At 39.9% G+C, this 72,089-nt stretch overlaps 1 protein-coding gene and 1 non-coding gene across 3 annotated transcripts; both read right to left on the bottom strand.

Annotated features, from left to right (window-relative positions):
• Window positions 1–1,818: 1,818 nt before the first annotated feature.
• LOC148663234 (guanylate-binding protein 5-like) lies at window positions 1,819–29,701 on the bottom strand. 2 transcript variants are annotated; one of them, XM_088631361.1, is made up of 8 exons: window positions 29,545–29,701; window positions 19,925–20,347; window positions 18,329–18,577; window positions 17,558–17,688; window positions 15,475–15,767; window positions 14,287–14,458; window positions 9,842–9,921; window positions 1,819–3,686 (listed from the first exon to the last, which is right to left on the bottom strand). In XM_088631361.1, exons 2-8 carry the CDS (start codon window positions 20,332–20,334, stop codon window positions 2,931–2,933), a joined length of 2,091 nt encoding a protein of 696 aa, XP_088487487.1. In that variant the 5' UTR covers window positions 20,335–20,347; window positions 29,545–29,701; the 3' UTR covers window positions 1,819–2,930. The 2 variants fall into 2 exon arrangements, with proteins under 2 accessions (XP_088487487.1, XP_088487486.1); XM_088631360.1 differs by lacking the exon at window positions 29,545–29,701 and adding an exon at window positions 27,135–27,214.
• A 9,820-nt stretch (window positions 29,702–39,521) lies between these two features.
• Window positions 39,522–39,634, bottom strand: trnal-caa (transfer RNA leucine (anticodon CAA)). The gene is made up of 2 exons: window positions 39,597–39,634; window positions 39,522–39,567 (listed from the first exon to the last, which is right to left on the bottom strand). It is a non-coding gene; the product is annotated as a tRNA-Leu (tRNA).
• Window positions 39,635–72,089: the final 32,455 nt, after the last annotated feature.

Consider the following 72,089-nt stretch of genomic DNA (forward strand, 5'->3'; position numbering starts at 1 on the left):
TCTTACACAAAGATTCTAATCTGATCACAAGGAAAATCACCCATTTTTGGATTAAGTGTTTTTAGCTATTTAGATTTTAAAATCATGCAGTGTCTGTTTTAGGCAGACACGTTTTTTCTTATTTTTGATTTTCTTTAAAATTAAAAGAATCAGTTGCCCATCATGCCACACGATATTATGTTACATTTTTATGTTTTTTAGAGACTTCAGAAGGCTTCAACTGATGCATAAAAAATATAGCATAATGCCTTCTCACGTTATGAAGTCACTTGCACCTGGGATCCGGTTTATTCAAACTAAGGTTTCTAAAAATGCAACCAGGTACCGCTTTGTTATTCTCGATTTTAATTACAATCTATATGATTTCGTGTTAAGACTTGAGGCGTCTGTTAAATTGCCCCACTGAATAAAATGTTTTGAATTAAACTGGTTGAACAGTTGACAGTATTCACGTTTCCTTATTCACATTTTTATTCCATTATTAATATAATTTAACATTGAATATGTTATAATAGTTCAGGTGGGTAGCTGCGTCAGCATGCGTAGGCTGCAAAGGAACAAGTAATAGGTTTATTCCATGCTGAAAAAAAGAAGAAAGAGAACACAACGTTTCGGCCGTGGAGCCTTCTTCAGGTGTGAGAGAGACAGGGCAGTAGGCAAAGGTAAAGTAGCGGGAGAACAAAGGTTGAGAGGGAGGAGGAGTGAGAGGCGGGAGCAGGGGACAGAAAGAGAGGCCAATCAAGAGGTGTGAAGTCAGAATGGGTGCAGAGAGGTGTGAAATGAAACTTCCAATGAATGGAGAAAATTTAAAAGAACAGTAATCTGTCGTTAAGGGAAGGGAGAATGTGTGATCCTAGCTGCAGAATAATTTTAGTTTCGGTGGTCTTTCTGATGTATGAGTTCGGAAAACCGTCTTTGAGAACACAGACGGAGAGATTAGAGTGGTCGTGGACATCAGAGGTGAAATGAGAAACAATGGGCTTGGAGAGATCTTTAATCTTCACAGCCCTGACGTGTTCTCTGAAGCGGTCTCCGAGTCTCCTTCCTGTTTCCCCAATATAGATGGCTGGGCATTTACTGCAAGAGATACAGTAAATAAGGTTGCTGGAGGTACAAGATGCTGTCTGAGTGATCCGGAATTGTCCTGAGGGGCCTTGAATGAGTGTGGTGGTGGCTGTGTACTTGCAGGTGATACAGCGAGCTCTGTTGCAAGGGAAAGTGCCTGGTGTGGATGGTTGCTGAGGGCGGTCAAGGGAGCTGTGAACAAGGAGGTTACGCAGATTAGGTGGTCGGCGATATGAGATGATAGGTCGATCAGAAAAGAGGGCCACAATGGAGGGATCATCCTGTAGGATGGAAAAGTTCTGGTTAATGGTCCTGGGGATAGGAAGTGTGTTAGGGTGGTAAGGAAGCACCAAAGGAATGCGGTTGTTATGGCGGGAGTTCCTGATCGGGTTGATGGTCCGGGGGGTGTTTTTGGCTCGGGCAAGGGCCCTGTCAATCACACTGCTGGGGTATCCTCTGTTGATGAAAAATGAGTACATTTCTATAAATCTATAAAAGGTGATTTGAAATACACTAGAATAAGATTGAGACAAAATGGAAGTTATTATATAGGAGAAAGTGTTTTTTTTTTACAAGAAGAGACAGTAAGAGAGGAAGATGCCTTTTTTAAAATATGTCTCAATGGCAAAATTATAATTAAAATAATAAACAAAACCCCATTCTAGTTGTATTTGATGAAATGTCAAAATCAGCTTGAGCACTGTATTTAATGTTGTACGAGTGAATTAACTATTCAGCAAAAAGCACATATACTTTTGTTATTAATTTCAAAGATAGTTCTTTATTTAACAACATCAAACAATAATCAAAAACAGATAATCTGAGGATTCCATCCAGCTGTTTCCTGAAAATAGCCAATGAATCCACTTTAACAACATGGCTGGGTATCTTGGTTTACATTCCCACCTCCCACATTTATATCTTATTAAAAAACACATTAAACACGTTACAGAGGAAAACAGTATACATTCAGTCACAGCGATCTGTCTAAGCTACAAAATAAAGCATGTTCTATTCACAGACATCTGAATTAGGTTAAACAGAAATGGAACAATATTCAATACACAATTTTAAACTTGTGTTCAGGTAGTATGTATCCAAAATACATGACTGAAGTATTTCTGAATGTCATTACAGAGGAGAATATTAAATATTAATTTCAATTTGTATTAAGATTTTATCAGACTTAAATGACTTCAATTTTTTGTGTAATAGCAAGTCCTCTTTCAGATGTGTAGGCAGCCTTCTGACTACAGTGCAGTGTTGTTTAAAGGTTCAGTGCATGGTGTCATCATGATTCACAATAGATTATCCATTCACACAGTTTCCAGAGTCTCATTTCTTTCTTTTGTAGCATTTGTATCGTACACCGTGTCTCTTCTTTTGATGTCTTCGCTTGTCTGATTATCACTTTTGAAATTTCTGGAAATGCTGTAGTATTAATTTGAATGATTTGCATTTATTTTACAGTCATTGAATTGAATGCATTGTGTTGTTTTCCAATTTAGTAGCATTTGATACATTCAATGCAATAACTAACTCATTTATTTACAGTATTCATAAAGGTTCAGTGAATAGAACATGATGAGTGCTGTGCATCGATTAACGTATTTGCATTGGTGGATATTGACATCTTTCATGACAAAGTGTCTTTTAGAAACTGAATCTTACTGTGAACCAAATATGCTTTAAGATTGTTTTACTTCTACATGGAATTTGGGTGGACGAATGCTGTGGATACTACAGTATTTTGAAGTTCTACTGCATTATTTCCTGTACTTTTCGATTTGTGTTTTTTTTTCTTAATTTGTGCGGTTGATCTCTTACTCCTTTTGTAATTTCTTTTAATCATTGTTTTTGATAGGTCAAGCAAGATCTTCAAAATTATCACAGCAAATTGTACTAGTTAGTTTTTGAAACTTTTGTATGTGCTCATCAATTCGATTGAGATCCTTTTCAACATCTGTTATCAAATGATTTATTTGTTTAGCAATTTCAGAACCATCTTTGAATTCCTTTGCTTTATTTTTAATGATTATTATATCAAAAATCATGGTGGCTGCGGCAAGAATTCCACCAGCCACTCTGACAACGCGGCCTGCAACGCTGGCCCCCGCAGCTATAATGTCATCTAAAGGCCCAAGTAAGTTCACAGCCTGGAAGCACTGGCACAGCATATTATTTGCCATATTTTCAATGTAAGAAGCATGATCTTCTCTAAATACTTTCATCATTTGGCCAACATATTCAATTATGTTTTGGAGCTCCCTCATGTGTTTCTGTATTTCTTCCTGAATTTTTTTAGCATCATCTGTCTTGTTCTTAGTAACAAAGTACTTAGTGATATCTGAGGTTAGGACAGTGGCACCACCGCTTACTCCTGCAACAACCCCTCCAACTGTAAGTGCTAAAGAGGCACCAGCAGTAAAAGGAGCAAGTAGTATCCCACCAATAGTAGCAGCTGATCCTGCAATTCCAACACCAGCTCCCACAATGCTGCCTACTGCAGTGCCCTTGTGGGTTTTTTCAATGCCCTCTGCCAGGGTTTTCATAGATCCCACAAAGTTGTCAATTTCTATCTTCTTTTTGTGGTACAGAAGGACTGTGTAATATGTGAATTTCTGTTGAAAGACACAGAAATTAGAAAAAAAAACAATGCATTGTACTAAACATAAAGGAACACAGTTGTATACAACCTCTAGAAGAATCAGAATTATTTTAGATATTATATATTATACAATTAGTATACATTTACAGAATATTACTACATAATAAAACATTGTATCTTATTCGTACCATTTTGATATCTCATGTACTTCGACACACAAAACAGGACCCTGAAAATGGTCCTGTGATCAATGGTTCTTGATCAGACTATATTTAGGTTTCTCATTGCGTTATTTACCCACATCCAGAACATATCTACCAGATTTCATGTGCCTTCAGGTTTAATTTTTTTTTCCAATTTGTGATTAAAAAGGTAAATGCAGTTTATTTAGTTTTTTGATAGCGTACCAACTGCTATCATAATAAAAAAATAAAATATTTATACTGATTTAGTTTTATGTGTTTTCAAATGTTTTACGTTAAGATGCAATTACCAGATCTGTTGTGTTCATTTAAAACATCATAAATTACAGTTTTGGAAAAAATGACAAAGAACCTAAAGTATTATTCAGTGAATCCGTGATGATGGTAAGATAGTGATAGTAGATCCATTCAGCTGATTTCTCCTTAGTGTAACAGTTTATGTCTGTTAATTCATCCTCAGAAAAGTATTGACATTCTTCCACAGATTAATTAATGTGAAATTCAGATATTTGTTTTACTTTGTGAGTTAAATGTTTAAAATCATGACCTATTATATCTATTATGACTAAACCATATTATACAAAAGCATATACATTTTTTTATTACACTAATATATAAATATGGTGTGCTGTGGCCTCTAAAATATTTAGCTTTTTTCCAAAAAAGTTGGAGAGTAAATTAGGTTCAACCCTGAAAAACTGTAAACTCTAGCTCATGTAAATTCCAATTTCAAAACAATTTCTCCCACAGACTGCAAGATAATTAAAAGCAAAATCTGTGGTCTACTTAATAAGTGACAGTGACAAAACACTGCACTGCAAAATTAGGAGATCATTCAAGTCATGAGACTGTTTCTTAATGTGTTCTTGCATTTCTCCAATGCTTTATGTTGTGCATCTTATTTTCCGAAGCAATTTTTGCACATAAGTTTGTACTAGTGAAAGACGTTGTGATTTATATACAGATGCAGCCATTTAAAATGCGCGGGCAATACCGCATTATTTTGTGGTGCGCTTTACGCAGTTTACCGCGAGTTACCGTAAATTCTCCTATAATACCGCAAGCAAAATAATAGTATCCGGAATTTCCTGAGCTAATAAAGCTCAACCTCTCATGTTTGAGTTGTCGCCATCAAAGTCTTTAACGAAGATATCACTAATAGTATTAATAATGAATGACCTTGGACAAGCTGTAAGTGTAAATTCAAAGTATTGTAAAAGTAACACCACAGCATTTCGCAATCACGCATTTGTTTCCAATCATGCAAAGTACAGTAATTTTTGAGAATCGATTCACCATGCCTTTCACATGCTCATAAAAGAGATTGATTTAGGAACATAAACATATTACCATATGCAAACTGTACTGTATATAGTATGTATATGTATATTTAATGTCTTTACTGTGCCCGTTTAAGTATTGAATATTTATATGGAATTTTACCATTGAAGGGAAATCTTAGTGCCTGAGCATAAAAAGAATAGGAGCATACTGTAATGCGTGTGAAGGCCATAAATGATATTAATTTTGGAACTTAAACATACAGTATATGGCTGGTCTCGGTACTTTAAAGAAAACATACAGATGCAGCCATTCAAAGTGCGCGGTACAGACACGTACCAGAGGTAATTGGCTACGGCGTCGCGCATTGTGACGCACGATGACGCGCGGTACCACGGTACGTGATTGGTTGACCAACAGGGACACTCGTGGTCCGTTGGTCTGTCGTAGAAAGATTTACAGTAAACGTCTTTATGGTGTCCGTTTTAGTATTTAATATTTATATGGAATTTTACCACTGAAGGGAAATCTTAGTAGCTGAGCATAAAAAGAAAAGGAGCATACTGCAACGCGTGTGAAGGCCATAAACGATATTAATTTTGGAACATAAACATACAGTATATGGCTGGTCTTGGTACTTTAAAGAAAAAATACAAACCAATATTCCATTTCTCCCTAAACATTTTAAGCATCGAAGTCTTTAACTAACGTGATACCGGAGTCAACAAGCATACTTTTAGAATTTGATTAAAAGGGAATATTATATGGAATTGCGTATCTAAAGAAATTAATAACGATATAATTATATTCATGTACCGCAACACAAGAATAATGCACGCTGTATATTGTCTGTTGATAATGTTTCTGTAGTGCTTTTTCAGCACTCTGCATGTGACCTTGCTGGTGGTGCAGTGGATTAGGTTCCTGACTCCCATGTCACACAGTCTGTGATTGAATCCCATGGGAGCCATGAATTTCCTTTAACAAACATTTCTTTGAAAAAATGAAACGTTTCCCTGCGTCAGAGATTAAATAAAACCTCACTCGCACCAAACAAATGTATATTTCTAAATATCACAACATGATCGAATTTAAGTCATTTTAATAACAATGAATAGTCACCTAGGCATTACAATATAAACATTTATATTGATTTAAATCGCGTTTTGATTTAAATCGCAAACGCGGGTTTAAATATATGTGTTTTTTGATTCACAATCAGACAAATGCAACATAAATTGATATCTTTGTCTTCTAAGTATCTTAATAAACTTTCAGCATAGCTTTCTCCCCGTTTAGATTTATTTTTCTTGGGATCTTGGGATCAAACGTGGAAAGATTAGATTGTAATCGTTTTTATTTTTTAAATACATTTTAGAAAAGTGTAATCTATACTAAAAAGCTGTACACCACCTGCTATAAAGATACATATTGTAATACTTTCAAGTTCGGATAGGACAGACACGAGAACTCAGACTTGCGGAGTTAAAGCAAATTAAAGCCTTGATTTTATTTATCACCTTTAAAAGTGGCATCTCAAAGCAAAGTAAATACCCAACACTGATTGTATCCATCTGTCATGCTAATAAAGCACCTTGAATTGAATTGAATTGAGGGAGAGAGGGAGGAGGGCGAGCGAGAGAGCCAGGACAGACAGGCAAATAAGATACACTCCACAGACATTCACAACAGTGACATATCATAAAACGTTTGCACATATAGTTAAGGTATTACTTGGTTTTCAAAGTGCAATGAAATACAATATTGTTGTTGTTGCTGTTATTGCTGTTTTTATCCTGTAAGGCGTTTTGAGAAGCCACCTTTAAAGGCGATATATAAAAGCGCTGATTCTTATGGCATGTGTTCTGCCGGGGATTAAAAAATGTTTTTTTTTAATCGCGTATCTAAGGAAATAGCAGTATAACCTTGTTCATGCACAAACAGTGGCATGTTACATTATTAATTTGGGTGTCTCCTCTTGCCAGAAAGCTCTAAATTGCATTTTGAGTGCGTTTTTTGGCTTTTTTAAAATTGCAACCCATAAATAAAGCTGATACTGTTTAGACTTTAAATTATTTAAACTGTATTACAGCAGCACAATGGACAATGCAACGTAAATTGCAAAAATGCACTTGGAATCTGTCCAAGCCCTACTTTGTCAGGCATTTTCTTTTACTGCAACGGACATAAAAACTTCCTTGCTTTTAACAGAGCGTTTCATAATTTCTAACTACGAAAATTATTTAAACTGCGACACTTATCATTCAACCAGAGCTCGAAATATCACAAGGATCCCCAAGAGCACAGCAAAGACTGTATTAAAAGTATACTAGTGACAAACTAGTATACTTTAGATCTTTTTTTCTGAACCGGGGAAAATCTGATCATGTTTCTCTATAACAATAATAAAAAACATTATTTTACATATCACCTTTATGTGATATCACCTTAAGGACAGCACATACAAGGGTTAATTGCACAATGGACCGCGCAAAGAAATTTAATATAGTCTTCTTTAGGTGTGAGGGCAGGAGTGGATCGCAGAAGGCATAATCAGCAAATTAGGAAAACAAAGAACAGGACAGGTGAGACGTTTATCCAGAGAGCAAGTGATCAGAAATAGGAACAGCTGTTACGCCCAGGTTTTACGCTCTCTCTGCTGAATGAATAAAATAATTTTATTAAAAACGCGTTTGCGTTTGTCTGGGTATTTACTCTGTAATCTGTGGTTTACATCTACTGTATTGCTTTGAGATGCCACTTTTAAAGATGATATGTAAAATAAAGTTTTTTATTGTTATAGAGAAACATGATCAGATTTTCCCTGGTTCAGAAAAAAGCCGATTAAAATCTGTAATCTTTCCACTTGTATGTCATCGGAAAATACAAGAAGTTTCTGCTTTGTGTAAGGATGGTATCAACAAGTAATCTAAGTGGTGAGAAAGCTGTGCTCCTCAAAGCGCTTTACAGGATAAAAACAGTAACAACAATAGTGTTAGGCTGGGCAAACGATTTTTTTATAGAAATACAAAATGAGATATAATGATGTGTTCCGGCTAAGACATTAACGAGTACAACCCCTCTCTCTGCGGGAGGGCTGGCTGTGACGAATTAAACCGGTTTCACAGGTATTTTCAAAGTAGAAGGGGGCGAGATTTCTAGCGAAAGACACCTCCCCCTCCAAAACCAAGGAAGTACAGTACTTACTAGTTAAGAAAGCTAGGCTTCTCAATGAAATCGCTTTAACATGCTAATGCGTTGGTGTAACAGTCCGGGCGTGGCAAGCTTTTAATGTCAACTCGACTCGATTGGAAGACAATGAACATATTCTAGCCCTAAATGAATTAATAGCAAACATGGTTTACATAAAAGACATTTTTCCAAGAAAGTTTATAATAATACGATCTATAGTTGAAATCTGAGCCTAAATAAAAAGAAAAAGCATTTTCAGAGAGCAAGTACGCTGTGTTTATGTAGAAAAAGTGATTAGGTTTATAAGCAATGTAATTACTTATTCGTTTAAAATGCTATATAAAATAAAGTTTATTATTAATTTGCTGGACAGAGTGGTGAACATTATGGATAAGACAAAGATAACGATCCTGATCAGTTTAGAAATCTGTGTACGCTGTAAGGTTTTTACTTCTTAAACTTTTAAAATACACGTTTCGAATAGAAAGAAATCATCTTCCTGGTACAGTATGTATAGCAAACCAGCACGTCTTTTTTCTCCAATCAGAGGGGTTAGACGCTCGGTTAAAAGCAAAGGAGATTGTCTGTTATAGTGGACATAAAAACAAGAGTTCGCTGGCATTATATCCTAGAAGACACAGACCGGCACCAGACCGGGAGAATGCCCGCAGTATAAAAGAAAATGCCTGATGAACTAGGGATTGGACAGTTTACAAGTGCTTGTACAATCGATGGAAATGTTCAAATAAATGTGCAAAAGAAATAAACAAAATAATCATTTATTTTTTTATCATATTGGCTAGCTAATGTCCTCTCTTTGCTAGTTAGTGGCTGTGTTTCTGCGTTGGGTAGCAACGGGTGACTGTTCTCAGGCGGAAGATGTAAACAGCTTAATTTTCGTGTTAAATAATTTTTTAAGATTAAAATTCATCCTATACAGCAATCACATATTTGGGTACCGTTTCATAAAACTTTCATGCTTAAAATGTTTAGGGAGAAATGGAAGACTGGTGTGTATTTTTTCTTTAAACTACCAAGACCAGCCATACACAGTACAGTTTACGTACATACAGTAATGTTTATGTTCCTAAATTAATATTTAATTTAGATTAAACCTTTAGACCTTCAGATGCGTTATGCTCCTCTTCTTTTTATGCTCAGCTAATTTGAAATTTCCCTTTAGTGGTAAAATTACATATAAATATTCAAAACTAAGCGGATTAAAATGTGCACAGTAAAGACATTAAATGAAATAAATCTTTTCACTACCAACCAATGCACCACGAGTGCCCCTGTCGGTCATTTTGGCCAGCCAATCACTTACCGCGGTGCCCTGCGGTGGCTTGTGGGTAGATTACCATACCGCGGGTTTGTACCGCGCATTTTGAATGGCTGCATCTGTATCAATAGTACCACTATTCTGTAACAGGTCTTTCAGTAAACCGGTGGACCAAACAATTCAATAAGAAGTTTTTAATTTAATGACAATTACCTTCAAGGAGTCTTTAAGCAAAGGGTCCAGGTGAAGGGTGCCAAGTTCAGAAAACACAGTCTTGCTTATATCATCAGACCCTAAATGAAAACATTTTAAGTGCTTTACTCCAACAGCATAAAGCACGTTAAAAAAAAAACTTAGCCTGTGAATATCAATGTTTAAAGATGTACACAATCTTTAGAAAATGTGTCTTTATAAACACATGTGTAGTTCTCAAGTGAATGACTGATACCTTTTATGTTCATTAAGTTCAGTGAGAATTTCAGAAATTTTAAATTATTTTTGTTTTGGAATCTTAATGCATGACAACCCCTGTAATACAGTACAAGCACCAGTAAAATATAGCAAAACTTTGTATTCATTAATCACAGTGTTTTGTCGATTCAATATACAACAGGACAGGATTATTAAAAAAATGAAAGGTTAGTTCAAATGAAAATAATGATTGTATAATTTTAGGACAGCACTAAAAGTCAAACAAATCGGATACATCTCATACAGTTTTGGATCTTGGATAGAAAGAACATCTTTGCATGTACAACAGGAAAGACTAAGCTGTCAGAAGTGAAATCTCTTTGTATTCTGTGAGTCCTAGAACCTAAATAAATTGCTATTATCTCACACCAGAAAGGTGAGATTGTTGAGTTCACATTCATGACATTCATATCACATGAACTGATAAAGGTAATTCTCTAGAACAGGTAAACCATAGCACAGTGTTGAAGGTATTAGTGCTTAATGTGTAAGCCTTTTGAACTGCTTTTCAATTGGCTTGAAGGAAGGCTTGCTTAAAACATTAGACTGTGTCTGGGATCTACTTCCATCGGATTTCAGCTCTGCCATCAGTAGGAAAGAAAAACTGTAAACTAACAACTAAATATTTGAACAATTTTTTTTTTGGTAACCAGACTGAGATTCTGTGTCCCCTTCTCCACAAGATATACTGAGTTAAGGAAACTCAAGACCTGAAGAAGGCTCCACGGCCGAAACGTTGTGTTCTCTTTCTTCTTTTTTTCAGCATGGAATAAACCTATTATTTGTTCCTTTGCAGCCTATGCATGCTGACGCAGCTACCCACCTGTTTTTAATACATCTACTTAAGAAAGTTAGGTGTTAGCATAAACTATTAGTAATCAATAATATTAAATTTAGCACTGTAATAAATTGTTGCACTTTTCTCCACATCTTGTAATACCATATTTTTATTGTTCAAATGTACATTAAATCTTTCTATCATAAAATAAGTTAAATACAAAATTAAAGAAAAAATAGGGTAAATATAATTCAAAATATTTTGCTAAAAATGTTAACTGTTTATAAAAATAAAATGTATTAACTAAGGAATAGGATGGCACAGTTGTTAGTGTGCTTTTTGTATGTTTTTTTATAAATACATAAATACAACAGTAGTACCAGATGTCTCAGTGGCTCTCAAAATTAAATTATGCATGCAAACCTGTGAATTAGAAAGATAACTAAGATATCCATCCATTTTTAACGGTGGTGAAGTGGTTAGCATTGCTACCTTGCAGCACTGGGGCTGTAATGTAGGGCACTCTGAACGAGTTAAACTTTGATGCAGGAAAAATGTATTTCTATACATTCTATATAAATGTAAGCTATACTGATTCTCCCCAATGTAGTGCAGTTAAAAAAATATCTCTGATGCAGTTCCTAAATTAATATAGTTTATGACCATCACACGCTTTATGCTTCTCTTCTTTTTATGCTCAGCTACTAAAATTTCCCTTTAGTTTCCCTACCGGCCATGTAGTACACAGCATTGTGGGATAATCGTTTATTTTAAAGGGAACATAGAGAAACTAGGAACTAGAGAAATCAAGAAAGGCTTTTTTCAATACAATTAATAGATGCACATCCTGTTCACTAGGTTATTTAACTCCACACTTAGCAATCTCCAATATGTTCAGAATTTGATAGCCAGAATCCTGTATTACTTTGAGATGCCAGTTGTAAAGGTGTTATATAAAATAAAGTAATATATTTACAGTAATTTAAAGTATATATTTAAAGTAATAACTTAACAATATATGTAAATGTTTTATGATATGTCTTTGTTGTAAATGTCTGTAATACAGATGCAGCCATTCAAAAGTTTTTTTTATACATAGCATTCAGAAATACAATCGAAATTAGTTTTGTGGTGTATGCGTAGATGAAACTTTTCTAAAATGTATAACAAAATTAAAGACGATTAAAATCTGTAATCTGTAATCTTTCCACATGTAATGTCATTAGAAAGTACAATAAGTTCCTGCTTTGTCTAACGATGGCATCAAAAAAGAAACCTGTGCTTGATGATAATAAAGGGACTTAGAAGTCAAAGAAAATTATTGACGTTGTTTAATTTTAAACACTAAGTTATGAATGCAATTGGTGCTTCACAGCCATTGTGCATTATTGAGCTCTGCGCTTTCTCCTTTCCAATGCTACCTCTCCCTCTGACACAGTGCAGTGGGCAGCACACTGTTTTCAGAGCCTCTGATACGGGAAAAAAAACCTGCTGATCTGTTCTACATACCAGGAAGATAACAGAATATTATTTTTTTTAATCGAAATGTGTGTTGTGTTTATGAAATTCGTGTATTTTAAACGTTTAATTAAGTAGTAAAAACCTTACAGCATAAAAAGAGATTCTAAGCTGATCATGAGGAAGAAAAATCACCCATTTTTTAAAAGTGGTTAATAACTATCGAAACCTGTTTTTTAAGCTTTTAAAGTCGTGCAATGTCTAAGTAGGAACACAACATTATATCTTGTTTTTGATTTATTTTTTAAGAATTAAAATAATCATTTGACCAGCCTAATTTTAAAGACCTCTTTTTGTGAAACTTTTCACAGCCTGTACAAAAAACTATATACACAATACTGCTGACAGCAGGAAAATTCCTATTCTTTACTCAGCAGCTTATTAAAAACAGCCCCCATGGTGTTCAAACCGATTTTCTTTACACAGAAGACTGACACAGCTTCGCACTGTGAACCTGTTTTACTAAGAAAACATGTGTCCGTGTGGGAAGGTGGAGTGTCTTTTGCTGGAAGACTCATCCTATCCTACTTTGAAAAAAACAGTGAAACCGGTTTAATTCGGCACAGCCAGCACTCCTGCAGAGAGAGATGTAAACCGCGCAGCGCCAGGCGAATGCACAACGTTAATGTAGGGCTTTCGGGCTCATGTGGATTTACGCCCTACAACCTGTGGTACCACTGTGTACATACGGTACGAACATGTGATATTTAGCAATATAAAAAATGTCAATATACTGTAGTGTCCATAATATTTGCTATTTTAGTTTTTCAAAGAAATGTTTATTTGTTAAAAGAAAACTCACAGAGATTGCTGGATTGAAACATCCAACCTCATGCTTACACATCAGTCACTGGCCGCTGTCATGCCGCCAAGGCAAATCATAAGACATGCACTGAAACAGCAATACACATATCAATATAGAATTATAGCTATACCGTTATTAATTTATTTAGATACACAAATCCATTTTATATTCCCTATTTATCCAATTCTAAAAGTATGCTTTTGTTTATCCGATAACGAGCGTATTAGCAAAGGTTAAAAATATCAATTTTTCACGAAGTATATAAATGTACAGTAATATGGTCAGAAGGAGCAAGTAAAAACATTTCAAAATAACCACATGTACTGTAAGACTTTGATGCTTAAAATGTTTAGGGAGAAATGGAATACTGGTGTGTATTTTTTCTTTAAAATACCAAGACCAGCCATATACAGTACAGTTTACATACAGTAATATGTTTATGTTCCTAAATTAATATCGTTTATGACCTTCAGATGCGTTATGTTCCTCTTCTTTTTATGCTCAGCTACTAAAATTTCCCTTTAGTGGTAAAATTCCATATAAATATTCAATACTAAGCAGATTAAAATGTGCACAGTAAACAGATTAAATGATTAAATCTTTTCACTACTGACCAATGCACCACGAGTGCCCCTGTCGGTATTTTTGGACAGCCAATCACGTACCGTGGCATATGCCGAGGTGGCTTGTGGTTAGTTGCGTGCTGTACGGGTTTGTACTGTGAACCTTGAATGGCTGCTTCTGTATATACTGTATACTGTATCATATAAATATACCACGATCCTTGAGCAGAGAATTAAATTTCTGCTGCGCTTGTGGAAGACACAAGACAACTTAAAGTCAATTGCTGGTCCGCAGTCATACCAAGCAACAGTTTAAAGGTACAGCCTTGTGGAAACAAGTTTAAACACTGAGTTTAAACACTCAAGTGCACAAAGCACGTCAGGCCAAAAACTAAGAGCACCATGGGAGCTCATTCTTTGTGTACTGAAATGTTCTTAAAAAAACAGACGTAAACTGTAACAATTGATAAAACAACTTTAAAAGTATTGTTTTCAATTAAATTGAGCCGACAATTTAACTTACTGTGAAACCTGAAGTATTCTTCTCTGATCTTCTTTATGCTCTTCATTGTTTCATTAAATATTTCTTTGTCTTTGTGATTCTGAAGACCTCTAGTGTATTTATCCTTTAGATTCGTAAATCTTTTCATGCAATTCTTTTTACAAAGTTCATTCAGCCATTGGTCTTTCAGTTTCTAAGTGGAATGGTAAAATTTGATGGAAATTCATGTTTTAATAAGCAAAGAAAAGGGAATATAAACAATAATTACAGGTTTCCTAAAGTGCTTTTCCTAAAGTTTCAATTAACAATATGTTTGCTGCTTCAATGAAGATATACACTTTGTTCTTTCCTTTTTCTGCACTAGACCATATCTACTAAGGCATACAAAACCATAATGTCACTTTTCCCTTTATTTTATTATCAAACTTGTGCATCTATGTATTCTTTTTCTGTTAATGATAAATCAATTTGAAAAACTTTTGCGAAATGTGATACAACACACAGCATGGCATGATGAAAATTAATTTAGGAGGCGAATGTTACTTGGGAAATATTAGTGAATGTGTTGCAATGCATTGCTGTTCCTTAATGTGACACAGTTGATTTTAACCTAATTCTCTATTACATCACTTCCTAAAGATCAGTAAATACGTCTGTGGTTGTCTGGTTTTTTTTTCCTGGACTACTGATGGCATGAATGAGTCTTGCTGTTAACCAGGCAATTTGTTTTACTCAAGCAGGGCAAACCTTCACCATTCTTGCATCAAAAAAACCCATGTATTTTGGCTTTTTATACAGATTTCTAAGGAACTCGTTAACATCGGTCATCTGTGCTTTGAGCTCAGTATTTTGCTATCCCAAAGAACATATAACACACCTATCTGCTGACTAATTAATATTCATGTATGCAATGAAGTAGCTATTAATGTAAAACCTAGACACTTATACTTTCATTGCTCTTCAATAAACAGTGTAATTATTTTCACTAGATTAAAAAATTATTTAGGAAGATGGGAGATATTCAGGTTTTCAGAAAATATTAGCATTTCAGCCTTATTGATATTTATATGTAGCAATTGTGTATGCTTTTTATAAACAAAGTAAACAAGTTAGAACTATTTAACAATGAAATCAAGTACAGTATTCATTCTCTACTGATATTTTAATTTAGTATTTAGTATTTAATGACAAACTATTTTTTAGATTTACCTGTAACTCCTTCTTCTTTAATTCCTTTTGATTCGTGCCGCTGGTATATTCCAGTTTTTTCATGAACTCCTCAATTACTTTGTCACATTTTTCATTGTAGTCTTTGCACAGTGCATCTTCATTGTGTGGAAGGTGAACTTCCATCTCTGTTACAATATTTTCCATGTTATCTTTTGCTAATAGAAATGTTTTGTTTATCCAGGCCTCATTCATTTCCAGAGCAGCTACTGTCAGACAGACATTGTCTTGTTTGTTCAGCATGTCGATGTAGGAGCGAGCCAGCTCCACAAAGGCTTCACAGAGGGGAAAAGAGTAATGTCAGGTGGTGATATGTTGAGATTAAGCAAATGAGAACAAACAAAATGTGTATATTTATACTGAAAAACCATAAAAATACAACCAGTAATTACTGGAACTGACAGCACCTGTAATGCTTTTAATGCCTCAAACACTTAATAAAATAATGAAAAGTTCTTTGTAATATTTCCTGGATTTTAAAAATATTTAATAATATTACAGGGCAGTAAACATTAATATTTATCATGCTTTGTGTGAGATCCATATTTGCACTTTGAGGCATTAAGAGACACATCTGATTGACATTCCCAGACATAAAGTTGGGGCAACATGTCAAAGGAAATTAAAGACCAAGGGGCTGAGTTTCCTTTCTTCACTGAATGAGTCCAATACTGGAGAACCTTTGTGTCCTCCAGGTGCTGCTGTCAGTGGCCACATGGACTTTTTTGATATTACAGAAGCATTTCTTTCTCTCTGGGAAATCTTCTTCCACCTGGTGAAGGGGGTGAGATTACATTTTGACTTCTTCCCAGAAGATTGCTTATATCTCATTTCTTATATTCTCAGCAGTAAAATAAGTGCTGAGACGAGTTTTTACATTTGGTTAACTGATTTTTCAGAAATTAATAAAATTAGTTTTTAATGTAGTTTACATTAAAAACAAAGATGGATTTTCCCTCAGCTGCTCTAATTTGTGAGCATTCCTGAAGTAATTTCCTTAATTAAAAAATACACATTCTTTCATTAACACACTTTTCATATTATTACTATCAATATACAGTAATGAAACACATTAGTATTGCAACAATTGCAGTGATAACATTCAGAATTATTTGAAACATTAATGATGTAAAAATTCATTGGTTGTCCCTGTTTAAAAAAAACACATTCTGCATGAAAATGTAACAAAGCAAATATGTATTTTCAGGAAAAATATCACATCTTTCACCAGAAACTGAGGAATAAAAATGAAACTGCAATTAGAAATCTGCAATGTAATTATTCGTTCTTTGAATTCTGATGAGGACTGCATTTTAAATTCTAGTTTCTTCAAAGTATTATAAGAAGAAGAATCATACATACAATCACAAAACATTATTGCTACAAAATGTGACAATTTTCCTTACTATTATTTATTTAATGTATACCAGCACTGACATCAGTTTATATCAGTGTATATACTGTAAACGTAAACGTTTTCTCCTCCTTGCTCATGAATTCATTCCTCCCCCTGTCTCCACCTCTGCACCAGCCCCTCAGCCACTCTTCTCTGAACTGGGCTTACAGTTTCCTCACCCTATAGCCTGGGAACATGGGTTCAGCCAAGTCTCTCTATGCATTGACATCTTAGTTTACTCATTTAATGATCACTCTTGAATACACTATATACTTCTGGGGAACCAAAACCATGTGTTTTATTTTATTACCTCCCAGTATAAAATAGGTTAATTTGTCCCATAAATATGCTAAAACAAAGGATGAAAATGGAGACATTTTCAATGTGCCAATGTAACAGACCCCTCCCTCCACCCCAACATCCTTTGCAGCAGGTTCCTCTGGCTCATCCTTCAGTAAGGAGGCAACACTAATCTCCGACCAGCACTGTCAGTTCCTCAGCCAGGTGTACTGTCCAAAGTGTAAAGCCAAAGTGCTAAAAAAAGTGCTTTTTTACGTCAGCTCATTCCATTTTTAGAATTTGAACAAGAAAATCAAGAGATGTAATTGACAACAGTCGCATAACTGAATATCCACTGTCATTTAACAGAGCTGCTTGTGAAGGCTTTACCTCCTGGTGTGCAGATGAGACTTTTCACTGCCTTGGGAGCAGACTGTTTATCACGAACAGTGGTCACAAAGGTGTTGAGTGATGTTAGAAAGTCATGGTCTAAATCTTCATCTTTCATTTCCGGGAGTTTTCTGAAGAAGAATCAAGTACATATGTTAAAAACACTTAAGTAAGCATGCTCTTATTACCAAACTTACATATAATAAAGAAATGTAAATAGAAATTATAGTTTACTTAAATTTATAAATTATAGTTTACTACTTAAAATGTGGATCCATCAGGTAAGATAGAATAGGATTTTAGGAACAGTAGAATGTTATAATTATTATAATAATTAGAGTGATAATTAATATCATATTATGATGTCAGGCAAATCAAAATAATAGGGGTACAGGGGTAAGACTAAGTGACAGAAAACAAAACTGTTTAGCAGAGGTGAAAAGCAAATAAGGAAGAAAAGATGATCTATGAATAGATTGTGTCTCACTTGTTTTTTCCTCACCAAAACAAATCCTAATACATTAGCAAGGATGTGAGGGGACAACAAAAACAGAAGGTTTGAGTTTGAGAGGAAATTACAGACAGAAGTAAGCAGAGTCTGTTGAGTACAGATGATATTTGACCCTTCCTTTCAAATACTGTACACACACTGGAAAGGAGAAATTATATAAAGCACAGCAAACTTTCAAAAACAAGAACAAAATGTTTAAGTATTTGGCAATTCCTGAATAGTTTATTATATTATTATATATAAATAAAAAGTATACTTACTTGAGCGCTTTCCCAAGAGCTGGTTGTGGCAGAATATGAATTTCTGTTTTGTCAAAGACTTCCTTATATTTTGTCTTTGTTTCTTTATCCAAGGCATTCAGAAACTTGTCCTTAAACTTATCATGATCAAATTCTTCAAACTGGAAATCTCTTATCAGTATATAGAACAAGTTCGGAAGGTAATCTTTAAGTGACTTATTTTTCTCCTCACTGACGAGAGACATCTGATGTACAACTTGTAAGAGGCAGCTGTACTGGGTTTCAGGAAAAAAAAAATCTATGACGTCACATTGATAATGGCCTTTAATTAAAAAATAGAGTTTAACATTGCTGATATTTTTAAATCACTGAACAGTCCTTCGGATGAGACGTAAAACCGAGGTCCTGACTCTCTGTGGTCATTAAAAATCCCAGGGCGTTTCTCAAAAAGAGTAGGGGTGTAACCCCGGTGTCCTGGCCAAATTTCTCCATTGGCCTTTACCAATCATGACCTCCTAATAATCCCCATCTATGAACTGGCTACATTACTCTGCTCTCCTCCCCACTGATAGCTGATGTGTGGTGAGCGGTCTGGCGCACTATGGCTGCCGTCGCATCATCCAGGTGGATGCTCCACATTGGTGGTGGTGGAGGGGAGTCCCCATTACCTGTAAAGCGCTTTGAGTGGAGTGTCCAGAAAAGCGCTATATAAGTGTAAGCAATTATTATTATTATTTGAAAAATTCTTAACACTGCATCACTTACAATAAGCACTTGTCCATTTCAGAGTCCCAGGAGAGATGGATCCTACCCAGGAATCAATGTGCAAAAGGCAGGATACACCCTGGACAGGACATCAATCCATCACAGGGCATACACTCACACCAGGGCCAACTCTACCAAACCACTTGGTTAAGCACCTGGAGGAAACCCATGCAAAGAGTATGCAGAGAGCACCCCAGGAATTACACCAAGGGCCCCAGTGCTGCAAGGCTGCAATGATAATCACAGTGCCAATGCACCACCTGGTTTAAACATGGATAATAATATTTTCTTATTTATAATCTCTTTGTTAGTCAGAAACAATAATTTTGATATTTGTTTTAAATTCCAATATAAGTCTTCATTGTCCTTTTTTTCCTGTAATGTCCTGTTGAAATGCTCCAGAAATCTGATTTTGGCTTTTATTTTGGCTTTTATTGGACTTTTGCAGTTCTAGATAATTAGATTGTTTCAGTTTCAGTTTCATATGATTAGAATATGATTAGAAGCTGTCATAAGATTATAAAAAATATTTTACAGCAGACTTCATTAACACTCTGACTGCACATATGTACTTGTGGTTCAGTACTGAAAGGGGTGAAGTGAAGTGACCCAGCAATGATATTAACTAATTCTCCAATTAGACAACTCCACACAGCTGGTACAGTAACAGTACTGGGCATCATGGGTGACACAAATCAGCATAAACAAAGATCACCACAGCTCACCCCAGAATTCACTTTAAACTGAAAACTAAATCTGCTCATGAAATTGGAGGATTATGTAAAGCTCAAGATTTCTTTTTTAGTAATTTATATTGTTGTATAGTTTAAAATGTTTTCTTCCCAAGGATACAGAATTTCTTCAATAGCGCTTCTGTCGATACATCCTTTGATGTTGAAGATTATACTGCTGGACAGCAGTATTGTCAGTAAAAATATAGTCTTATCAGTTATGAGCCTATTTTCACAGTCATCCAATCCCTCAGTATCCAGAAGCAGGAGACAGGCATTTGTGTGGAAAGGGTGTGGTCTGGACCACATCCAAATGCCTTTGGTACATCCTTCCACTCCATGTCCAACTTTGAATCCTTGGTCTTCATTAAAGAACCGAGACAGCAGGTAAGACTTTCCAGTCCTGTGCTTACCCACAATGCCAATCACCTCTGCAACACCTGTCATTCCTGACAGAACTTCAGCTGCCCTCTCATTGAGTACAACTTTATCATTCTGGATCTCAATGAATATCTGTGGAGTTGCCATCATGCCTATTCTGCTCCTGGTAAAATAAGAGAAAACTAACTTAAGAATACATTAACTCATTTTTCACTATTTTATACTATGTGAATTTTGTAAAAATTCTATAGGTTCTGATTCTTATTAATTCATTCAGGATACCTGTGCCACAACAAATTGACTGTAAAAACATGTATACGTACTATAGCTGTCAACAGTTAATGTATATTGATTAGTTTTACACATTATCACAATTCCTTGAACCAGCAATACAAATTGATTCTGAAATTTGCATTATAAGTCAAAGTCATAACTTGGAAGTGATTATATAATGGAACAGTGTTATAAGTTGGTGACTAACTCCTGATTCAACAGCAGCTAGGCAACATTCATTATTTTGTGATCACAAATAACTTAAGGGAGTAGACAGAGGTCTGATTTATGCAAGATTATTTGAAACCATGAAGTCAGCTCTGACTGGATGGCATAAAAATGTGACCTGTGGGAAAACTGGTTTGCCTATGGTTATACTCGATTAGAGCAATACAAATATGAAAAATGCCATTTGGCTAATTTTCCCATTTGGTAGTTAGTTAATTGATCTGGGGACTCATTCAGCTGTTTCTTGAAAAATAAAGACAGGTGTCACATAGAAAACAAAATAAATTCACCTCCCGAATCACAACCCAAATCTCTAATCACCACCAGAGGGCCCCACACGAGAAAACCAATATCACTCTTCCCTAACAGCCAAGTGAATATCTCTCTAATCATCATCACCTTTAATTAGGAGCATTATATTAAAGGCTCAAGTGGCTACTCAAGCATTCATGCCAGGACCATGAGCCTTCAGCTCAGATAATCCTCTCTTCTCTACTTCAGAGAAATAAAATCCTTAACTGAGTTTTAACATTTGCCCTAAAAACCTTCCGAAAAGCTAAGTATGGACCGACTACAAGCTGACTTTCTACTTCTGTCTGGGATATTGAGCCTGAAACCGGTGAAAGGTGTCGCTAAAACCCACACAATGTCACACAGGCTGTTAAATTTAACCATATTACTGTCTAGCTTGTTCCACACTTTGCTAACAAGTCTGCATGCCTGCATCTCTGAATAATGGGGAATTTATTATTCTTTGAGTTTCTACAAAGGCTAGAAGGACTGTGAACCTCTCTCAAGGAGAGATAAGAATTGTACTGAAACAGACATAAAACCATTTAGCCAAGAACAAAACAGGGCTAGTGATTCTCAAGTCAAGAGAGGTGATTTCCCAACACCTGACACAAGGCCATAATTTAAGGGCCACTACTTAGTAAGAAATGCAAGAAGGACTTTTTTTAAGATTCATTTTAAAGGAACTGACCAAACATACCTTAAAATCATCCATAAATAGATATTTTATTTATCACATTTAAAAGAAACAGAACCAACTGCATTAAACTAAGAGAAACAATGGATATCTGAGCAAATGCCTGTAACTACTGTATCACTTGTATGGTCTTAAATTAAAGAGCAATTCATAATTAAACAGATGGAACAGTCGGAATCCTGGTTACAACAAGCATTACTGTAAGGATTTTTCAGATTTTTCTGATCCATCAACATCGATTGAGGGTCCAGGTTTGAGTCTAGTGAATACATGAGGATACAATCCTCTCCAATTGCTTGTAAAGCAAGTCAGAATTTTGACCTATTAAAATTGCATCCTTCATTCTGTATTGATAAAAGACTATATTAAGTACTGGATGTGTTGCCACATGTTTCATTCCCTTACGAAAACTTAAACCTAAATTATTAAATTAAAATACAATATAATTCATCATTATCATTTCAGAAATAAACAGGCTGTACTTGTTTGGTATCAAATGAATGGGCAAAGCATGAGTAGGTCAGAAATCTAATAATCTAATATTAACTTTGTAAATTTTACTCAGAAGAAGTTTTGAGTTTTCTCAATTATTGGATATTTTATCCTGTCTTTCCTGTTAGAAGCAATAAAAATTTCTGAAGGCAAGATATGCAAATCACAGGTTTGAACTGGCCAATCAGAACCCTGGAAGAAAAGACTCTGGTATGTCTTTGTCTGAGGCTAATCAATAGAGCAAGCCAAGAGCCACACTTTGGAAGTCTGGAAGTTTTAGAAGACCTTAGGTCCTACTAGTGGATGTCAAGTCTAAAGGAAGTCAGCAGACAAGGGAGAAGAAGTAACAAAGAGCTCAGCTAGACAAGAGGAGTAAAGTCTGATCCACTGCTCCACCCACTCCAGCCAGCAGCCCATCTACATGAGCTCCACAGCAACTCTGGATCAGCTTCTGAGCAGAGTCACAGCAGTCTTCTACTTAACAAATCCGCACCAGATGATGCCTACTTCCCCGCTATCCAAGACATAAGCAATACGGACGCAAAGCTTTTTTAGTTTGCACTGTTCCTTAATATATATATGTATTTATTAACTTTGTGTTTGGTTTATCTTGATAAAGACTTAATGTAACATGATGCCTTCTGCCTCAAATTAGAATTTGACTTTGTTAACACTACTCTATAACTTAGCAACTTGCACTTTTCAAATTCTCTATTTCCAACCATTTCCACTTTCCTTTCCAAAGGCCTTTGTTGTATTAATTGTATTTCTAATAAACTCATCTGTTTTAATAAACTGAAGGAATCTGGATTTGAATTCACACAGATCAACCTCACCTTTATCTTGAATTAGGAATATTCAGCACAGTGGTAATTATCACATTAAACTGGCTGTGTTTTCAGAGGATATGGTCATCTAAGGGTTGGTGTGGTGATAAACACCAGATCACAAGACCTGTTTTATCCTTCTATTGGTGTTTCAGTAACCTCGGACACATGGTTTTGGTCTTGTGCTGGAAAGTGCTTACAGCAGTGCCTAACCTTTAGTCACATGTGCTGTACATGATTTATTGAAGATTCAGGCAACCCTCCAAAACCATCTGATGCACAGCTTCCTGTTCTCAGCTTTACATATACTTCCATGTAGTCCTCACTTGTGTCTTCTAATTTGTATTTAATTGTGATGAATTTGTCAGTACCTTTGAGGATATTGAATACTTTATCAAATCCCCTTGATCTTCTCTGTTCGAGACATAAAGGCTTTGGTCCTTCAGTCTGTCAGTGTAGGACATTCTCCTGAGTCCCAAACTGTATCTGGTAGTTATCAGACCTAATTCTAACAGGAATATATATATATATTGTTGTTGTTGTTTTAGTGTGGTGACCAAAAGTGTACACAGTATACCAAATGAGGCCTTACTATTACTATATTATGTGATTTTAACCTTTTAGTACTCCTGTTTGTCATATGTCCAGAGGCCATTTCCAGATGGAATAATGTCCCCTGAAACATTCTGTATTAATTTTGTAAGTACAGACAGTTGAGGCCTGGTTGACAGCTTAAATTGAAACTAATATAACATTCCCTGATTTGCATTCTGCTCTAATAGATGTATAATCTAACATTTTGTTTTGCCTTTCTTTCTTAATGTTTTTATTATTTCCAGGAATTGTCTAGAAGATATGTGCTCATATTATCCAATGTGTATACATTGCGTGTTCATGACTCGCTTGTGAGCATGTTTCCACACCTGTCTTTTCCTGATAATAACAGCAGAGCTGACCCATGTAAAACTATCCTCACTGTGAGGAAAAGGACTGCTTACCTTCCTCTTCTCAAGAAAATATGTTACACAGGCTCCACTGTGACTCTGCCATGTAGGAATGTTAATTAATTTGGGTAGTGTGGTGTCATATGAACAGTGACTCACACACCTGGGAACTGACAGGCAGCTGTAGCACCAGACAGTTGCACAGAGAAATTCAATATAAAAATTGCACTCTCCATTCAACAAGATATATTAACATGTCCAACAACTGCATAGCTGCTTGTTTTAATTTTCATAGTAAGGGACACACTGTCACAACTACAGGAAGGGCTCTGTTTCAGTCTCACTACATTTGTTTCCACTGTGCATTTAAAACAGCCTTAAACTTTGAATAATACAATTTTATCTGTCAACATTGTAGTATGTACTGCATATTTCCAAACTTCAGTATCTCAGATTTACTGGTTTAACCGTAATTAACAATAAAACAGGATGTTTATCTACTTACATGGGATCTCACTTGTTTAATGTTTTGATAATTTAATATCCTTATTTTTAACTTAATCTCAGCAAAATGTGTTTCCAGTGCTTTGGGTTTTACAAAAGAAACACAAATCTGGAAATAATTTCTCCTGGTGGCATAACTCAAGGGACCAATTGTATCGACCCCAAAGCAGCGAACCAACTGGAGTTCAGCCTGTGCAAAACTAGTGAGCAAACTTAAGATCAAATGCAATGAACATGGCTGAAATTTGTCCACAGCTCCATTCTGAACCTGTCCTGAATTACAATGAACCCAAAGTAACAACTGCTGCCCTCTAGATATTATTGTAGTAGTAGATTAATTTAAACCACCTCTTCACAGGTTTTAAGCAACTCAGTAGCGGACTAAGCACGGGATCCCATTAGAACTTTCCTGAACATAGTGGAAATGATACCTTCACTAAATGATGAACTTAGCATCTTTAGCTTGACATTTATTGTAAAATTTACCTACAATACTTGAGGGGCTTTCCAGACACAACAATTATTTATCAATACAAGTATTTATTAATAAAAGTGTAATCTGTTAATAATGAAGTTTAATATCTATCTTTATCAGTAGCTGTACTACAGATAATGCATGTTTAACCTAACACTAACCCTTTTGTATGTGATAGTTAATTTTTCAGATAACCAGGGGAGGGAAGAGAACTGAAATCAAGGAAATACAAATTGAAATGGAGTGTAATTCTTACATGTGTTCTGTTACATCTGGGAGTTAATTGAATAGATTTGTTGTATTTTTCTTTGGGATTTGACTCTTCACTTGTGTTTCTCAGGGAAAGCAGGGATATTGGGGATGCAAAGAATAAGTTGTACTGTATAGGCAAAGGTATGGGTAAGTTAAAGAAAAAAAAAACATATTATTAAAAGTGATAATCTAAGACAATTCTTTGGAACAGTGTCCTTTCTCATATCTGTGGCTGTGGTCCAACAATAATGGTGTTGAAATGTGCGGAAAGATTTGGAGACGAACAGGAGGCCCATCCAGTCGGTAACAAGGTTGAGCAAGACCGCACATGCCGCAGTGACGGTGCTGTTAATGGAATAGTACACAGACCACATGAAAGGCAAGGAAAAGGTGGTTTTAAAATTTCAAGATCAGAGGAACAGCAATTAACTGAAAAGATCTGTTACAGAGCTCTAAGTTTTCCTTTTTAGAGCTGTAAATGTAACTTGTTTTTGTAGATCAAATCCACATATTGATGTTAATTCTATTTAAAAAATAAAATGACTAACGCTGTTGGACATTACATGATGCTTTGTGTAACATTTGTTTTCACTCAGCTGTAAGGAAAATGCACTACGCGCCTTTATTTTAATTAAAAACTCTTAATGTAGATGAGTTGTACAACAAACATTACAACAAATGCAGCCCCTGAAGTTGCATAACACTTACGTTAAAATTATTGCAGACACAAAAGTAGCTTATGCCTATTATAACACCGAAATAGCAATGTGTTTGCTTTATTTGTCTGAAGGATCTCTGTATGAATCAGTATAATTTATCAATGGAAATAAAAACTGCTATAATACATGTTCAAGCTTAACACGCACCTGCTATTATCGTTTGTTCGTTTGTGATTAAATGCAATTGAGTATCTCATAAGCAGTTACCTTCTCTGGTTTATTTCAATATAAATGCCGTTCTTAAATTCAAATTAACATTAAATTGCCAAGAACATTCAGTTATATATTAACACAAGACAGATAAATGAATAATTATGGCTGACATATTAACGCACTGAACAGACTAATTGAAAAGCTCTGATTCAGAGCACCGGCAGTTCTTGCTAATTTGAACAACAACGATGCTGAACCCTCAGCACCGTACTAAACACAAGTTCATTTGGTCCCCAGCTTTTTTTGGTCCCCAGCAGTTTTCGTTGCATCTGAACTCAGAGCTGGAGATGATCTCCTGATAGTACCGCATTAAGTACTCCGGAGCTTAAGCAGAGCGTGCTAAATCTGAAAGTTCGTTGAAATTGAATGATCTTGACACAGTGGCCTGTCTTGTAATCATGAGCCGAAAAGGTCGAAAGACACATCCTCACAATAAACACCTTTGCATTTCTAGGCACTTGTGCCATCGTTACTAATCTATTCTATCTGCGCTTCCAAACTATTCAATGTTGAGATTTTGACAGCTACATTTATGTATATGAAATACTATGAAGGCAAACATAGGATTACTGGGACTATTAGAAGCAGAACTAGAAGAAAGCAAAAACATTATAGGAGTCCCATTTACTAAGGTGTATTTGCCTAGATTTTAGTTCACTTCACTCCATAGAATATTAATCTACGTCACAGTATGTCCCCCAGAAATCTATCACAAATGATCAAAATGATGACACTTGCTTCAAGACTGGAATACAATTTCAGTTTTATATTTCAATACAGTATATTAACAGTCACTAATGTTTAAATTAAGTTCATATTAACGATATTATTTCAGTAATGCGTTTCTCCGTCATTCAGAACTTTCCCTTGCGATCTGCTTAGCACTGTACTAACTTGGTTAGTGTAGTAACCTCTAGACGGCAGCAGCTGTTTGTGTTTGTTGCAACAGAGGATATATTTTAGTGCAGAGATAGCGACTAATTTCAGCTGCCAAGTCCTCTGCAATTGGTATTAGGAGTGATTTCCTTCGCTTACCTTTGTGCTGGAATCGGTCAGTACGATTCAATTTCTGTGCGGTTCCCCTCTGGTCCTGACCACAGCTCAGTTATACAACGATGATCTGGTGTGCACAATAAATCAGCTATATTATATGTTGCTTTTAACCACAAAAAAATGCATTTGTGTTAGTCAGTTAGGTTAAATATTTTTATATCTGTAGCTTCTCCGATAAGAGGAGAAATCAGAAATGATAAAATGTCTAATTTAAAGCAAACAGATACCCATTTCTCTAACGTAAATGTGGGAGGAGACACTTCTATGGATTTTGTATTGTTTCAAAGTATTTGAAAATGAAATTAGAACATTTCTTGAATCTGTTTAACTGGAAAAAAAGATTGACTGGAAAAAAAGATTTTCAGTCCTAATCAGATTTTAATTTCCTCGAGGGCCACATTTTCTTCGGAAGAAAGGCCAGATGGCCAGACACAGGGAGGGTAGGTATTTTATGATGGAGGAATACGTAATAAACAACACAATTTACACTTATAATAAATTAAATGAAACCCCTTATATTGTAATATTCAAATGAACAAATAAAACTAGAAGAAATATTCACATACATGTGTGCAAATTTAATGCGATATTTGGAATTGCTTCAGTGACAGAATGTCTGTTTCATCTTTGTAAATGTTTGTTCACACAAAATGTGGAGGCAGAAGACAGAAAACTTTAGAAAAGTTGCTCGTGGAATGTTCTTAAAACACCTTTCAGGCAGTGATTTATGTTTAACAAATCATTTTCCTTAAACAGATCCCTATACAAGTCATTCGCAGCAAAGTCAATTACTTCGAGTGGCAATTCAGGCTGAAGATCTTCAACTTCACTTGCAAAAGGGTTCTTGAACAATCTTATGTTCTGTGAGATACTGTTAAAATCTTGAAAACGGTCCTGAAATTTCTGCTTCAAATGTGAAATCACATTTAAAGTGAACGGGATCGGAAAAGGTTCGGCACATTCATTTCTGTACTTTTCACAAGTTGCGAACTGAACAAAATTGTTTGCTGCCACTTGTTTGTCCAAAAAGAATTATTGTCTGAAGAATTTTTGTCTGAAGGATTTTACGAGTGAAAACAAATCTGAAATTATAAAATTTGAAACAAATCTGAAATTATAGAATAGGTCGTGTCCTTTGAGTCATGAAAATATCGAATTCTGTGCGTAATTCACTAAATCTCTAGCACTTGGGTTTGCTGATCCAGCGAACCCCTCAGTGGTACGGAACGTCCGGATATTCACTTTCGATTTCAGATAGGAAGTTTTTAAACTGACGATGATTAAGGGAGGACTATCGTATAAAATTCACTGTCACTATCCATTACTTCAGATAATTGTAATTTTTTATCGCACAAAGCCTGCTGATGAAAGATGATGAATACAGTGCAAAATAATCGTTTTTTCCCGGGTCTTCTGTGCGACGAGCAGTTGTATTAGATGACAGGTATATTTGTTCGAGCAAAGCAACTTTTTCTTTGTATATGCTGCCCATCAGTAAATGGTTTCCCTGCCTTAGCTATGACGTGCTATTTTGAAACTCGCCCTTACAATGGATTCTGATTATTGTGATCGCTTTTTTAAATATTTCACGCTGATAAATTAAGTTTTTCTTCAGTGCTTCTACTTTATCTGAAATCATTTTGCCAATCACATCTGAGTATTTCTGTGCTTCGTATCGTAATGCCTTCGGATATTATACTCCTTGAGAACAGCGACGGTTTCTCTGCGTATTAAGCACAACGCTTTATATTGCTTTCAATCACGAAATAGTTTTCTCATTAAAAATACGGCACTCTTCGTCAACGTTTCTCCACTTAGCTGACATTTCGATGTAAAAAAACAATGCAAGAAAACTCAAGCACAACAAACGTGAACCTGAGGTAAAGGTTATTTAATTTAACACTTGCGCGTAAGCATGTAGTGGTGACGCTTTCCTCTGTTCTCGGGCCGGATAAAGATACCGTAGGTTGGAGACACTTGGGTTAATCCGTTCGATCGCTGCATATTGTTAAATGCGGTGAACTCAGCGTTCTGTATAATGCGAGTCTGTTTAAAACCGTTCCTACAGCTGTATCTGAACAGGAGGAAGCGACAGTTACAAGCTGTACAGCTCTATCCTGTCCGGCGCCCTTTATCCTGGAGTTTTCGATAGTTACGTTTAAATCTCCTGTCAGTAACAAAAAAAGCCTAGACTCCAAACTAATCTCATTTCTTGTACTTGAAACAGGTCCAGAGTGGGGGCTCTCTCTGTTAGTTTCAAAACTATTATTAGTTCAGACTAATTTAAAGCAGAAATCTAACATGCCAGCAATCTGCGCCACACGATACCTCCTTGTCCGAAGGCTGTGCTGAGTTTGAGATTGTGACTGATCGAAACAAATGATCATCTCACCTGTATCCTCCGGTCCTCCTCTGTGGTGCGAATCGGTAAGGTGGTGAAGGGGATTACCGCGCTGGAGTTTTATAAACACACATTTCCTTTCACTTTCGAGTTTTATCATGACTAGAACAGGGAGTAAGTAACTATCCTTCCTTTCACTTTCAACTTTTCATACTGATAAACTATTCGCGGAAATCCCAAAGAAAGAAAACTTCCTATAGAGACTACTACATTTTTCTAATATAAAACTTTGAAATATAAGCACTAAACAGTTAATCAGAACAGGTTTTAGACTACTTTGTATGTTAATTGAATTGTTTCCATAAAACACCTGCAATTGAGACAACTCACATAATCTGGTTATATTAAAGGGTCTGAGGTGCAGCTCATAAACCTGTCTAAATATTGTTGGATTGGGATTGATGGGTTAAACTAGTGTAGCGCCCTTGCCCAGTGATGAGGAGGAAGTTTGGAGATACTGTGGAAATGTCTATAGAGATAGGCCCCGTAGAAATGTGCAGTACACAAAATATGTCAGTTTACTTTGACTTTATCCTGTCCATACAGACAAGATTATCTTATTCTCAGAAACCAACCACACAGTGCTCTATAACCACCAATGAGGGCAATGTCTGACTGCTCTATACAGGGAAAGGTGTGTCTCAAATCTTTATCTGTACCTGGAGACATACTGTATCACCAACAGCCAGTCTCGTCTCTTCTGTTACCTCTAGCATACCTCCTGTCTGACATGATGTAATTTTTTTAACCCTGTGTAGCGTACATTTCTTTACACAGAAAAATACTTAAATTACAATTGCAATCAGCTAACTCCCGTCAGAGTCCTGACTCCTATGTAACAAACAGTTCTTTCCGGACCCTATGCGGACGACACAGTCCGACGGAGTGGGGAAACACTAGGGAAACATCATGCAGAAATACGGGGCTGAAGACAAGGGGGCGTATCCAAGGTGCGCTGGTGCACGGGGGAGGTGTGGCCGAGGCGAACAATCCCAAAGAGTAATCCTTAGAGTATCCAAAACACACGAGAAAGTCCAAAACCAGGAGATCCATCAAAACACGAAGTTAAAACCACGAAGGCCGGGTCGGAACCGGCGGACAGGGAACAGGAACTGTGTTGGAATGTGAGGTGGAATGATGAGTCCTCCGGGGCCGTGGCATAACAGTATGGAGTTTTCTTTCAGCAAGTGAGTCTCCTATTCCTGTGAATTGTGTAGGTCCACATATTAATGCCTGCAGGTTTTCAGTGTGACTGGATTGTTCAGGTGGGTGTTGGTGCTGTAGTGAGTCTCACCTGAGAACCGCTCTGACTCATCTGTAATGGAAAGGAGACTCTGGGGTCTCAGGTGCTGGGTAAGCTAAGCTATCTGAGCTGAGACCTGGGCCGTTAGAAATAACGGACAGACAGGATAAAGTGAAAGTTTAAGCTGTCCTGGACTGCTAATTAAAATAGTTAACACCTCAGTACTACTGTAATAATTTCAGAGGTGAAGCTCAGCCTTATTGTCATGGTCACTGCTAACTGAAGTGATAAAAACCCACTACGGAGGAATAGTTAGTGCTGTTATCTCAGCTGTAGAATCTGGATGCTGTGGTCAGTCTAATGGCCAGGGATGGTGTTCGTACAGATCCCTGTATAGAATAGACTGTACATTTTACTGTAGTACTGTAATATTGAATGTAGTAAACTGTCATATAAGTCCACCCAGTGGTGTGGAAACTTACCTGCTTTTTAAACCAGCTTCAGAAACTATGATGCTGAAGTTTTTTTAAATGGCGATAGATACAGGCCCTGTAGTAATATACAGTATTTCAATAACAGCTGTTTACTTTGGCCTTATCCAGTCAACCAGTGGGGTGTTAACCTGGCCATATAGACAAGATTATCTCATTCCCAGAAACTGACCATGCAGTGTTCTGTAAATACCAGTGAGGACAGAGCCTGACTGCTCAGTACCGGGAATGGCGTGTCTCAAGTCTTTATCTATAGCTGGAGACATACTATATCAACAACATGACATGATGCAGTTGTTTTAACCCAGTGCAGCATACTGCCCTACACACAGAAAAATTAAAAATAGAAACAGCTCAGTCCCATCAGAGCCCTGACTCCCAAAAGTCCCTTAACACACCGTTCACAGCAGCACTCAGGGAGGATACTAGCTGAGACAAAACAGTCTGTTTCTCTGAATGGAAAAGGCCCTGCAAAATATTTCACAGTGCTAAACCACTGCTAGATCAAGGTCTAAGGACAGTCTGACACTCCTCACCCCGAGCTACACTTTAATAATGTTCCTGTTGCTTGTGCGAACTAGAATTCCTTTCCTCAACTGTTACAGGCAAAATCAAGAACATCTCTGAGGCCATGATGGTCAAAACCATCCTAATCATTAACTGAACCCAGTAAATATTTTATCAAGAGCCACTAAGAGGACAAAGTCCTGCCCTTCAGATCACCAGGAAGAGAAGGAGAGAGAGAGATTGCTACACATACAGATGCAGCCATTCAAAATGCGAGGGCGATACCGCATTATTTTCCGGTGCGCTGTATGCAGTCTACCGCGAGTTACCGGTAAATACCCCTAGTTACCGTAAATTCTCCTATAATACGGCAAGCAAAATAATAGTATCCGGAATTTCCGCAAGGTGGAGCTAATAAAGCTCAACCTCTCGTGTTTGAGCTGTCGCCATCAAAGTCTTTAACGAAGATATTACTAATAGTATTAATAATGAATGACCTTGGACAAGCTGTAAGTGTAAACTCAAAAGTATTGCCCTGGTCCACATTCATTTTTTCATTGACCGTCTTTGTAAAAGTAACACCACAGCATTTCGCAATCACGCATTTGTTTCCAATCATGCAAAGTACAGTAATTTATGAGAATCGATTCACCATGCCTTTCACATGCTCATAAAAGAGATTGATTTAGGAGCATAAACATATCACCGTATGCAAACTGTACTGTATACAGTATGTATATGTATATTTAATGTCTTAACTGTGCCCGTTTAAGTATTGAATATTTATATGGAATTTTACCACTGAAGGGAAATCTTAGTGCCTGAGCATAAAAAGAATAGGAGCATACTGCAAAGCGTGTGAAGGCCATAAACGATATTCATTTTGGAACTTAAACATACAGTATATGGCTGGTCTCGGTACTTTAAAGAAAACATACACACCAGTATTCCATTTCTCCCTAAACATTTTAAGCATCGAAGTCTTTAACTAACGTGATACCGGAGTCAACAAGCATACTTTTAGAATTTAATTAAAAGGGAATATAATATGGAATCGCGTATCTAAAGAAATTAATAACGATATGATTATAGTCGTGTACTGCGACAGGGCTGCGTAGGGCTGTTTCGCCTCTCTCTTCATGTGAATTCCCTTGTAGCCCACTGGTCTACGTGCTCGATTACCAACTCACGGGCTGTGTGTTCAAATCCAGCTGGTGCTGGACTTTTCTTTTAACAAACATTTCTTCGAAAAAATAGAATAGCAATATTATGGACAATCAATTGACTTTTATATTTCAAAATATCACAACATGATCGATTCCAAGTCATTTTTGATAATGATGAATAGTCACCTTCTTCCCTTCTGATAACGGTCCCTGCTTCTGCTTCCTGCTTCTATTGTGTGTGTGTGTGTAATAGAGTAAATTTTTATAGAGAAATGGAGGCTGGACAGTATGCGTTACAATATAAACATTTATATTGATTTAAATCGTGTTTTGATATAAATCGCAAACTCATTTTTTATTATGTGTTTTTTTAATCATAATCAGACTAATGCAACATAAATTGATACAGTATTTTTGTCTTCTAAGTATCTTAATAAACTTTCAGCATAGCTTTCTACCCGTTTAGATTTATTTTTCTTGGGATTTTGGGATCAAACGTGGAAGGATTAGATTGTAATCGTTTTTATTTTTCAAATACGTTTTAGAAAAGTGTAATCTATACCTGCCCAGACTGTACGCCTTCCTTAACCCCGCCCTGACCACTTTCACTCCTGTCCTGCTCTTCCCCACGCACCCCAGCCGGGCTCTTCGGCCTCTGCCCGGGACGAATGTATATTTTGATCTTTACACCCGGCGTGGCACCGAGGGAGCGTCTGCATTTATAACTTAGTTTTTAAAATTAGTCAAGCAATATGAAGCATCTCCTTTAACTTTTAAGTCCCTTAAATACATTGAGCACAGCTTTCTCACCACTTAAGATTACTTTTTGATACCATCCTTACACAAAGCAGAAACTTTCCGATGACATACAGTACAAGTGGAAAGATTACAGATTTTAATCGTCTTTAATTTTGTTACGTTATACGTTTTAGGAACATTTCATCTAAACAAACACCACAAAACTATTCTCGATTGTATTTCTGAGTGTTATGTTACATCTACAGTAGTTCACTGCTTTAAATACATTGAATTAAGAAAGTTAGATGTAGCACTTTAGATCTTTTTTTTCTGAACCAGGGAAAATCTGATCATGTTTCTCTATAACAATAATAAAAAACATTATTTTACATATCACCTTTAAAAGTGGCATCTCAAAGCAAAAACGTAGATGGGAAAAACAGTTAAAAGGGACAAAAGTAAATACCAGACAAACGCAAACGCGTTTTTAATAAAAATGCTTTTATTCATTCAGCAGAGAGTGAGAGGGACATCCAGCAGAGAGAGACACTAACACACAGGTTTCCATTGACAAAAGTAATTGTTTTTTTACATTCCTCTTGTCTAACAGGAATGTTGTGTTTGTGGACAGACTGTTAGACGAGAGGAAAAGAGCACCTCTTTCTACGAAGCATTTCGTTGATCCGATCACGAATTATTTTCCAGTCGCACAAAGTAAGGGTTGAGAATCTCCGATTCACCATGCTACTAATGGTTTCCCGGAGATTGCAAGGCAAGGCACTTTTGCCTCTGGACCCATCAAAATTTACAGACGTGGTCCACCCCCAGTAAATTTCAAAAGTCACAAGATTTCGAAACATGAGGGTGGCGTAGCGGTCGGCTCTTGTTTTCCCGTCTATGCCGATGCACTGCAAGTACAACCCTCCCTCCATCTCCTGAGTGATGGGTAGCAGTTGGACATCTGGGAGAATTATTTTTCCCACTGGCGTCTGTGACTTCTGCTGTGCTTCCTGGGGGGAGATAGACGACGGGGACAGCATCAACCAATTCCCATGCGGTGGTGAACGGAGAGGCCGGGATGGAGTGTACTGAGGCGGTGTGTGCTCTGCGGGGGGCAGAGCTTCCGCCAGGCATTGCAACCTGCGCGGCGGGGAGAGGCACTTTTCGAGACAGCTGCTCAACTGTTTGACTGCTGGAACATACTGTCTCCTTCCTCTGCATTTTCAGGAGTGTCTCTAGCCTCCCAGTCCTCCCCAGTAATGCGTCGTACTGCTCCCGCTGCTGCCGAAATGTCTCCACACAGGTGCTGCTTCTACAGGTTGGCACCCTGGCCAGTGGCCGAGAGCAGAGACCCACGGCCTGTGGCAAAATAACATAATTCATGTAAGAAATAAAGTCACACAGTAGTATTCATCAGTCGCGGAACAGAAGTCAAAATAAACTTTTCTTTTTTTCCGTCTTACCGCTTTCTTTTTTACTGTCCTGGTGGTAGATCGTTTCGCCCGTGCGGTGTTTTCTTGAAGAACAGGCTACAAAGAAATAATTATAATTGAATTTAAAATTCAAAACGGCAATAATACCTTGTAATATACGCTGTAATAACGTATTTCAGATGAAGTCTGCTGTATTTGCTTACCCTTCGCTCTTTGGAAGCTGGGGCGGCAGAAGCACCCCGTCTCTTCCCGTAAAAGGTCTTGGTCTCCATACTGTACTGTGGTCGCTGTAGTGCAGGTTCGCAGTTTTTTTTGTGATGGGAGCTCACCCAATCCCTTTGTGTATTTATGCTATATTCACATGTACGGCTAGAATGTTCATTGGCTTCCAATGAAAGGTGGGTGCCTCTTGCCGAAGTCTGGAGACATTAGAGGCTTGCCACACCCGGACTGTTAAACCAACGCATTAGCACGTCAAAGCCCATTGAGGAGCCGGGCGCAATAATTGTTTTGTCCCTTGATTTACTGATCTGCATTAATTATGGAAATCGAGTTCCTGCTCTTTGCAGACGACCTGGTCCCGCTGTCGCCCACAGAACAGAGGCTGCGCCAGAACCTGGCGCTGCTGGAGCAGCACTGTCAGACCTGGGCGCCGACAGTCAATCTGGACAAGACCAGAGTTATGGTTTTCCAGAAAAAAAGCCAGACCTCAGGGAAACAGGTACAAATTCACACTTAACAACACATTAACACCAAACAACGTTTGTATTATATTCCCTATTAATCAAACTCTAAGAGTATGTACCGGCTTGTCCACTCCTCCCGCCCCTCTCTGTGTACAGTAGAGCCTACTGTCCAGCCAGCACATGTCCACAGACATTCACAACAGTGACTTATCATAAAACGTTTGCACATATAGTTAAATTATTAGTTGTTTTTCAGGAAGTTAAAAAAAACACTTGAAATACTTATCCAGTCTCTCGAAATAAAGTTATTTTTCAAGCAATGCAACAAACGTCTGGCAATGTGTTTTTTTTAATCCAACATTGACAGCCACATCTTAAATCTTGCCAGTCAGCTCTTTTTTCTCTATTTGAATTGTGGCTTACACTTCGCACGACTTTAAAAGCTAGAAAGACAGGTTTCGATTCATATTAGCTGGCGAGCCTTGTTAACAAAAAAACAGACAATACACAGGGAGGGGGAGGTCAAGCCAGAGAGAGAGTTTTTTACCCTCTGTCTAAAAACCCAAATAACCCGGGACTGAGACTCTGGGGGGATCATTGCGTGGTACAGAGCGGAGCTCAGTCAATTCTTATGGAATGAACTGCGCCAAGAAATTTAAAATAGTCTTCTTTAGGTGTGATACAGTCTTTTAATACAGTCTTTGCTGTGCTCTTGAGGGTCCTTGTGGTATTTCGAGCTCTGGTTGAATGATAAGTGTCGCAGTTTAAAGTGTCGCAGTTTATTTATGGGTTGCAATTTAGAAAAAGTCAAAAACCCGCACTCAAAATGCAATTTAGAGCTTTCTGGCAAGAGGAGACACCCAAATTAAAAATGTAACATGCCACTGTTTGTGCATGAACAAAGTAATACTGAGATTTTCCTAAGATACGCGATTAAAAAAAATAAATTTTTTGAATCCCCGGCGGAACACATTCCATAAGAATCAGTGCTTTTATACAGTATATCGCCTTTAAACACATATATTTAAACACGCGTTTACGACTTAAATCAAAACGCGATTCAAATCAATATAAATGTTTACTTTGTAACGCATAGGTGACTATTCATTGTTATTAAAAATACTTAAATTCGATCATGTTGTGATATTTAGAAATATAAATTTGTTTGGTGCGAGTGAGGTTTTATTTAATCTCTGACCAAGGGAAACATTTCATTTTTTCAAAGAAATATTTGTTAAAAAATAAAGTCATAGTTACATGGGATTCAATCACAGACCGTATAACATGGGAATCAGCAAACTAACCCACAGCGCTGCCAGCGCAGTCACATGCTGAGGGCTGAAAAAGCACTACAGAAAAATTATCGACAGACAATGTACAGATTTGATAAAGCTATAAAATAATGTAATTAGGCACAGAACAAGTTTACAGCACAGTACAATAATAAATGCTGACCATGACTTTAGAAGCATAAATTACCTTACACTCAATTTAAACACAGGCTGGCTTTAGCCCTCTAAGCTGGTTCATACAGAAATGTAGAGAACCAGGCTCAGAACACACAGCTTCATTAGCAAATACATATGCAGGACAACTGGAGAAGACGTTTTACAGTGGATGGATTTTTAGAAACATCCTATCAGTGACATCACTGATGTCAACTCCTAGGTAACTCTCGTGTGGATAGTTTCACAAGAATCAGACAAAGGTTTAAGCATCGCTTGTTCTAGATAAAACTGCAAAAAAAAAAAAAACAACCCATAATGTACTTCTTTGCGGCTCTGTTTGCCCAAATCATATATTCACAACGTGAAATTAGAAAATAATATTACGTAACCAAAATCCGCAATATGGAAACAGAACCTGTGCAATTGTTCACAGGTGATGTACTCGTAACATTTTTACAAGACGAACTACAACATTTAAAAAATGACTTGTATGTACTTGATATCTCTAATCAATCCACGGCGATATAGTTAAAGCAGAGTCCCCGCACAAAACGAAACTAAAACGCCCTGGGCATACCGTTTTGCGCTTCTTATCAGATGCTCAAAAGTAATTTGACCGTATGAAATGCATAATATAAACCTAGAAACATATACGTGAGCAGTATTTACGTAGTATCGGTGTCAAGACATACCTCTCAAATACTGTAAATCAAGTTAAAAATATCTCAAGACCGATTCTGGTCATAATGAAACCATGTTTCGTGTATGTTTTCTTTAAAGAACCGAGACCAGCCATATACTGTATGTTTATGTTCCAAAATTAATATTGTTTATGGCCTTCACACGCCTTACAGTATGCTCCTATTCTTTTTATGCTCAGCTATTAAGATTTCCCTTCAGTGGTAAAATTCCATATGAATATTCAATACTACAACGGGCACAGTAAAGACATTTACAGTAAATTTTTCTACGACAGACCAACAGACCAAGAGTGCCCCTGTCGGTCAACCAATCACGTACCGCGGTACCCCGCGTCATCTTGCGTCATATTCCGCCAAAATGCGCGACGCCGTAGCCAATTACCTCCAGTACGTGTCTGTACCGGGCACTTTGAATGGCTGCATATGTATAAATTGAATTGTTCTATTTTTCAGGCTTGCATATCATATTTCAGTTAAACCTTTTCTTCTATAGTAATTTCATTTGATATTAAAATTAGTCCTGATTTAAGAATTTTATAATAAGTTTCAGTTTCAGTTTAATCATGCCCAGAAGCTACCAAAACTGGTAACGTTCACATAATGTGTAATGCAAAAGCAGCAGTTGGGGTGGGAAACAAAAGGCATTTCTTGGTATGAATCCTAAAACTTCATAGATGGCGTTCTAGGACTTCTCGCTTCAGATAAAGCTGTCAATACATCATAGATTTCTACTCAATCAATATAAGCAGTGTTATCACCACCGAACGCTAAATATAGATCCTGGCAATAATTCATGAGTTGTTTGTTAGAAAATTGTTTATGGTTTTTTTTTAACATATTTTCAATACCAGACAAAAAGTCGGAAGTTTCAATTTCATGCAACTGATGAAATCTCTCTTCGATGGAAGTTATAAGTACAGTACATCCAAAATACTGCGGAATCAATCAAATTTACATGTTTCTTGTGGATCCAGAAGATCATTTTGAGACTCAAAACATGCCTGTCTTTTCTTTTTTCGAGGATGAAGGAGTAGCAGCAGGAGTAGCAGTTATGGCAAGAACGTGTTTAGAGTTCAGCACTTCTCATTTCTAATGCAGAGCCATCGACTCAGAAAGCACCGCCCTCGATAAAAGAAATTGCAGAATTGGTCTGTTCATGCTGCCTACAGGCTTTGAATTGCTGGCATTTTCTGCAAGCGTTCCTTTTTGAGGGTTCATGAAATTCCTCACATTTGAGCCAACACTAAAATATTTCATTCGGGGTCGCCTAATTCATAGTGCAAACCGAATCTACAGGGGAATGCTGTGGCACATGAAGCCGTTTGTTATTCTGTTGTGAGGTGTGAGGGGCGGAATGCAAATCCAGTTGGTGAATAGAAAATGAAACAGGAGTCACTTCTTGAGCTACGAATTCCAAAAAGTATGAAAACCTGTGCATTTTAACAGTGAAGAATACTCACAAATTGCACTGAGTTGCTTGCTTTCTTCTGCTGCTTTAATATTTCAGTCATTCACTGTAGCACTGGAACAATTCAAGAGAGCTAAAAGCAGAAGCTGTCAGGAGTGGGATTTGAACCCACGCCTCCATTTGGAGACCAGAACACCCAAGCCAGCTGGAAAGACACATGTCCTTGAGTCTGGCGCCTTAGACTACTCGGCCACCCTGACAAGCGAGAGCAGGTGGTGTGCTGAATGCACCAGTAGTTGACTAAACTGAGTTTCCATCCTGAAATGATTTGCTTGCGAAGAGCCAAGTTGCCTTGAATGGATCTTGGAAAACAAATATATGGATGGATTGTTATTCGGTTGTGAGTTTTGAGGGGCGTATTATAAATTGAGTTGGTGAAAAGGCGCTTTTTGTTAGTCTGTCGGGAGGCTGCACAAGGTGTTTAGAGGGAGAACTTCTAAAAGGCAGGCTCTCTATGTTTAACATCAAGAAAGATTTTTTTTTTCTCAATGGAAATGCTCTTTGGCGCTACGTAAAGTAGGGAACAACGTCTGCCGAGACCACTTTTGAGCCAGTGCAAATAGTAATGTGCCACCAAGTACATTTAATATTGGCTGTGGTAGCGAGCTGCTTTTGTTTGTGAAGCTTTTACTTCTTTATGCTGAATCATCGGCAGGAGTAGCTTATTAAATCTTTTCTCATAGCGCTCCATCAAAAATACCTTGTCCATGTTCAAAAGAGATCAGGGGATCTACTTCATGCTTTCACATGGCATACCTTACACGAAAGATTTAAATGGGGAATTGACTGTGCTTCTTGATGTTGTTCCTGTGGTTGCCTTGGTTACAATGGTGAACGTTCTTCCACGTTCTGCTAGAGTATCCACTGGGTGGGCTTTATCAATTGGCTCGGACAGGTCATCAGTGCTCCGTCTCCAGAAAAATAATCAGCACTGTCTTTTTTCTGTGCGCATGACCGTCTTTTAAAACATATAAAATCACGAGTTCATTGATTTCTCCAAATAACAACAATACATTTTAACCCTTCAATCCAATAGTTTTACTCCAAGTAAAAAGCAGCGCAATATATAGAGAGATGACATTCAAAGATTTCAACGTTCTTATTGGATTGCCTGTATGCAGATATCGCTCAGAATTGCTAATATGATTTTAATTCAGTTTTTCTCTACTACTTTCAGAGTCTTTTATTGACCTTGCTGAAGCAGAGAAGTGACAATCACAAATGCGACCAGTTGTGCAGCTGTTTCTGGTTAATAATAATTAATGCAAAATAAAAAACAGCTCCTTGCATTAAGAGCAAGAGCAACCAACGCACTCGCTTGTTGAGTCGGGTATTTTCCGAGCTACTCTTCCTTAGCTGTGTAGAGGTTTGATGGGTTTACTGAGACAATTACTGAGACTGAGGCAGTAATCACGAGGTGGTTCGTTGTGGCTTTTAGAAAATCAATCGTCAGAACAACTAACAACGCACACACACGGGTTCAATACACGAGATACAGTGATTAATATAAATTGTGCACCAAAAATATACCAGTCTGCCTGGATACAAGCGGCAGACCTTACTGTGAGGGTTATCAATATACAAGGTACAGTGCCTTGCGAAAGTATTCGGCCCCCTTGAACTTTTCAACCTTTTGCCACATTTCAGGCTTCAAACATAAAGATATAAATTTTTTATTTTATGTGAAGAATCACCAACAAGTGGGACACAATTGTGAAGTGGAACGAAATCTATTGGATTTTTGAAACCTTTTTAACTAATAAAAAAATGAAAAGTGGGGCGTGCAAAATTATTCGCAAAATTATTCAGCACTCCCTAGACAGATAGGCGCCAATGGATGACCATTGATCATGATAGTTAGGCTTAGCTAAGTGCATCTTTGTTTAAGAGCTGTCCCTTATCAAAAGAAAACATCTTAAATCAGCCTGCATGAATACTTTCTCAGTGGCTGCACCACAGAGAGGGAGAGTGAGATGGGGCCTCATTTAGGAAAGCTCAGCAATGCTTAATTCTGTCTTATTAACAAGCATTGCCGCTACAGCTGTAAACTTATTTGGTGAGCATGGACCTCTGAGAAGGAGTCTGAATCCATCAAGAAGACAGGAATTCTAATATCGCACTGCCGTCTTGTGTACAAAATATTTGTTCAGCTCTAACGTCTGTGTGCGTTGACAAGGCATCTCAAAAGGACGTATTAAATAAGAAAATTATCCTTTCTGTTACCATTCCTGCGGTTGGAGCGTTGTTTCACCCTTTTACGTTCTACAATATTTACAGACAAGGTTTTATCACTGGAGTTGTGAACAAGTGTGCATCAGTCCATGAAAATCATCAGTACTGCTGTTTTACTATGCATAGTTTAATCAAGAGCACTTAAAAGATGCAAAAGATGGATTGTGTTCTGTGAGCACCTGCACATCTCTAAGTCACTTCCACAACCTTCTATGTCGGGGATGTTCAGATGCAGCCATTCAAAATGGGTGAGGTATTTCGCGGCATACCGCGGCATACACGCCCACCGGGGTATCACGCGGTTCACGTGTGTCACGTGACTAACTATCCGGCGTCGCCTTGTAAAACCGCCAGGGGGAGCTTAACGTCTCATGTACAGCATTTGAGCCTTTAATTTTGAACTGTGTATTACAGCATGTTAATCATCAGTCATTAAAATGTTGGTATATTTTATGAAAGCAAGATTGCTCAGTTGGACAAAAGTACACAACCTACCTTTATCAGAAATATTTATGCATCAAAGCCTTTACTGAAGATATTACTAATAGTATTAATAATGGATGACTTTGGACAAGCTGTATACTCAAAGTATAATTTCTTTAGCACATTTGTACAAGCACTTGGAATCTGTCCAAGCCATACTTTGTCAGGCATTTTGTTTTACTTCAACGGGCATAAAAACTTCCTTGCTTTTAACAGGGCGTTTCATAATTTCTAACTACGAAAATGATTTAAAATGCGACACCTATCATGAAAAGAAAAAAATACACACCAGTATTCCATTTCTCCCTAAACATTGTAAGCTTCGAAGTCTTTAACTAACGTGATACCGGAGTCAACAAGCATACTTTTAGAATTTGATTAAAAGGGAATATAATATGGAATCGCGTATCTCAAGAATTTAATAACGGTATGATTATATCCGTGTACTGCGGCAGGGCTGTGTAGGGCTGTATCGCCTGCCTGTTCATGCGAGCTGTCTTGTAGCCTACTGGTCTAGGTGCGTGACTACCAGCTAGCAGGTTGTGTGTTCAAATCCAGCTGGTGCTGGACCTTCCAGTTTTATTTATTTATTTTTTAATCGCGTAACATAAACATATTACTGTATGCAAACTGTACTGTATACAATATGTATATGTATATTTAATGTCTTAACTGTGCCCGTTTAAGTATTGAATATTCATATCTAATTTTACCACTGAAGGGAAATCTTAACATAAACATACAGTATATGGCTGGTCTCGGTACTTTAAAGAAAAAAATACACACCAGTATTCCATTTCTCCCTAAACATTGTAAGCTTCGAAGTCTTTAACTAACGTGATACCGGAGTCAACAAGCATACTTTTAGAATTTGATTAAAAGGGAATATAATATGGAATCGCGTATCTCAAGAAATTAATAACGATATAATTATATTCATGTTGCAAAAGAACTGCAACGGACATAAAAACTCCCTTGCATGGTTTCATTACGACCAGAATCGGTCTTGAGATATTTTTAACTTGATTTACAGTATTTGAGAGGTATGTCTTAACACCGATACTACAGTGCTTAAGTACTGCTCACGTATATGTTTCTAGGTTTATATTATGCATTTCATACGGTCAAATTACTTTTGAGCAACTAATAAGAAGCGCGAAACGGTATGCGTTTTACTTTTGTTTTGTGCTGGAACCCGTGGATTGATTAGAGATATCAAGTACATACAAGTCATTTTTTAAATGTTGTAGTTCGTCTTGAAAAAATGTTACGAGTACATCATCTATCAACAATCACACAGGTTCTGTTTCCATATTGCGGATTTTGGTTAGGTATTATCAAATCCAGTGGCGCTGTGTGTTACTTTACTGAGTCCTATGTCACATGGTCTGTGATTGAAACCTGTAAAACCGGTTTAATTCGTCACAGCCAGCACTCTTCAGGTGTGAGGGTCTTCTGCTCAGAATGAAACGCTAAAATGTTTGTGTATATTCTAATGGTAGTGGGGGCAGGGTGTGTGGGAACAGGTTTGGTTGAAATTGCATTGGAGATCTATGTTCTTCACACCTGAAACATTTTCTCTGAAAGCATTTTCTTCGCAGTTTAACCGATCTTGCTACAGCATGTTACAGTTTACTATTATTAACCATATTAATTTTAAGTGCTTAATGTAAAATCTTGTAAAAATATATTTTCATTGTTCAAATATACATTAAGTCTGACTATCATATAATAAGTTAAATACAAAACTAAAGAAAAAATAGGGTTAAATATAATTCAAAATATTTTGCTAACAATGTTAACTGTTTATGAATAATAAAATGTATTAACTAAGGAGTAGGATGGCACAGTTGTTAGTATGTTTTTTGTTTTGTTTCTTTTTCATAAATACAACAGTAGTACCTGATGTCTCAGTGGCTTTCAAAATTAAATTATGCATGCAAACCTGTGAACTAGAAAGATAACTAAGATATCCATCCATTATATTCCATAATATCCATGAAATATATGGCGCCAGGGCACCTCACCGTGTCAGGCCACCAGTGTGTCACACATATTTCAGCGCCATATACGCGATTAAAAAATAAATAAATAAAACTGGAAGGTCCAGCACCAGCTGGATTTGAACACACAACCTGCAAGCTGGTAGTCACGCACCTAGACCAGTAGGCTACAGGACAGCTCGCATGAACAGGCAGGCGATACAGCCCTACACAGCCCTGCCGCAGTACACGGATATAATCATACCGTTATTAAATTCTTGAGATACGCGATTCCATATTATATTCCCTTTTAATCAAATTCTAAAAGTATGCTTGTTGACTCCAGTATCACGTTAGTTAAAGACTTCGAAGCTTACAATGTTTAGGGAGAAATGGAATACTGGTGTGTATTTTTTTCTTTAAAGTACCAAGACCAGCCATGTACTGTATGTTTATGTTCCAAAATTAATATCGTTTATGGCCTTCACACGCGTTACAGTATGCTCCTATTCTTTTCATGCTCAGCTACTAAGATTTCCCTTCAGTGGTAAAATTCAATATCTACAACGGGCACAGTAAAGACGTTTACAGTAAGTCTTTCTACGACAGACCAACGGACCACGAGTGCCCCTGTCGGTCAACCAATCACGCACCGCGGTACCCCGTGTCATCTTACCTGCGGTACGTGTCTGTACCGCTCACTTTGAATGGCTGCATCTGTACACACATAGACACCGCATCCACTCTTAGGTACAGATACACTATAACTAACACTAATGCAGATACTGCCAATATTACAACACTAACACTATCATCAAACCCTATCATTGTTACTAACACTGACAAAAACAACTACTAGACTAATAATATGTATAATAACAGTAATACTGTCATGAAACCTAACATGATGATGAGTGTTAATACTCTGACACTAACAGTATAATTATCACTAAATTTAACATGAAAACTAGCATTAAAACTAAATTTAAAAGTATCTATCATCACAAAGTCACATGTATACTTGTATTATTAGTAAAACTACCAGATATACTCTCACTAATATTAACATGAATACTAGCATTAATACTGAAACTATCAGTAATGTCATGATCATTAATACTCACATAGACACTACACACAGTCTATTTCCCTGCACTATTTCACTCTTGCTTCCTTCCAATAAGGACGGAGCTGCGGGAGAAAGGGCGTTATAGATGATCAATGTGAAGAGCTGCTGCTGTGCTTTGACATCTGAGCTCTGTGGAAAACGATCTCAATACAATTCTGAAAAACGCGACTCCCAGAACGCCAGCCGAACAAGTCTCCACAGCCGAAGCTGTATCTGCTAGGCGGCGCAGTTGTCGTGCACAAAGAAGGCTTTGAAAAGCATCAAAAGCATGTCATTCCGAGTTGGTCGTTTGTGTTTTCCGTTCAGATGTGAAATACCGGGAGACAGAGAGCGATGTCTTCCTCGTTAGAGACCGTGGTTTGATTCCCCGACAGCGAGTTGCTCTCCTTCTACCTCCTTATAGAAAGGACTGCCTTTCACTTCTTTGCATTTTCTTTCACAGCGTCGTGCACCTTTTAATCACTTTCAGAGCCTGTGCACAGCACACGACTCGACATCAGGATGCGCATTAAAGTGACAGCAGGAAGCTTTGCGACATGCACTGTGCAGATCCCATAGATCCCCACACTAGGAATCCCCAAACAGTGAGCGTGGCCACTGTGTTTCCACCCGGTTTTGAACCAGCGACCTTTCGCGTGTGAGGCAAACGTGAGAACCACTACACAACGGAAACGATGGGAAACCATGCACAGTGACCCAGTGCTGAGCTTCGCCAATGCTATTCAGCTGCTTCCAGTGCCTTCGTTGGAGTGCGCCGATTGACCGTGCTCACCAGAGACCAACACGCCTGTCATGGACGGAGCAGGAAAGGCGGCGCCACATTCTACAGCCCTCTCCACACAATCGACGCAATCGGGCTACTGAAGTGGAGAAAATCTCCTCTCCAGAAAGTGCAAATATCATCTTGGAGAGTATAAATTCTATTGCCGAAGGTCAACACTATCTACCAGAGTCACCCCTCCCACCTCCTGCAGGTTTCCGAGCTGCAGTGATGATCACTTCGGCTCACAAGCGAGAGGTCCTCGGTTGGAAACATGCGCCCCTTCTTCTTGCACGTTTTGCACATGATCGAGTGGTTTTAGTGTGGCTCCTTCGTACATGGTGCTGATCTTTTGGAAAGCAGGAGGCAAAACTGACACGTTCCCATACCGGGAAATGAACCTGGCCAGCCTGGGTGAAAACCAGGAATCTTAACCACTAGCCCATATGGGAGCACACAGCCTTCTTCCGTGTGTCATGCAAGCAAACTGTAATTGCTGTTTGCACTTAGAGTGTCGAAGGGTCGATGTATACTGGGGCTCAGTTGAAATGCAACATCAGGACTTTTCCGACTCCTGTCACACGAAGAGGGCACAGACTTTTCTACCCCACTGCGTGTGTCTCGGTATCTTGCCGTGATTGTATAGTGGTCAGTACTTTGCGTTGTGGCCTCAACAACCCCGGTTAGAATCCAGGTCACGGCAGAATAGGGGTGTCTGCTTTTACTACTTGCATGAATGAAGGTAATAAAAAAGCCAATCGATGTGAACTAATGAAGCTTTACAGAGGAGTATTGCCTGACTGGATCATTGATGAACGACAGAGACCACTCCGACCTCTTCTCTGTTTTCTTCAATGACTTACTAAGGATCTTCTTCACATTCGCCCATGCAGGGGAAGCCAGTTACACCAAAGCAAATGCAGGAAAGTGCATTTCAAGCAGAGACCAGTGCATTTCAAGGAGGGACCTGTTTACACCGAGAGTGGTCGGAGTATGGAACAATGTGCCGAACGCTGTTGCTGGATACGATTCTTGATGAGATCTTGGGCTCACTAAGCAGGTAATGGCAGGTACCGCTCACTACCGATGCTCGCTCGAAGACAGCCTTTTCCATCGGCCAGGGCCTCCGGCACTTTACTGTCATGCCCTTTGGCCTGTGCAATGCCCCGGCGACGTTCCAGAGGCTGATGGAGAGGGTGCTGGCATCGGTCCCGTGGAACCAGTGTGTGCTGTATCTGGACGATCTGCTGGTTCATGCCCAGGGTTTAGACCAGGCCTTGACGAACCTCCAGGCAGTGCTGGCCTGCATCCGTCGTGCTGGCCTGAGGCTCAACCACAACAATTGAGAGCTCCTGCGGCGGGAGGGGACCTTCCTCGGACATGTTGTTGGACCGCGAGGAGTGGGTACAGACCCAGGTAAGGTTGCTGCAGTGAGGGGATGGCCGACTCCCCACACCGTCGCAGAGCTGTGCAGCTTTCTGGGGTTGGCTTTGTATTATCTGAGGTTCGACCGGGACTTTGCCAGCATCTCTCCCCCGCTGCACTGCCTCACCGACAAGAGCCGCCGTTTTGACTTGGACTCGGGCTGCGAGAAGGCTTTCGGTCGGTTACGTGAAGCTCTGGTGGGGGCCTCCGTGCTAGCCTATCACGATCCGTGGTTACCGTATATCCTGGATAATGACGCAAGTGACTTGGGGGTGGGCTTGGTGTTGGCACAGGAGGGGCCAGATGGGAGCGGGTAGTTGCCTACTACAGTCAGGCTTTGAATAAGGCTGAACGGAACTACTGCGTGACCCGTCGCGAGCTTCAGGCCATACCTATTCGGGACCCGATTCCTGTTGAGGACTGACCATGCGTCCCTCACCTGGCTGCTCCACTTTAAGGAGCCGGAGGGGCAGATGGTGCGATGGATAGAGGTCCTGCAGGAGTATGACTTCACTGTTGTGCACCGTGCTGGATCTCGCCATCTCAATGCCGGCATTCTCTCGCGGCACCCCTGTGAGGTTGTGGACTGCAACTACTGCGCCCGGTGGGAGCAGTGTGAGGGAGCCTTCTGCACAGTGACGGAGGCGAGCACCTCGGCCACAGCCCTGGAGGGGCTGCTGGGGGTGGGCATGTCAGACCTGGCACAGCAACAGGCAGCTGATCCTGACGTGGGGCCGGTGCTCCGCTGGAAGGCAGCAGGAGCGCGGCCTGTGCGAGAGGAGCTCCCCCAGCACCCAAAGTCCGTCAAGGCCCTCTGCGTCCTGTAGGAGGCCTTGGAGGTAAAGGACGGGGTGCTGCGCCGGGGGTGGCAGGTACCCTCCAGTGGCGAGATACGGTGGCAGCTGGTGGTGCCACAGTCGCTCCGCGCGGCTGTGCTCAGAGTGGTGCATGGCCAGCCGGGCATGGGGGATTTCGTCTGTAAAAAAACCCTGCAGCGTCTCCGAGGCCATTATTATTGGGGTCTTTGCCACCGGGAAGTGGAGCGGTATTGCCAAACGTGTGCGGTGTGCGTGGCGCAGAAAGGTCCCCTCGAGTGCTCTCGGGCCCCCCTCCAACAACACCAGGTGGGGGTTCCTATGGAGCGGGTGGGGGTGGATGTTTTGAGCCTGTTTCCGCGCACCGAGGCCAGAAACCACTATATCCTGGTAGCAATGGACTATTTCACGAAGTGGCCGGAGGCCTATGCCCTCCCGGACCAGAGTGCCCCCACGGTGGCCGATCCACTACTGGAGGGGATGTTTGCCAGGCTGGGGGTGCCGGAGGAGTTACACAGTGACCAGGGGCGTAACTTCAAGTCCCAGGTCTTCGCCAGAGTGTGCCAGCGCCTGGGGATCTCTAAGACTCAGACCATCCCGCTGCATCCCCAGAGCGAGGGGTCTATGGAGCGGTTTAATCGGACGCTCCCCACCCAGCTGGCCTCCCTGGTGTCCTGTCACCAACGGGACTGGGACCGCCACCTCCCCCTCGAGCTCTGGGCTTATCGGACCACAGTCCAGGAATCTACCGGGTGTACCCTGGCCTCACTCATGCTGGGCCGGGAAATGCAAACCCAGGTGGACCTGGTCTTCGGCCCGCCGCCCGGAGACGAGTCGGCACCACCAGCTGGACCGGACTACGAGTAGGACCTGCAGCAGTGGATGCGGCGGGTGCACAGCTTTACCCGGACCCATCTGACTCAGGCGGGAGTCCGGCAGAAGCGGCACTACGACCTGCGCTGCAGGGGGCCTGCCTTCCTGCCCTGGGACTTGGTTTGGGTGTACAGCCCGCACCGCCGCAAAGGCCTCAGACCTAAGCTGGCGCCTTTGTGGGAGGGGGCCGCTGAGGTCCTCGGGGTGGTAGGCAAGGACTGCTACCAGGGGAGAGTGGTGGTTCTGCACCGAGACCGCCTGGCCCCCTACTGGAACCGGGAGGAGGAGCCCCGCGGGGAGGCTCCGGAGGAGCAGCCAGGGCCGGAGCCGACCGACAATGGGGTGACCGCGGGCCGCCGGCAACCACCGCTTCGTAACAGCTGCTCACGCAGAGTTCCACAGCCTTTAGCCTAGTATGAGTATAGCCTGAGGGGGGTGTTCGATGTCGGCGGGACGCCAGACGCTTCAGGTGGGGACAGTGTAACCCCCCTGGCCCGGTGGTGAGGAGGAAGTGCACCTAGGCACTCATGGTACCGTGGAGCAGGTTGGGAGTTGTAGCCGGGGAGAGTGAGGGTCAGCTCGATGACCAGCAGCTGACTCTGCATATGTGAATAGTGTTATAGTAGTTTTAGTGTCCTGTGTAGCCTTATAAGTGTATAGCCTGTTGTTAAGTAATTACCACCCTAAATATGTAAACGTGTTCCATCAGTCTCCTCATGTGTGTGTATGTCCTGTGTTTGGTTTTGTGTGGTTTCGATAAAAGAATAAAGGGAATAAAGGGTTTCCTGAGGGAACCTGAAAACAGTACAGTATTATAGCATGAACCCCTGACGATTTTCTTGATACGTTTTATGTGCTCGTTTGTATTGTATGTATTTTTGTTGTTCAAATTAAAAGTAAAAGACACAACTTTCCGGATGCGGCTGCTGTAAAAATAAAATGACATCAAGGGTGCTGTACGCAGAGGTCTGAAACCTGCTCCACAGAAGATCTTTATCCAGAGGTGTTAAAGAAGTCGAGATCTCGCCATGAGAGAGTAAGCATCTCAGATAAAGCAGGTGCAGTCGGTTCCATGGTCATAACGCCACTAAGTCGGGCGACAAGAGCAAAACCCACCCGGCTTCCTCCGGGCAAGTAATGAGCAATAATATTTCAAAATTACAGTTCGGATTTATTAGAAAACTTCACAAGCATTATTAGGTTAGGACTGTAAAATTGTTTTTTAATATCTTGGTATATTTACCTTCATTTTAATATAGATATAACCATAAATGATGTTAAGCATATTGAACTTTTGTCGTACTTTTTAAAACATTTTAGCTGAGGACACACGGCGACTATTATACCTTGTGATACATGCAAGACATCTGTAAACGAAGATGTAATTTCAATAAAATTGGCAATTAACAGAAAACCACAATTTGTATAATATTATTCCTCAATATCAATGATCAATTGAAGGATTTGAAGAAACTATCAAAGAAACAGCAGCAATAGCAGATGATTTTGGTTTTGAACCCATCTTTACACCTCAATAATCCATTTGTCCTCGAAAAAAGAAAAGACAGGCATATTTTGAGTCTCATAATTATCCTCTTCTCGATCCAAAAGAAACGTTGATTGCTTCTGTACTTTTTTGGATTTTCTTACGAAGATCTCACGAAGTATTGCCAGGATCTATATTTAGCGTTCGGTAGTGATAACACTGCTGATATTGATTGAGTAGAAATCTATGATGTATTGACAGCTTTATCTGAAGCGAGAAGTCCTAGAACGCCATCTATGAAGTTTTAGGATTCATACCAAGAAATGCCTTTTGTTTCCCACCCCAACTACTGCTTTTGCATTACACATAATGTGAACATTACCAGTTTTGGTAGCTTCTGGGCACGATTTTCCTAAACTGAAACTTATTACAAAATTCTTTAAGATGAACCATATCCAAAAATTGTAAATCAGGACTAATTTTAATATAAAATGAAATTACTACAGAAGAAAAGGCTTAACTGAAATATGAATAAGACTATGCAAGCCTGAAAAATAGAACAATTCAATATTTATAACTTATTTTTTTATTTTTTGAGAAATGGGCTCACACACCGGAAGACACTAACGTTTCTCTTCGTTAGAGTATGTGAATAACAGTTTAACCCCAAATGTTTGTAATTGTGATTCTTTTCAAATTAAAAAAAGCATCTATCAATAGTAATAAATTATTAAGAAAGTAAGAAATTGTGTTATTTCATAAACTGTAAGACATGAAGACATTTACAGGTTATATCCTTTGCTTTGTCTTTTAACGCAAGCGGTCAGGATCCAAGCCCATGTTCGGACGGTTGTGTTTCTCTTGTACTCATCAAATGTCATTGTTTTGTCCGTCAGTTCTTTCTCGAGTTGTACCATGGATATTTTATACCATCAATACTTTTCATGCTCTTTTGCATTTTTCTTCACATACGGAAAAGAACTCAAGGCGTTCTTGTCACTGTGCTACACAGTACAGGACACGCAGTGAGGAATTCGCTAACATAAGAGATACTCACATAAAGTGCTTTTACTGACCATATTACAAATCACAGGAAGTAAGGTCTTAAAACATTGGGCAGTAGTGGGATTTAAACCCACACCCCTGAGAGAGTGGAGCCTAAAATCCAGCATATTAGACCATTCAGCCACACTACCTCTGGCCCCCTCTCCTTTCCTCACGTTGCTGAGTATAGGTGCCTTCATGAAATTGAGCCAGGTTTGAATCCCAGCCAATGCATCTCCAAATCTTTTCAATTGAATCTGTGATCCTGTAGCACATCCTCTGAAACCAGCAATCGAAATTGGAAACATCTTCTTCAACACTGAAAAGCTCAATTAGGACGAAGCAGTTGTACACAGGACAGCAGTACCATATGTGTTCTTGATTGATTCAGACTCGTTCTCAGTGGTTCTTGCACACCAAAAATCTTAAAAGCTAAATGAGGCCCCATCTCACTCTCCCTTTCTGTGGGGCAGCCACTGAGAAAGTATTCATGCAGGCTGATTTAAGATGTTTTCTTTTGATAAGGGACAGCTCTTAAACGGAGATGCACTTAGCTAAGCCTAACTATCATGATCAATGGTCATCCATTGGCGCCTATCTGTCTAGGGAGTGCCGAATGGACATCTGGACTGTATTCCTAAGTGTCAGGAGTAAGTGACTCATATCTCACCTTGATCAACCAATCAGGGATTGGCAGGGCGTGGTAACACCACGTGGGTCTCCAATGCCCGCCAAACTCTCAACCAATCAGCACACATCTGTGTCTTGGTCAAAAAGGGAGCGCAAGCTCAGATCGGGGCTCTCCTTGGCCATTTCCGCGCATCCTCAGAGACAATCACGTGACAACTGCTGTTGTCTGCACTGGGACTTGGACTTTGTTCTAAGCGCGAGGCCGAGGATCCCGTACGTACTCAGAATTCTACCAACGTGAATGCTCTGCTTGATCAACGGCAGCCTACAGTTGGACCCTCGTCAACAACCTGAATAGCTTATTCAGAAGCAGCGCTGGTCCGGGAACGAACCAGCTTCTTCCCGGGCAAAAGAGTGACTTGTGAGGACTTGCGGTCACACTCTGTGCATAGATACTTTCTACTAGCCAGCCGGACTGCTGGTAGATCCCCTCGGAGCAACAACTGCCCTGCGCGCCCGTCCAACTCCGAGCTGCACCTCGACTGGTTGGCCGGTAGCCAGAGGACGCCGGGACAACGCCCATTGTATTTATATTAACCACAGTGAGGAATTCGTGCAGCTTTCAGCTCAATGCCATGTCCAGAGGGAGGACTCGCTCGCTGAATGATCTCTCAGGAAATCCTGGGTGAGATTCAAAAGGTAAACCTGGCTCTCTATGAACATGAGCAAAGAGTTCTCACTCAACAGAAGATTGTGATGTGAGTACAGTAATATAAAACACCTGAAGATGCCAGGGATTGAACCCCGGACCTGTGGAGCAGTAAGTGACTTGTAACACTGACATAAGAGATACTTACATAAAGTGCTTTTACTGACCATATTACAAATCACAGGAAGTAAGGTCTTAAAACATTGGGCAGTAGTGGGATTTAAACCCACACCCCTGAGAGAGTGGAGCCTAAAATCCAGCATATTAGACAATTCAGCCACACTACCTCTGGCCCCTTCTCCTTTCCTCTCGTTGCTGAGTATAGGTGCCTTCATGCAATTGAGCCAGGTTTGAATCCCAGCCAATGCATCTCCAAATCTTTTCAAATGAATCTGTGATCTTGTAGCACATCCTCTGAAACCAGCAATCAAAATTGGAAAAGTCTTCTTCAACACTGAAAAGCTCAATTAGGATGAAGCAGTTGTACGCAGGACAGCAGTACCGTATGTGTTCTTGATTGATTCAGACTCGTTCTCAGTGGTTCTTGCTCACCAAATATCTTAAAAGCTGAGGAAGAACGCTACGAAAAATACTAATCAAAATACAAAATAATAATCATTATTAACCAGAAACAGCAGAAAAACTGATCACAATTGTGATTATGTCGCTTCTCTGCTTCAGCAAGGTCAATAAAGGACTCTCTGAAAGTAGTAAAGCACTAAAGCACTGCAAAACTGAATTCAAAATCATATTAGGAATTCTGAGTGGTGCCTGCTTACATGCAATCCAATACAGATGTTGTCTTTAAATAAGAATTCCCTATGTTTCCCTGCCTTTTCCCTGGAGTGAAACTATTGGATTGAAGGAATTCTTATGACAGGTTTACAAGGTGCTGTTGATATTTGGATAAATCTATGAACTCGTGATTTTTATATACTTTAAATAACGGCCATACGCACAGAATAAAATTACTGATGATTTTTCCTGAGACGAAGCACAGCTTATCTTTCCAAGACAGCTGATAAAGGCAAGCCAGTGGATACTCTAGCAGAACATGGAAAAACATTCACCTTTGTAACCAATCAGGTATGCTTTGTGATTGCTTGAAGTGAAACCCACAATCTCTTTTGAACTTAGACAAGTTATTTCTGATGGAGCGCTATGCGGAAAGACTTAATCAGCTCTACCCCTGAGGATGACTCGACTTGAAAATGCAGAACATTAACGTTTCACAGATAAAAGGAGCACAACCGACATTAAAATTGAGGGCGCACTGTGATTTGCACTGACTCAAAAGTGATCTTGGTAGACAAACTTCCCTGCTGAAGGTGGAACAAGAATTTGTGTTGAGAAGAAGAAACACTTTTTTTCTCCCTGCTTTGATGTTAAGCTGATAAAGTAGCTTTTAACACATTGCTCCACTTGGTGGTTGTAACACAAAAACTCTTAGCAGCAGTGGGATATAAACACACACCTCCAACGAGACTGGAGCCTTAATCCAGCACCTTAGACCACTAACCACTGTGTCCTGTCTCTTTGTCTCATTACTTGCCCAGAGGAAGCCGGGTGGCTTTTGCTCTTGTCCGACAGTGGCGTTATGACCGTGGAACCGACTGCACCTGCTTTTTCTGAGATGCTTCCCCTCTCATGGTGAGATCTCGAATTCTTAAACACCTCTGGATAAAGTTCTTCTGTGGAGCAGGCTACAGACCTCTGCGTACAGCACCCTTGATGTCGTTTTATTTCTATAGCAGCACCCATCCGGAATATTTTTTTGTTTTACTTTTTATTTGAACAACAAAATAGATTCAATATAAACAAGAGCACATATAACGTATTAATAGACTCGTGAGGGGCACATAAATAATACAATTAGACTTTATGGAAAAAAAGATTAAACAAAGTAAATAAAAACAAGGTCCACACAGCTTTCATGTTCCTACATTTCGAAAGAATATCCATTTACGTCTATTTAGAACTATTCAAACGTAGAACTCTTTGCTGATTTAGGTGGTATATTTCCTCAATTACAGGACAGCACAAACAGTTCTTAATGCAGAAATGGAAGCCTGTCTAAATTTTCCTTTCTGTTAAAGACATTTTGGGAAGCACTTTTTTTGGGACACTGATTTTTCTCCTTTGGGGAGCTAATGAAGACTATAGGGTCTGGCACAGTGGTAGTGTAGCTGATTCTAGCTCAGAAAGTTGTGAGTTCAAATTAGGTTGGGGTCAGCTAAGAGTTCTTTACCATCTGCTGGTGCTGAACCCAGACTTCTCACCATGTAGTTGAGTTCTTCTCAGCATCTCCAAAACATCATTTCCAACTTTAGAGACAGCTACAGATGCAGCCATTCAAAATGGGTGAGGTATTTTGCGGCATACCGTGACACGCCCACCGGGGTATCACGCAGTTCACGTGTGTCACGTGACTAACTATCCGGCGTCGCCTTGTAAAACCGCCAGGGGGGGCTTAACCTCTCATGTACAACATTTGAGCCTTTAATTTTGAACTGTGTATTACAGCATGTTAATCATCAGTCATTAAAATGTTGGTATATTTTATGAAAGCAAGATTGCTCAGTTGGACAAAAGCACACAACCTACCTTTATCAGAAATATTTATGCATCAAAGCCTTTACTGAAGATATTACTAATAGTATTAATAATGGATGACTTTGGACAAGCTGTATACTAAAAATATAATTTCTTTAGCACATTTGCCATACTTTGTCAGGCATTTTGTTTTACTTCAACGGGCATAAAAACTTCCTTGCTTTTAACAGGGCGTTTCATAATTTCTAACTACGAAAATGATTTAAAATGCGACACCTATCATTCAACTAGAGCTTAAAATATCACAAGGATCCTCAAGAGCACAGCAAAGAGTGTATTAAAAGACACTTGTATTTATCAACGCTTTCCTTTCCGTATACCAGATTTTATGGAACCACTTCAGAGGGGTGTTCCAGGAATCGGCACTTTAAAGAAAAAAATACACACCAGTATTCCATTTCTCCCTAAACATTGTAAGCTTCGAAGTCTTTAACTAATGTGATACCGGAGTCAACAAGCATACTTTTAGAATTTGATTAAAAGGGAATATAATATGGAATCGCGTATCTCATGAATTTAATAACGGTATGATTATATCCGTGTACTGCGGCAGGGCTGTTTCGCCTCCCTGTTCGTGCAAGCTGTCTTGTAGCCTACTGGTCTAGGTGTGTGATTACCAACTGGCAGGTTGTGTGTTCCAATCCAGCTGGTGCTGGACTTTTCATTTTTATTTATTTATTTATTTTTTAATCGCGTAACATAAACATATTACCGTATGCAAACTGTACTGTATACAGTATGTATATGTATATTTAATGTCTTAACTGTGCCCGTTTAATTATTGAATATTCATATCTAATTTTACCACTGAAGGGAAATCTTAGTAGCTGAGCATAAAAAATAGGAGCATACTGTAACGCGTGTGAAGGCCATAAACGATATTAATTTTGGAACATAAACATACAGTATATGGCTGGTCTCGGTACTTTAAAGAAAAAAATACACACCACTATTCCATTTCTCCCTAAACATTGTAAGTGTCGAAGTCTTTAACTAACGTGATACCAGAGTCAACAAGCATACTTTTAGAATTACTTTTGAGCAACTAATAAGAAGCGAGAAACGGTATGCGTTTTAGTTTCGTTTTGTGCTGGGACCCGTGGATTGATTAGAGATATCAAGTACATACAAGTCATTTTTTAAATGTTGTAGTTCGTCTTGAAAAAATGTTACGAGTACATCATCTATCAACAATTACACAGGTTCTGTTTCCATATTGCGGATTTTGGTTACATAATATTATTTTCTAGATTTCACGTTGTGAATATGATGGGATGTCTGATGGGATGTTTCTAAAAATCCATCCTCTGTAAAACGTCTTCTCTAGTTGTCCTGCATATGTATTCGCTAATGAAGCTGTGTGTTCTGAGCCTGGATCTCTACATTTCTGTATGAACCAGCTTAGAGGGCCAAAGACAGCTTGTGTTTAAATTGAGTGTAAGGCAATTTATGCTTCTAAAGTCATGGTCAGCATTTATTTTTGTACTGTGCTGTAAACTTGTTCTGTGCCAAGTCACATTATTTTATAGCGTTTTTATAGCGTTATCAAATCTGGTGGCGCTGTGTGTACTGTAGTTACCTGTAGTTTCCTGACTCCCATGTCACATGGTCTGTGATTGAAACCTGTAAAACTGGTTTAATTCGTCACAGCCAGCACTATTCAGGTGTGAGGGTCTTCTGCTCAGAATGAAACGCTAAAATGTTTGTGTATATTCTAATGGTAGTGGGGACAGGGTATGTGGGAACAGGTTTGGTTGAAATTGCATTGGAGATCTATGTTCTTCACACCTGAAACATTTTCTCTGAAAGCATTTTCTTCGCAGTTTAACCGATCTTGTTACAGCATGTTACAGTTTACTATTATTAACCATATTAATTTTAAGTGCTGAATGTAAAATCTTGTAAAAATATATTTTCATTGTTCAAATATACATTAAGTCTGACTATCATATAATAAGTTAAATACGAAACTAAAGAAAAAATAGGGTTAAATATAATTCAAAATATTTTGCTAACAATGTTAACTGTTTATGAATAATAAAATGTATTAACTAAGGAGTAGGATGGCAAAGCTGTTAGTATGTTTTTTGTTTTGTTTCTTTTTCATAAATACAACAGTAGTACCTGATGTCTCAGTGGCTTTCAAAATTAAATTATGCATGCAAACCTGGGAACTAGAAAGATAACTAAGATATCCATACATTATATTCCATAATATCCATGAAATATATGGCGCTAAAATATGTGTGACGCAGTGGTGGCCTGACACGGAGAGGTGCCCTGGCAGCTGTATGATGCAGTGGTGGCCTGGCACGGTGAGGTGCGCTTGCAGCTATGACACGCAGTGGTGGCCTGGCACGGTGAGGTGCGCTTGCAGCTATGTGACGCAGTGGTGGCCTGGCACGGTGAGGTGCGCTGGCAGCTGTGTGATGCAGTGGTGGTCGGGTATGTAGAGGTGCACTGGCAGCTGTGTGTTGTGACGCAGTGGTGGCCTGGTACGGTGAGGTGCGCTGGCAGCTGTGTGGTGTGACGCTGTGGTGGCCTGGCACGGTGAGGTGCGCTGGCAGCTGTGTGATGCAGTGGTGGCCGGGCACGGTGAGTTGCGCTGGCAGCTGTGTGGTTTGATGCAGCTGGTGGCATGGCACGGTGAGGTGCGCTGGCATCTGTGTGATGCAGTGGTGGCCTGGCACGGTGAGGTGCGCTGGCAGCTGTGTGATGCAGTGGTGGCCTGGCACGGTGAGGTGCGCTGGCAGCTGGGTGATGCAGTGGTGGCCTGGCACGGTGAGGTGCGCTGGCAGCAGTGTGGTGTGACGCAGTGGTGGAAATGTTCACCATGTTTCACCATGCTGAAAATGTTTGTACCAGACTTTTTTGAGGCTTGTTTAATTGTGTCTGAAGTCTGATGTTGTAAATTTTGTTGTTAAAAAGATCCATGAAAATGTCACTACTAAAGTTAGCTGGTACTGTTGGTATTGTAAGTGGCAAGTAGAGCTCATATTTTAGATTTTGTGTAGTTGCTAGCGTTGAACTGTGTGTTGGATGCACATGAATATATTCATTATATGCCAGCGCACCTCACCATGCCAGGCCACCAGTGCGTCACAACACACAGCTGTCAGTGCACCTCTACATACTCGACCACCACTGCATCACACAGCTGCCAGCGCACCTCACCGTGCCAGGCCACCACTGCGTCACACCACACAGCTGCCAGCGCACTTCACCGTGCCAGGCCACCACTGCGTCACACCACACAGCTGCCAGCGCACCTCACCGTGCCAGGCCACCACTGCATCACACAGCTGCCAGCGCAACTCACCGTGCCAGGCCACCACTGCGTCACAACACACAGCTGCCAGTGCACCTCTACATACCCGACCACCACTGCATCACACAGCTGCCAGCGCACCTCACCGTGCCAGGCCACCACTGCGTAACACCACATAGCTGCAAGCGCACCTCACCGTGCCAGGCCACCACTGCATCATACAGCTGCCAGGGCACCTCACCGTGTCAGGCCACCACTGCGTAACACCACATAGCTGCCAGCGCACCTCACCATGCCAGGCCATCACTGAGTCAGAGATTAAATAAAACCTCACTCGCACCAAACAAATTTATATTTCTAAATATCACAACATGATCGAATTTAAGTCATTTTAATAACAATGAATAGTCACCTAGGCGTTACAATATAAACATTTATATTGATTTAAATAACGTTTTGATTTAAATCGCAAATGCGGGTTTAAATATATGTGTTTTTTGATTCACAATCAGACAAATGCAACATAAATTGATATCTTTGTCTTCTAAGTATCTTAATAAACTTTCAGCATAGCTTTCTCCCCGTTTAGATTTATTTTGGGATCAAACGTGGAAAGATTAGATTGTAATCGTTTTTATTTTTTAAATACATTTTAGAAAAGTGTAATCTATACTAAAAAGCTGTACACCACCTGCTATAAAGATACATATTGTAATACTTTCGGGTTCGGATAGGACAGACACAAGAACTCAGACTTGCAGAGTTAAAGCGAGTTAAAGCCTTGATTTTATATATCACCTTTAAAAGTGGCATCTCAAAGCAAAGTAAATACCCAACACTGATTGTACCCATCTGTCATGCTAATAAAGCAGCTTGAATTGAATTGAGAGGGGGGGGGGTATATTTGCTTTGTGTATAAAGTACATTGTGAATGTTTTCACAGCCTTCACTTTGTCGTTTTTATGCCATTTTTTGACCACGCACGAATATTCTTATGTCCGTATCTTCGCAAGGGAATCAGTGTGAATTTTAATACTAATTAAATGACCGCGGGCACTTTCCACCCCCTCTACATTCTCAGAGTAGAACAGACTAACCTTCTAATGAAAGACAGTCCACCCCCCACGGACAGGAAAAGTGCCCACAGGCACTTAAACTTAATATAGTCAGTAACAGTAAACAGTAACATGGTCAGAAGGAGCACGTACAAACGTTTCCGAAATAACCACATGTAAGACTCTGATGCTTAAAATGTTTAGGGAGAAAGTGGAATACTGGTGTGTATTTTTTCTTTAAACTACCAATACCAGCCATATACAGTCTGTAACGTAGGGATTTCTATATGTCTTTATTTAGTGGTTACATTAGTGACAAAGGCTAAACTTTTAGCTTCAGTAACGTGTACATATCTCCCCTTTTTATAAAACGACTTGGTTGAAAACTGTTCCAGAGCCACTGTTGTTTCATCAGTGAAAAGTACATCATGAAATGCCTCTCCCTGTTCAATCCACTGGAAAAAAGAAAAGGAGCATAAAGCTTCTGATGGTCATAAACGATATTCATTTAGGAGCAGCATCAGAGGTATGTTTTTAACTGCACTGCATTGGAGAGAATACCATAGTGTGTTTTTTTTTTACTCCCTGGCGGAAACTGGCTTCCAGAAGAATCAGTATGGCTCAGAGATTAAATAAAACTTCACAGACATTAACGAAGAGCATAACGCGTGTACTGTATACACTGCAAGTACAACCCCCCTCTCTGCAGGAGTGCTGGCTGTGACGAATTGAACCGGTTTCATGGGTATTTTCAAAGTAGGAGGCGAGATTTCCAGCGAAAGACACCTCCCCCCCCTCAAAAACCCAGTAAGTACAGTACTTACTAGTTAAAGGCTAGGCTCCCGACTATGGCGAAAGGAACCCTTCTTTCATTAGAAGACAATGAACATATTTTAGCCCTGAATTAATTAATAGCAAACAAGGTTTACATAAAAAACATTTTTCCAAGAAAGTTTAGCCTTTGTCACTAATGAAACCACTAAATAAAGACATAAATATAAAAACCTTAAGATTTTTAAAATACATGACTTTGCTAAAATTTATTTGAAAATAAAAACAATTACAACCGCCAGGGGAGAGAGAGAACAGGGGAGGGATGTTGGTTTTGCATAAGGGGCGGGGCTATGGAAATTAGGTCTGTTTGGGAATGTGTAGTTACATGTTCTGGCTGTTTGAGAATTATCGTTGTTGAGTATGGAGTGTTGAGGTATTGATTTTGTGTAATGCTTTATGTTGAAAATTGAGGTGGATTTTGTTTATGATAAACAGTATAAACTGGGATGGGAGGAAGGTTTGGTTTTGCATAAGGGGCGGGATTATGATAATTGGAGGACTTTGCGAGAGTAAAATGGTTTGATTATTTGATTTTGTATTGTGGTTGTTATCTATGTTTTTGGTTGGTATTATGTTTATATGGTTGTTTTTGTTGGTTGGTTGTTATTATGGTTATTAATAATACGATCTATAGTTGAAATCTGAGCCTAAATAAAAAGAAAAAGCAAGTGATTAGGTTTATGAGCAATCTAATTACTTATTCGTTTAAAACGCTATATAAAATAAAGTTTATTATTAATTTGCTGGACAGAGCAGTGAACATTATTATGCATAAGACAAACATAACGATCCTGATCAGTTTAGAAATCTGTGTACGCTGTAAGGTTTTTACTTCTTAAACTTTTAAAATACACGTTTTGAATAGAAAGAAATCCTCTTCCTGGTACAGTATGTATAGCAAACCAGCACGTCTTTTTTCTCCAATCAGAGATGTGTCAGATGGTGTCAGCCAATCACCATTCTGAAGCCCTACCATAATCTCTGGTATGGGGAGACCCCAGAATTCTGTCCCATAGTTTAGACAGATGATAGATACTTTTATTGATCCCGTGAGTGAAATAAAGTAAATCATTTTCATTTTAGGAAATTATTAAACGCTCGGTTAAAAGCAAAGGAGATTGTCTGTTATAGTGGACATAAAAACAAGAGTTCGCTGGCATTATATCCTGGAAGACACAGACCGGCGCCAGACCGGTAAATGCTTGATGAACTAGGGATTGGACAGTTTCCAAGTACTTGTACAATCGATGGAAATGTTCAAATAAATGTGCAAAAGAAATAAACAAAATAATCATTTATTTCTTTATCATATTGGGTAGCTAATGTCCTCTCTTTGCTAGTTAGTGGCTGTGTTTCTGCGTTGGGTAGCAACGGGTGACTGTTCTCAGGCGGAAGATGTAAACAGCTTAATGTTCGTGTTAAATATTTTTTTTAAATTCAATTAAACGGGCACAGTTAAGACATTAAATATACATATACATACTATATACAGTACAGTTTGCATACGGTAATATGTTTATGTTACGCGATTAAAAAATAAATAAATAAGAATGAGAAGTCCAGCACCAGCTGGATTCGAACACACAAATTACCAGTTGGTGGTCAGGCACCTAGACCAGTAGGCTACAAGACAGCTCACATGAACAGGCAGGCGAAACAGCCCTACACAGCCCTGCCGCAGTACACGGATATAATCATAACATTATTAAATTCTTGAGATACGCGATCCCATATTATATTCCCTTTTAATCAAATTCTAAAAGTATGCTTGTTGACTCCGGTATCACGTTAAAGACTTCGAAGCTTACAATGTTTAGGGAGAAATGGAATACTGGTGTGTATTTTTTTCTTTAAAGTACCAAGACCAGCTATATACTGTATGTTTATGTTCCAAAATTAATATCGTTTATGGCCTTCACACGCATTACAGTATCCTCCTATTCTTTTTATGCTCAGCTACTTAGATTTCCCTTCAGTGGTAAAATTCAATATCTACAACGGGCACAGTAAAGACGTTTACAGTAAGTCTTTCTACGACAGACCAACGGACCACGAGTGCCCCTGTCGGTCAACCAATCACGTACCGCGGTATTTTGCGTCATCGCGCGTCACGATGCACGACGCCGTAGCCAATTACTTCCGGTACGTGTCTGTACCGCGCACTTTGAATGGCTGCATCTGTACATCAGACAATGAAAGTTTGAGACCACTTTATTATTACAGGTTCTAGCAAACCTGAAAGCTAAGGTGTTTCAGGTCACTTTTTTAATGAAAAAATTAAGCTTTTTTAATTGTGTATGAAATTCACTCCCATGGGCTCTGAAAGGGGAAATATACTGTTGGGATCCTCGCAAGTGGGGTGTCTCTTCTTGTGGTGAAGCACAGTCATACCTGACTTGTCCGGAATGACCCAAGATAGACTTTATCCAGAAGCAACGGCACCACTCCAAGTAGAATGAGAGAGAAACACAGCACGACACGGGGAGTCAAGAGGCTCCCACAATTCACCTTTCCTCACATTACTGATTTCTTCACTAACATTTTGACCGTTTTACAATCACAATGACCGTTTCACATTAAATAAGTTTTTAAACCATCAATATTTAAGAAAAAAAATAGTACTTTTTTTTCCAATTCTTGAAAAAAAAAACATTAAATGCCTTGATTGCATAAAGTTTCACAGACAGAAGCAGCACGCCAGCACAACCAACATTAAAATGGAGGGCACACTACGATTTGCATTGACTCAAAAGTGATCTCGGCAGACGTTATTCCCTGCATAACGCAAAAGGTGGCAAACCGCATTTGGTTTGAGTGGACGCAAGAAAGTTTTTCTTTTCTGCCTTGATGTCAAGCTGACAAAGTATCTTTAAACACTTTGCTTAGTTTCTCGAGAGACTGCCAAAAAGCAGCTCCCTCCCTTTTGAAGTCAGTTGGAAGGGGTCTCAACAGAAGCACCTAACAAGGTGAGATTCAAACCCAAGCCCCTGAAGGGGCTGGAGCCTTAATCCAGCATTTTTCACTATTTAGCCACAGTTACCACTGTACTGTGTCTCTTTGTCACATTACTTGCTTAGAGAAAGCCAGGTGGCTTTCGCTCTTCTGGTCCGACTTAGTAGCATTACGACTGTGTAACGAACTGCACCTGCTTTTTTTGAGATGCTGCCATTCTCGTAGTGAGATCTCGACTTCTTTAACACCTCTGGATATAGTTCTTCTATGAAACAGACTTCACATCTCTGCGTACAGCGCCCTTGATGTCATTTTATTTTTACAGCAGCCGCATCCGGAAAGTTGTGTCTTTTACGTTTTATTTGAACAACAAAACTACATACAATACAAACAAGAGCACATATAACGTATCAAGAAAATCGTCAGTGGCACATGCTATAATACAATTACACTTTATGAAAAACGATTACACAAGGTAAATAAAGATAATATCCGCACAGCTTGTTCTTACATTTCGAATGAGTCCGTAAATACCCCTTTACGTCTATTTTGAACTGTTCAAACCGACTCTTCCCAGACCATTTCACTTTATACCACTTTCCTAAACGAGGATGCATCTCCTGTTTTAGAACTATTTTGGGTGGTATGGCTTATACAACACACCACAGTATTCTAATGGTGGACTGCAGATCTGTGCTATAGTTCAGTCGAATTCGAAGGATCCAGCAATCGTCCTGGATTGGACTGGGATTCTGAAATGTCTCTTGCAAAAGTATTCGGGTTTGCTTGAACCTTTGATAAAAAAAGTGATCTGATCTGAAACTACCCAGCTTACAGTCTCTGAGGTAGTTGTCACTAAAGTCGGACGTGATGTGGCACACATGTGCCGTGTGCCTTTACTTTTGTAAAAAACTGGTATCGGGAAAAGTTTCTTAATATTTCTTTTGATTAGCATGCAAGAAAATGTGAACATTACCTATGGAATTTCCCGCCAGCGTGGAGTTTGAATTCACAACCTTGAGACTCAGTGTTCAAAAGTCACAGAAGAGGTCAGCCTGGTCTTCAGTTTGCCAACCATAAGCTCCGGCAGTGCTCCTCTCTAAAGCAGATTGTTCGGATCGGTTATGTGGGACGGCACTTCGATACTAAGATCGTTTGCAGCACACGCATGGTTTCCCCCTTCACACAAAAAACATAGACGAAGGAAGCTCTCTTGTCTTGGGCTGCTGACTCCCGGATTTAAAGCGCTCTGGGTGCCAGCTAAGTCTCTAACAAGCACACTATAAAGACAGGAATGACACTTTGCTCACCTCACGCATGGAATGGCGAGGCTACTTGTTCCAATATTATCTAGTCTCACCTCATATGGTGCCGATTCCTGGTTTTCATTTAAGAAAGAGCACTGCAAACACCGTAAACAGTGCAAAACGTGTGATGAAAGAAGTCTTTTCCCCCCTTTGTCTAAAGCAGAACACAGCGGAGTCATGCCGATGGTTGTGAGATCAAGATTTCAGTGGAGCACTGTCGTCTACGTCTTTAGCTACATGAGTTGGACATCCTCTTGTACACGGAAAGCAGATTGAGATCCTCTGACATGAAAAGTGCCAGATAAAAGCCATTTCTCATCCTTTCTCTGGTGGAGCTATCGCATGTAAATGAGGCAACTTGCAAGGCGAGCAGGCTCGGTGCACACCGAACGCAGATGTCTCAGAGCAGTTGAGACGTGTCCAAGTGGCTGTCAAAGGACAGCACTTTGCCGGCGCCTTGGCTTAGTTGGCTAAAGCGCCTGTCTAGTAAACAGGAGATCCTGGGTCCGATTCCCAGCGGTGCCTTTCTTCCTGTCTTACTGTACAGAATTTATCCTTACAAGCAAATCCCATGCCTTTTAATTCAGGTGAATGCAAATGTTCGTTTCCTTTCTGAAACAACTTGTTTTGAAAGAAATCTATACAGCTTGCGAAAGATGAAACACAAATCTTGCTTATCAGTGAAGAAGAGGTACTCCCAGCAGGCCAGCTAATACCAGCAAAGGTTTTTTTTCACCCTAACCCAGAGAATGGAGAAAAGTGAGGCGCCTGTGGCTCTGCAGTGTAATCAGTTCGCGAGTTCGGCGGTTAGCGGAAAGAGTGGTAAATGGAGCTCGCCCCAGCCCGTCCTTATTGTTTTAAAGAGGGTAAAAAATTACCTTTGCCGCCATTACTACCAGCTTTAAAAGACTGCCATGGGCACAGAAAAAAACACACTACAGATGACTTTTCTGGAACCGAAGCAGAGATTCCTTTACGAACCAACTGATAAAGCTCAGCCAGTGAATACTGTTAACAGAATGTGAAAGCACGATCAATTTTGTAACTGCAACCACAGGAAAAACAGCAAGAAGCAGACTCCATTCCCCATTTAAATCTGTCGTGCGAGGCATGCTTTTTGGCACGCATGAAGTAAATCCCACGATCGCTTTTGAACTTGGACAAAGTACTTCCAAAGGAGCGCTATGCGCAAAGATTTAACAAGCTCAACCCCCGCCGATGATTTGGTGTGAAGAAGCAGAACATTCAAGTTTCACAGACAGAAGCAGCACGCCAGCACAGCCAAAATTAAAACGCAGGGCACACTACGATTTGCATTGACACAAAAGTGATCTGGGCAGACGTCGTTCCCTGCATAACGCAAAAAGTGGCAAAGCGCTTTTGGGTTGAGAGGACGCAAGAAGGTTTTTGTTTTGTGCCTTGATGTCAAGCTGAGAAAGTATCTTTAAACACTTTGCTTAGTTTCTCGAGAGACTGCCAAAAAGCAGCTCCCTCCCTTTCTTCTGAAGTCAGCTGGAAAGGGTCTCAACAGAAGCACCTGGCAGCGGTGGGATTCGATCCCATGCCCCCGCAGAAACTGGAGCCTTAATCCAGCACCTTAGAACGCTCGGCCACGCTACCCGCTGTGTGTTGTCTCTTTGTCTCATTACTTGCCCGGAGGAAGCCGGGTGGGTTTTGCTCGTCGCCCGACTTAGTGGTGTTATGACCGTGGAACCGACTGCACCTGCTTTTTCTGAGATGCTTCCCCTCTCATGGCGAGATCTCGACTTCTTTAACACCTCTGGATAAAGATCTTCTGTGGAGCAGGTTTCAGACCTCTGCGTACAGCACCCTTGATGTCAATTTATTTTTACAGCAGCCGCATCCTGAAAGTTGTGTCTTTTACGTTTTATTTGAACAACAAAACTACATACAATACAAACAAGAGCACATATAACGTATCAAGAAAATCGTCAGGGGCACATGCTATAATACAATTACACTTTATGAAAAACGATTACACAAGGTAAATAAAGATAAGGTCCGCACAGCTTGTTCTTACATTTCGAAAGAGTCCGTAAATACCCCTTTACGTCTATTTTGAACTGTTCAAACGTAGGACTCTTCCCAGACCATTTCATTTCACATTCCTGAACGAGGATGCATCTCCTGTTTTAGAACTATTTTCGGCGGTATGGCTTATACAACACACCCACAGTATTCTAATGGTGGACTGCAGATCTGTGCTATAGTTCAGTCGAATTCGAAGGATCCAGCAATCGTCCTGGATTGGACTGGTATTCTGAAATGTCTCTTGCAAAAGTATTTGGGTTTGCTTGAACCTTTGATAAAAAAAGGGATCTGATCTGAAACTACCCAGCTTACAATCTCTGAGGTAGTTGTCACTAAACTTGGATGTGATGTGGCACACATGTGCCATGTGCCTTTACTTTTGTAAAAAACTGGTATCGGGAAAAGTTTCTTAATATTTCTTTTGATTAGCATGCAAGAAAATGTGATCATTACCTATGGAATTTCCCGCCAGCGTGGAGCTTGAATTCACAATCTTGAGATTCAGTGTTCAAGAGTCACAGAAGAGGTCGGCCTGGTCTTCAGTTTGCCAACCATAAGCTCCGGCAGTGCTCCTCTGTAAAGCAGATTGTTCGGATCGATTATGTGGGACAGCACTTCGAAACTAAGATCGTTTGCAGCACACGCATGGTTTCCCCCTTCACGCAAAAAACATAGACGAAGGAAGCTCTCTTGTCTTGGGCTGCTGACTCCCGGATTTAAAGCGCTCTGGGTGCCAGCTAAGTCTCTAACAAGCACACTATAAAGACAGGAATTACACTTTGCTCACATCACGCATGGAATGGCGAGGCTACTTGTTCCAATTGTAGTGTGCTCTCTGAAGGCACCAGTTCTGTTGGGTTTGGGCATTTACTGGGACAATTATTAATTGTAGCAGTAAATCACAAAATGATTCTTTTGATGGCCTTAGAATCCAACCATGCGATATAACTCAAACAACGCACACACACAGGTACTAATAAAAGAGGATACATTTATTAATACATAGAATATGCGTAAATGAACTTGGTTATAACTTCTACATTAGATACTCAAAACAAGTACATAACTCTTAGGAATTAAATTGATATCAACTGGTTGGGATAACAATTGAATTCTCGAGCAGTTATGCAGTGAAGTTGAATACTCATCCAATCTCTGGGGATTCAGATCTCCTGCGGGCACAAAGAAACAGTTGAAGGCTGTTGCTGTCCAATCCGCGCTCTCTGGCTCAGTGCCAGGCTGTGATGTGCGGCTTGCGACGGTGCGCTGCTGATGCTCACTGACCGGCTAGTTAGTGTTGGCTTTAACTAGCAAAGTTTGCGCACAGGAGAAAAGATGACTGTGGGTCCCAGCAAGTCAGGAAGAGGACCGGTTCGTTCCTGATGAAGAGCTAGTTCTGAATAGTGATTCAGCTGTCCACAGTTCTGACCTGTTCACGAGGCCTGCTGCTATGCTAACCTCGGGTAGATCCTCTGGTTACTTTCTGGCAACCTCCGCTCTAGACTCTTAGAACAAAGGAAAGTTCTGGCACTCAGACACACTGGCCGTTCCGTGGTTGTCCGGGCTGAGTCTCAGGATGGTCAGGAGGCGCGCTGCGAGAATGTCCTGCCTTTGGGAGCTTTCTGCTCCTGGGCTGTCCTGCCCTGGAATTCTCCTTTGAATCCCTTTAGAAAAGTCCACAGAATTCTCCACTACAGGCTCTCTGTGTTGCTTGTTTTTACCTGGAGGAACTTCAGCTCGTTCATTGGCTGAAAGTTCCATGGGCATCAGAGTCCCACGTAGGTTACTCGGCCCTACCAGTCCCTGATTGGTTGATCAAGGTCAGATATGAGTCACTTACTCCTGACACTTAGGAATGCAGTCCAGATGTCCATCTGGCACTCCCTAGACAGATAGGCACCAATGGATGACCATTGATCATGATAGCCAGGCTTAGCTAAGTGTATCCCCCTTTTTGGGAGCTGTCCCTTATCAAAAGAAAACATCTTTAAATCAGCCTGCATGAATAGTTTCTCTGTGGCTGCACCACAGAGATGAACAGAGAGATGAGGCCTCATTTGGGAAAGCACAGAAACACTTAATTCTGTCTTATTAACAAGCATTGCTGCTACATATCCCCCCTTTTTGAAGGTCACGAGGTCCTGAGGCATTGTTGCCTTCAAAACAAAACAGAGTTAAGTGATGTCCCTTGCCATTAGAACATTAACCTTAAATGTCCACATTACTCCTCGAGAATTCATACCGGAACCAGCATTGGATACAAACAGGATGAATAACATCTGGAGTATGTATAAACACGGTAGGAGACATCGTCTCAGTCTAGGCATTACACATCAGGAAGTTCACTGTCAATATCTGATACCTCTGTAGTAGATATTTGGGGAGAAGTCACTTCCTTTCTTTTGATATGCTACCTTTGACTCATTCGTGCTACCCGGAGTACATCTTGATGTGAGTGTACAGCATTCAGAGTACATCCAGTCATGATCCAGCTACCCGGCAGTAGTGTTACAATAACAACAGTTCCTGTTCCCAGCCCCCCGATAAACCACAACACCTGTGTTAGGTATCTGCTAGGGTGGTTTGGAGGTTTGTTCCATTAAAGCAAACTAAATACCTGTACCTCTTCAGGGCATACTGTTTCTTGGATTTCCATCCAATTCAATAGTGTGGCACCTGAAGGCATCCACGACCTCAAGTTTGGTCTTATATTGTCTGGTTCTAGACCGTACAGTGTTAAGTTCAAGCTGTACTATGGCCTCCTCGGGAACTTGCAGGAAAACTGTTTGATTAGGTAGCTGCATTGCGGTAGCTGTATCATGCCTGTCACAAGTCATAGTGACAGTTAAATGTGGTGTGCTGACCAGCAATTTACTTCCCACCTGCTCTTCATGGGGTTCATTAACCTCCCTCTGCCCATTAGTAGCTTTACACCCTTCATTGGTGAATTGATTAGACACAGCCAATGGATAGCCATATCCATCTCAAGATTTGGAACCGACTTCAATCTTGGTTTGCCTTCTGGGTGAGCTATGAACGATGGGGTGAATGTCACATACTCCTCTACTGAGAAGAGTGGAATCAAGTGGGTTTGGGAATTGTGCCATGGTTAGATTGGCTACAGTGGCACTAAGCTCCCTTAACAGGTCTTGTGTCAACATTCTGGCCTGTTGCACACAAGCATAAACCCACTGTATAACACTGGCAATCATGTCCACTGGTTGGGGGATAAGGTTTAACCCTGTTGCATAGGAAGTTGCCTGTAGGATTTTTCCTAAGCTTTCCAACTTTTGCTGCTGTTGATACAGTCTGTCACTACCCTCTGGCATCTCTGACACCTGCTTTCTTGGGGCAGTCAGGGGGAGAGTGCCAGTAGCACACAAACCTACCAGAAAAAGCAAACGTGCAACAGTGGCGGCAGCAATCAGTCCTCCCAAAAGTATTTTCGGGTTGCTGATCCCAGTCATCTCCTTCTGAGTGACTGTTGCCTTTCTAAGCTGGCGCAGTGTGTACATGGTGTCTTTCTCAGTATGCCCTGTGGCATCTTGGGCACCACCATCCTGGAAATCTGGGGAGATCTGACGCAGCGGCTGATGCTGCTCCTCCGTTTCCAGCGCATCTGCTTTTTCGATTTGTTCATGCCTGTGCTCTAGGAACCCTGCAGGGGGCGGTGTAGCGGTGGAGCATGCCTGACCCTCGGCTGAGTGGTCATCTGGAGCACCTGAGTGATCTGGGATTGTTACCCCATTCTCACTGTTCCGGTCCACCCTGCACACCTCCTGATTGAGGAATCCCTCTATCGGCATGTTTACAGTCGTTCGCTGGGGGTAGGTGTAGGACACCTGTTTACTCCCCCCTTCCCTCGCTAGGGGTTCAGGGAGCTGCCCCAGCACTGGGATAGCTAGTTCACAGTCTTTGAACTCACTATCACTCACCAGGCCCATGTCAGTGCGGGCGGGGATTCTGACACCCCTCTTTGCGATGTCCTGCACTGGCAGGCGGGTGGCTTGACCATCCAGCTCCAGTCTGGGTGAACCACTGTTGGTCAGACTCAGACTGACAGACTGAGCTGGTGGCTGTGAGAAAACCGTGTCGGCTTTCATTCCCTGTCCCTTCCTGGGGACTGGGTTTGTTGGCAACCCTGCCGTTGAGGCAGGAACAATCAGGTCAGTCTCACTCACTACCTGGTAGTTGTGAGAAATAATGTTACCTGACTGCAGGTTCCCTGGGTCACAGCAGAGGGAATCGGCATCTGGGATCAGGTGTGTCCACAGCGCAGTAGTCTCAGCGTCCAGCTGGACCTCCTGTCTAACCTGTGAATGTTGCACCAGGGACACCTGGCGGTGGCCCTGCGACAGCTGCTCAAGCAGATCGTTACTAATAGAGGACCTCTCAGGGCTAAGGGTGAGGGCTACATCACCAACCTGCTCTCCTGCCATCTGGATCCCTTCCACCACTGCAGGGTGGTGGTCCTGACCCCTCTTGGGTGCCAGGATGCACAGGGAAAGCTCCTTTTCATCACCAGGTGGGGAGATCAGCTCCTCTTAAGGGATGTAAAAGGGGTGTGCTTTACCTGGTGGATCAGCCGGCTGCTCGGAGCACCGCTCCTGTGGCAGGGAGGCTGCTGGGACCTCGGACAGGACACGACTTCCCTGTATATTCGGGGAACAAGAAAATATTTTTATTTCTTGTCCAGAGGAAACAGAAGGAATCTCCGCATTGGCTTCTGTGTTCGGTGGGCACTGTGTGAGCACAGTCTGCCTCTTGGCCCCCCTTTCCTTCTGTACAGAAGGCTTAGGAGCCTTGACCTGTTTCCACACTTTGCCTTTCTGGTGATCCACCAAAGGTTCCTCTCTGAGTTGCATGCCCTTTTCTTTTTCAACCTGTTTGAGCTTGCTGTGTGACATCAAACACCTTTCAACCTCAGTGTCAATCAGTGTCTCACTGGGTAAGACATCTCCCATGGCAGCCTTGAGGTAAAAGCTTCTTGCTTTTCCTCTGTGTTT

This window comes from Lepisosteus platostomus, chromosome 5 (genome assembly GCF_059453375.1).
Source record: "Lepisosteus platostomus isolate fLepPlt1 chromosome 5, fLepPlt1.hap1, whole genome shotgun sequence".
Taxonomy (NCBI): domain Eukaryota; kingdom Metazoa; phylum Chordata; class Actinopteri; order Semionotiformes; family Lepisosteidae; genus Lepisosteus; species Lepisosteus platostomus.

Coding starts and splice junctions, on each gene's coding strand:
- LOC148663234 (XM_088631361.1), bottom strand. CDS start 20,334: ATGATGGCAACTCCACAGATATTCATTGAGATCCAGAATGATAAAGTT. Junction 17,689..18,328: donor GCTCTTGGGAAAGCGCTCAA/GTAAGTATACTT, acceptor ATTCTTCTTCAG/AAAACTCCCGGAAATGAAAG. Junction 14,459..15,474: donor TAAAGAAGAAGGAGTTACAG/GTAAATCTAAAA, acceptor CATTCCACTTAG/AAACTGAAAGACCAATGGCT.